The sequence below is a fragment of the Tuber melanosporum genome (assembly GCF_000151645.1).
Source record: "Tuber melanosporum whole genome shotgun sequence assembly, scaffold_8, strain Mel28".
NCBI classification, from domain to species: Eukaryota; Fungi; Ascomycota; class Pezizomycetes; order Pezizales; family Tuberaceae; genus Tuber; species Tuber melanosporum.
Genome location: NW_003299128.1, coordinates 864,709 through 936,797, shown reverse-complemented (window position 1 = coordinate 936,797; position 72,089 = coordinate 864,709). Strand labels below are relative to the sequence as shown.

General features: G+C 44.9%; 3 protein-coding genes; 1 reads left to right on the top strand and 2 right to left on the bottom strand.

The window, feature by feature from the left end:
* The first annotated feature begins 34,058 nt into the window (after nucleotides 1–34,058).
* On the top strand, nucleotides 34,059–37,283 carry GSTUM_00011144001 (uncharacterized protein). XM_002841738.2 has 5 exons: nucleotides 34,059–34,572; nucleotides 34,648–35,070; nucleotides 35,156–35,925; nucleotides 35,986–36,662; nucleotides 36,719–37,283. The coding sequence occupies exons 1-5, from the start codon at nucleotides 34,198–34,200 to the stop codon at nucleotides 36,850–36,852; spliced, it is 2,379 nt and encodes a 792-aa protein (XP_002841784.1). The 5' UTR covers nucleotides 34,059–34,197; the 3' UTR covers nucleotides 36,853–37,283.
* Nucleotides 37,284–47,360: 10,077 nt separating this feature from the next.
* GSTUM_00011143001 (uncharacterized protein) lies at nucleotides 47,361–49,260 on the bottom strand (the record flags this gene model as incomplete). Its single annotated transcript, XM_002841737.1, has 4 exons — nucleotides 47,361–47,528; nucleotides 47,583–48,234; nucleotides 48,294–49,130; nucleotides 49,202–49,260. The coding sequence occupies 4 exons, from the start codon at nucleotides 49,258–49,260 to the stop codon at nucleotides 47,361–47,363; spliced, it is 1,716 nt and encodes a 571-aa protein (XP_002841783.1).
* An 11,228-nt stretch (nucleotides 49,261–60,488) lies between these two features.
* On the bottom strand, nucleotides 60,489–63,426 carry GSTUM_00011142001 (uncharacterized protein). XM_002841736.2 has 5 exons: nucleotides 62,916–63,426; nucleotides 61,645–62,848; nucleotides 61,512–61,587; nucleotides 61,391–61,459; nucleotides 60,489–61,336 (listed from the first exon to the last, which is right to left on the bottom strand). Exons 2-5 carry the CDS (start codon nucleotides 61,730–61,732, stop codon nucleotides 60,751–60,753), a joined length of 819 nt encoding a protein of 272 aa, XP_002841782.1. The 5' UTR covers nucleotides 61,733–62,848; nucleotides 62,916–63,426; the 3' UTR covers nucleotides 60,489–60,750.
* Nucleotides 63,427–72,089: the final 8,663 nt, after the last annotated feature.

Below are 72,089 nucleotides of genomic sequence, written 5' to 3'. Positions count from 1 at the left end.
TCTTCGTTATTGATGAAATGATGAGTTTCATCTGAGGGTTATATTTGCGAAGATAGTTGTAATCACAAACCTTTTTTGGTCGCCTGACTTTAAACCTCCATAACTCCTTACCCAACTGATAAATATCTTGTGGAGGACTTCCTACTAATTCACAGAAAGCTATTCTACCGGATTGATAATTATTCCTTTGATGGGCAATTTTTGGTTGCTCTGGGTAACTCCATGAAGTCATATATGCATCCTTCTTAGATCGCTGACTTCAAAGCTCAATATCTCCTGATCCAACAGATAGATTCTTATCTAGTAATTTTCCTTGTATAGAGGAGAAGCACTTCTATAGGATAGAATCATAATCCCTTGGTCAGAGGTTTTCAGTTGTTGTGCAGGGAGCCTTGCAGTTGCAAGTGGCATTGGTAGAAAATAACCCAATACCAGAAATAACTTTGACGACAACAGGAGTTGAACACATGACCTTTAGTGAAGAGTCACGTAATATTCCAATTGAGCTATGTAACTGAGATTGATATATATGATGATGTGCGGGCCCCATAAGATGGCCAGAGGGGAGTGTTGAAGACCAGAGATTCCGATTCCGGGTGAGGTTGCCCTACTTAGAGCAACTCCTGGGTATCAGATCTCGGTATTCCTAATATGAGCTCCCTCCTCTTAAGGCTTTACCCTGAATACCTTTTTAGGTACATGATAAAATAATAAAAAATTAAAAATATTAAATTTCAAATATTAGCTGCTTTAGGACCAGATAAGAGCAGGGTGAAAAACTTTCGGTATTTGCTTAGCTATGGTAGGAAAACCTTCTCTTCATCGTCCTTCCTCTGCCTGTTGTGATATTTCCAGATTATTACAGTAGAACTCTTCCACCATTTTCTTTGCATTATCCATGCCTGTGGCAGGTTCCCAGGTATTCTCATCATTGGAACAACTTTGCCATTTAATAACATACTGTAGTTCGTGTATCTCCTGGTAGCGACCACGTATTTGTTTTCAGTAAGAGTGTATCTCGCTCCTTATAATTTTCTCTATTTCTCCTTATAAGTTGCCCTCAATATCCTCAGGTTCTCTGGCACGTTGTTGTTAGTCCACGCGTGCCAACTTCCTGTAAGGTTCTAACAGAGATATATGGAATATTGGGTGTATATTCTATTGATCCAAAATGTTGAGCTTGCAGGCACGATTTCCTCTTTTTTCCAAGATCATGAATAGTACATATAATTTTCAACTGAGTTTCTTTAACTTCTGACGTGTATAAATATTTTTTGCGTTTATCATTACTTTATCACTGATTTTGAAGTCTGGTTGTTGCTTGGCAATCCTTTCATAGCATTTGGCCATAGCTTCTCGTATCTGATGGAGTGACTGTCTTGCTTGTTCATGGATCATCTTTATCCAGTTTACATAAAGTGTAGCTCCTGGATTTTATGCCTTACGTTCCTTCATTCATTCTGTTTGTAGATGAAACCCATAGTTTGCATAGAAAGGGGTCATTCTGTCTGCCTTGGTTACCATGTTATTGTAGACATATTCGACCAGAGGTAGTAATTGGTACCAGTCATCTTGGTTGTAGTTGACGAAACTTTCCCAGTAACCTTCTAGCACTTAGTTGGTTCACTCAGTTTGTCCATCCGTCTGTGGATGGTATGCTATAGACATACCCCTTTTTATGCTTAACGTTTTGCACAAGGATTCTCAAAATTCTCCAGCAAACTTCGAGTTTATATCTGAAATGATTTCTGTTGGTAAGCCATGTTGCTTCCAGATTTCCTTTAAAAAGGCTGTAGCCATGTCCTTTGTGGTGGCTATTCCTTCTAATTCAACGAAGTGGGCCATTTTTGTAAACCGGTTCACTACTACTATAATTTGGGTACAACTTTGACTTTGGGGTAACTGTGTAATAAAGTCAACAGAAATTAATACCCAAGCTGCGTAGGATATTGATAGTGGTTGTAGTAGACCATATTTTGCATGTCGTGGAGATTTGTTGTGTTAATAATCATCACATGATTGTAACGTGGTCGCAAGGTGCTAATCACGTTTTTGGTAATAGATACGATAGTTGGCAGGTTGCCTGCTCTTCCAGAGAAGAGGCGAGAGCTGAGAACTAAAGGAGGCTTTGAGGGTGTACTGAGAAACAAAGAGTAACCTTTCAACCAAGTATATTGAAATACTGTTTGTCGAAGTCTGCTTTTTCTATTGTAGAAACAGGTGGTCTTTAAATACAATAATCGGTTCATGTCTAGCATGAACGAAACTAATCAAAGGTATCAATCGATACACTTTGGTGAAACTAATTAAGTATCAAAGCGATACTTAAAACAAAATATAAAACAAAACCAAGTATCAAACGATACTTAAAACAAACTAAGTATCAAAGCGATACTTAAAACAAAACATAAAACAAAACCAAGTATCAAACGATACTTAAAACAAACCAAGTATCAAAGCGATACTTAAAACAAAATATAAAACAAAACCAATAACCGAGTACCTGTACCTGTTACAATGATCGTACGTAATCATTTATCCAATCTGCTAACCTTTTCCAATAGAAGTTTCTCATAATTATTTCAAGAATTTGTTCTTGTCCGAAGTGTCCAGCTATCTTAGCGTCGTGATAACCTTTAGCTATTATTGTATAGAGGTCCTGATTTTTTGGTATAAATAGTCTTTGCTTATAGTAAAGCAACTTGTTGAATAAGGTTTAGTCTTTCAGGAAAGGTTTGCCATTGTCTCGTAGTTTCTCCAACTCATTTTTTCTTTTAAGCTACTCTCTATCTCCAGGGATGGCCTTTTGGATTTTCTCCATGAATTTCAGATTGAATGTTTTCAATTCCTTACTGACTAGTATAGCACTTGTCAAAAGGATCTGCTCAGGTATTTCGGCAGTATTATACTAGTGTGTATTCTAGTTTATTGATGCATGTAACTGGTTAACTATCAGTTCTAATTCCCAGATAGTAATAGTGTAACCGGTACGGGCTAGCTCAGTTATTGGTTTTGTTTTATGTTTTGTTTTAAGTATCGTTTTGATACTTGGTTTGTTTTAAGTATCATTTGATACTTGGTTTTGTTTCAAGCATCGTTTTGATACTTGGTTTGTTTTAAGTATCGTTTGATACTTGGTTTTGTTTTATATTTTGTTTTAAGTATCACTTTGATACTTAAGTAGTTTTACCAAAGTGTATCGATTGATATCTTTGATTAGTTTCGTTCATGCTAGACATGAACAGATTTGTGTATTTAAAGACCACCTGTTTCTACAATAGAAAAGGCATTCTTTGACAGACAGTATTTCAATATACTTGGTTGAACAGTTACTTCTTTGTTCCTCAGTACACCTTCGAAGCCTCCTTTAGTTCTCAGCTCTCGCCTTCTCTCTAGAAGAGCAGACCACCTGCCAACTATCATATCTTTTACCAATAACGTGATTAGCACCTTGCGAACACGTTACAAATAGCCCTTATTTTGATGTCTGTGCTACTGAATCCCGACACGCCTCTTTTGGTATCTTCAAGGTTGTCTATTTCTATCATATTGGTAGTGTTAATTTTTTCTACTACCAATTGGGCAATTCAATCGCCGGCTTTGATGAGACAATTCACGTCTCGATGGTTGAATAGTAATACTTTAAGTTCTCCAGTATAATCTGTGCTGATTACGCTGGCACTGGTAGAGATACCGCTTTTGACTGCTAATCCACCTCTTGGGGCAATTTGCCTATAAGTTCCGACTGGTAGCCCAATTGCGATACCAGTCCCAACAATTAACTATGTCTATACTGGGATTATATCTTCCTGAATAGCGTAAAGATTGTGGCCTGCTGCCATCCTTGAACCTTTGGTTGGTAATCTTGCTCTTGTGTCTAGCTGTTTGACTCGAATCATGGCGTTTGAGTTGCTCCAACTTGCCATTTCCTGTCTATCACTTGTACTTATCTCCTCTGTTGTGCTGCTTATTATTAGGCATACTTGAATTTCCCCTTCTACAGTTCTTGTTACTGAACTGACTTGAAAATATTCAGGTTTCAATATCTCTTGTTCGGGATGTGCAGCTCCCTCCTCGGAATGGTACTCCGGCTGTCGACTGAGTGCATCAGGTTTGCCACCTCCTGTGCCTGGGCAGTAAACAATTTTCAAGTTGTAATCCACCAATTTCTGCACCCAATGAATCTGGCACCCGCTCCAGACCTTCAAGGTGAGGAAATATTGGAGGTTTTGGTGATTGGTGTACAGAGCTATTGGTTTTTCAGTTCCAACTAGGTACTGGTACTATTCTTTAAATGCTTCCAATATTGCTAGCAGTTCTTTGCCGTGGATCTCATAATTTCATTCCGTGGAATTTAGTTTCCGGGAGTGAAAAGCTACAGGATGTAGTCTTTTTTCCAAGAATTGGGAAAGGATGTAGCCTAAAGCAAAGTTACTAGCATCTATTTCCACCACCGTTTCTCTTTCTGGAAAGAAATAGTGTAAAATTGGAGCTGAAGTAAACCTTCTCTTAAGCTCCTAAAAGGCCTTTTCCTGTTCTGGGCCCTACTGGAACTCTTTTGGATTGCTCTTCAATGTTTCTGCAATTGGAGCGCAGATTTTTGAGAAGTTTTCTATAAAACACCAGTAGAAGTTCGCAAAATCTTCGGAATATTTGAACTTCCATAACAGATGTAGGTGATTTCCAGTTTAATATGGATTTCTGTTAGGAATACCAGAACCTGATACCTAGGAACCACCTTAAGTAGGATAACCCCACTCAGAATCGGAATTTCTGGTCTCTAACGCCCCCCTCCGGCTCTCTTACAGAGCCTGCACGTCATCATATATATCAATCTCAGTTGTGTCCTGTGACTATATTACTACAGAATTGAAGGTGTTAGAATAACACCATATATGTCTTTGCCGTCATTCCGACCGGATCCTGTTCACAGGATATATGAGAGGGGACCTTCGGCTAGGTCTGGGAAGTGGAACGGAGTAATTCCGTCAACTACTCAGAGAGTTACTTGGCTTCAAAGACATGACACCTTTGGTATAGGCCATAGGTAACCGGACGGTTTCGCACAAAGAGATGGTATTAAATGGTAAAGGATCTCTTCTAGAGACCAATACATTTACTTACATCAGAAGAGTCTAGAACTCCAAAAGACACTACCAAAAAAGCCAACGAACTTCACGGAGTGTGGCAACTGGGTTTCGGAACACGTTGTAGCTATGGGGTGATTCTCAATACTACAATGGTTACTGAAACCTACTACCTAGAGAGTAACCAAGGGTTGCTGACTGAGGGATTAATTATCAGTCTACTGGAGTGGCTTCCTGTGAGTTAATAGGAAGTCATCTAAAAAAAATCTATTGGTTGGGTATGGAGTTACAAAGGATCGGAATCAGACGACCTACGATGGTTGTAATGACGACCACCTTTGCAGATATAGCCGTGGATAAAACTGATCATTTTATCAATGGCAAAGATAATTGGAGCCAACTTAGTTTGACTTAAGAACTAGGCCATAAGTCTAAAGACTCTGCTAATCGGGATATTACTATTGGAGACAGTACGTTTCCTAAGAAGAAATATCGCAATTACCGAAGAGGGTGTGATAGTTTTCAGGGTCCACAGGTGTTCGCACTGTAGAAGAAAACTCGATGTTGTGAATTACGATTAAAGAAGTACATAGTTGTATGATAAATAGATGTAGTCCGCGAATACTCCGATGCGGAATATAAATATCGAAGTGCCTCCCAAGCTTTAGGCATCATTAAGCAATGGAGAAGAGACCTTAACAATATAATATTGTTTTCACAATTCTACTCTACTTTACCTATTTTACTTCGCTCCTAGTAGTCATAAATGAAACAAGTAAAGTCCGAGCCTTCCTAGAAAATCTCTATCTATAGAAATGAATCTCGATTGGCCTAGACAACCTTGAAGTCTATCAAGTTGTCTCCACCTAACAATTCACCTTTCGGGTACTCATAGATACCCCATCGATGGCTATCATATAGCCTAAGAATTCTACTTCTTTGACATAGAAGAATGATTTCTTTATTGAAATCACAAGCTGAAAATCTGCCAATCTCTGTAACACTTTTGTTACTAGCTTAATATGTTCTTTCTTATTTTTAGAATACATGAGGATATCGTCCAAATAACATACAACTCTTAGTACAAAAATTCCCGAAGGACCTCATTCATCTTGTCCTGCAATGTAGCTGGAGCTTTAGCTAATCTGCAAGACATTACTTTGTATTAGTAATGTCCGTATCATGAACAGAAAGCTGTTTTTCATTTATCTTCTTCCTTGATTCTGATCAGGTTGTAACTATCTTTCAAATCAATTTTGGAAAAGATGCTGGCTCCTGTTACGCAATTACATAATTCTGACATTAGTAGCAGTGGATACTTATTTAGTATAGTTATCTTATTTAGATTTCGATAGTCCACTACCAGTCATAGTCTTCCGTCTGCCTTTGGTGTAAAGAGGATTGGAGTACCAAAAAGTGATTGACTTCTTGTAATCTTTCCTTGTCATAACATATCTTCAAGGTATTCCCATAACAACCTAAGTTGCTTTTTGGATAGAGGATAAATAGGTCCCCAAGAGAGTTTTACTCCTTTGACTAATTTAATATCATGATCGATGGTTCTTCTAAGTGCCAGTTTTGCCGCCGTTTGTGGGAGAAATAGTTTCTTGAACTTCCCATTGTGCCTTGGGAGGGAATCAAAGTTGATCTCGTTAGGATTTTCTGTAGTTCCAATTCTTCCTACTTGGATCGCATTTTCATTCCAAGCAACGGTTTCATCGTATTCAAATATATCTGCGATTCCTTCGTCTTCTTCTTTCATGCAAGATTCGTATTTGGGATCTCTAAATTCTCATCTTGTATATTCTCCAATGTTGGATAAGGAGTATTCCAAATACTGCCACCCAAAGAGGATTATTGTCCTATAATGTCTTACTGCTGTGATTTCGCACGCAACTTCGGACATGTGTTTGTTACGTCCTATTTCAAGCCAAATAAGATGCCTGTAAAACTTTCTTCCCGATAGAGCTGGTACTCCATCAAAGCCTTGAATATTGACTGGATTTGGTCTCTCGGTGAACGGAATTTTTAGTTTTTTTACGAGTTCTTTGTTGATTAGAAACATATTGGATCCTGAATCTAATAGTACTCGTATTTTGTAGTGTTGACGGTTTGGGTTTATAACATGGATGTAAGCATATCCCTCAGGACAGTTATATCTTGTAGGTTTTGGTATGCTAAAAGTATGTTTCTTTGAATAAGGTGTTAAATCATCATTTTGCTGTTTCGATATGTCTGAGGTTTTGATAACAACTGAAATGTTTGTTACTGTGCCTGTGCAGTTTCAACCACTTAGGTCTCCTCAGACAAACTTGTTTCCTTTTGATATATTGGGCAGCCAACTACTCGCAGTATTTGCCCCCTACTGAGGGGTTCCTATACCTTCCACTTTTTCTACTCGTAGAACCAATCTAGGGGGTCTCTGCTATCGTCCAGATATTATGGAAACAAAAGCCAAGTGCGTAGCACTGGTTGGCTGTCTCTTTGATAACCTTCCCAGGCTTATTCTCTACTCTCACTTAATTGTAGACAGTGTCCTCACTTTATCAAGTTCTGTTCTGTAACGATCCCTCCTTGGATAGTTAGTTCTTGGCGATGGGGAACGATACTTCTCATTTCTGTCTTCCTTTTTCTTTATCTTACGATAGCTCTACGCCTCTGCTTATGTTACCGATAGTAAAAGACCTTTGTCTTCTATCGGGAACGCTTATCATAAGCTTTCTCTAACTCTTCTTCATAAAGCGCTTTCCTTGGCGTAACGATAACGTTGTAATAAAGATAAAGATCGTAAAGGTATTTTATATTCGTTAAAGTAATAAGTAGGAAAAGTACTTAGAAAAAAAAAAAAAGTCAATCTAATTTTATTTAAACTCGTACCGCCAATACTGGCATACAACGAGCCCCAGGGCCGGGCCCCCAGGTTGTTGCATCCTGGATACCACTAACTACAAACTAACTAAACCTCCAGCCCCACACCTCAAACATGCCCGCGCCATGCCCTAACACAAACACTAAGTACAAAAACCATCATCGGTAAAGAAAGTCCTCCACAGCCCAGCCTGCCCGCCAGCCAAGTAACCCATACAAAATACAAAAATTCCACAACTGCCACCTAAATGTGACCCCGCGATAACCCCCTCCACAGTAGAAACCCTCCCGAATGCCCCCACTCAATGATCTCGGAACATCTCCACCAACCGCCAGGCACCCTCCCCCAATCTCAAACAAAAGAAACACCCAAAAATCCCAAGTGTGTAAACCCAAAAGGAAAGCCGACTTACAGGGCGAGGGCTCCCTAGTCGAGGGGGTACAAACCGTCGTAGAGAATCTGAGGTGCACCACACTGGCAGCGCAGTCCAAAAACCTCCACGGAAGCACCCAGAACGAGAGAGTCCCCAAGCCACCGGCACTTGACCGAATACACCCAAGTATTCAACTCATCCTCTAACTCCCCAGCCTACTCCGCGGGCGGTGAACCCACCGCGGACTCTGTAGCAGCCGGTTTGCGATAGCGAACCGGTGAAGGCGATGACTCTTCCGAGTCGGGAACAAGTGGCACAGGTGAGGTCTGGTCTTGCTTGACCCGGCGCTTCTTGTTTCTCTTCCTCTTCCCACCCCCGGGCGCAGGTCTAGCAACAGGAGTAGACAGGCCACCCTCCTCACCACCCACTACCACAGGAAGGACGCCACTAGAGGCGCTTCCCCAACCAGCCACGGGCTCAGCCACAGAGGACTCAGGCACCTGCCCCCCCGAAGGGGGTGATACCACTGTAGCTGGTATCACCACACTAGGATCCACTCTACCCACACCAGGAGCAAGTGCCTCCTCCAATCCTGAGGAACCAGGAACAGGACCACCCACACCACCATCAACAACCATAGTAACAGGGGGGGCAGGGATAACCGCCGGCACAACATTCTCCCGAGGGAGCTCCTCTGCTTGACCCTGAGAACTCTCAGGGTCTAGCCCACCCCCACTAACCGAGACCACCGTAGTAACCGAAGCGACCGAGGGGATAGGTGAAGAGGGGATAACCGTAGGAGCTTCAGCCACCAAAGTCGTGACCAAACTGCGAATAGTATCGCGTTCAGAGGCCAGGGCAGCCGACAAGGTAGATATCTCCTTCTCAGCGTGATGAAATCACCGAGAAAGGACGGAGATGTGATGCCGAAGGTGAGAGACTTCAGCCTCCAGGGCGAAGTTCTTCTCAAAGGGACGAGACAGAACCAGCGACGAACGTAGAGCGGACGTGGCAGAAGGGACAGAGGCTCGCTTAGCCATTGCGACCGCAAGGAGGCGACTTAAACGAACAAACGTAAAGATAGGTAGAAGGAAGAAAGAACTTCCAGCAATCGTAGGGGAGGGATTAACAATGATGCCCCCAAAAGGTGATCGAAGTTAAAGACTTGAAGCCTATCATGAGATAGAAATCAAGGGCTCTGATTGGACTGACACTGAACCTTCACCTTCCGACACGGGGTGAAAGAAGTAGGAAAAGTACTTAGAACAAAGCGTGAAGAACCTATCTTCCTTGGCCGTATCGACCTCCTTATATAGTATTCTTCCCGCCTTTAGTCATGTGACCTAAAGTGGTCACATGTGCGAAACCAAATCATAACAAACTAGTCATGTGACCAAAGTGATCACATGTTCAAAACTCATGACCTCATAGCGAGGTCATGTGCAAAACTCATAAACCAATCATAATGCAATAAACAAGTCATATGACTCGACTGAGTCCTATGTGCGAAACCCATGACCTCATAATGAGGTCATGTGCGAAACATAAATCATATGTGCAAGGCTTACCCGCAAGGCACACTCGTAAGGCATACTTGTCAGGTGCACGTCCCATGACTCATACTTAAGCCATGTGCGAAAGTGTCACAAATCCCACACATAATAAATCATATAACCCAAATAAGTCATATGCGCAAAACAATAACATACCTGTGACTCATAACCATGTGTCACATGAAAACCTTTTTCATGCTAAGCCACGTTTATGACATTAGCTCCCCTCCTCCTAAGCCTGAGTCCCATCAGGCTTTTTCTCTCAGTTTCAATAGTTCACGACCTGCTGAGCGCATGGTCCTTCTCAGCTTGTGGAACTTTTCATCTGCCATCCTCCACCTGATCCTTGCTGATTCTAGGGTGAGATTTGTCATCTCGATCGCGTGCCACTGAGTATCATTCAACTGTCATAGCTCCGCGATCGTTTTATCGTTTGCCGAAATTGTGGCTTCAGCTTGGCTAAGTTGTTCTCGGAGTCCCCGGATCAGCCTGTATAGGCTCCTGACATCCAGTTCCGTGTCTGCTGAGGAGTTTTGGGCCCCTGCCTCCCTGGACCACGTCCTCACTGCCCATACCTTTCTGGCATCCTCTCCTTCCAACTCTTTCCTGCTTCCATCCTTCTGCAGGTAGAATCCCGCAGATATTTCCAGTGCCCTGTGCATTCTGCACCCATTTCTGACGCATTGTTACCAATACTTCAGAACGTGGTCCGGGCATGGGCCACGCTTTTGAAATTCTCTCGGGAACCATCCCGAGCCTTCTTTGTCGCTAAAGTGTGTTTGGCAACCATCATCGTAGCATACGGTCCATGACATGGCGTTATGCTGTGCTTGTTGTTCTCTTTCCTTAAGTTCTTCGTCGGTTGGCCCAATGAATGAGTATTCGGGGCTAGTGGGTGTGGTTTGACGGGGGCTATCGCGCCAGCCTTTGTGTTGTTGCAACAGCGTGGGAGCCTTTCCCTTGCCTTTGTCTTGGTGGAATGTGATCGTCACCTGGGCCGGGCTTGCCTGGGTATTGTTGGTGGAAGGTTGAGATGGTATGTTGTATGTTTTTGAAGTTGTGTGCGAAGTACCAAGTTTTATCGTGTTCTGGAGAATATCCTGTCTACTTGGCTCAGTATTGGAGGTGACTGTGGAAGAAGCGGGAATCGACTATTTTGTCGAGCTCGTATTCCGGTTCACCATCGAGTTCGATGGGAGGGGGAGGAATAAGTGTTTGTGAAGGAAACTTATTGTAATTGTGTAATTCGAAAAGTGAGATGTGGAATTTATTGTGTATTTGCATTGAGGGGGGGAGGTCGAGTTTATACGCTCGACTGCCCACTTTTTCCAGTATCCGGAATGGTCCTATTTTCTTGTACTCCAATTTCTTTGATAGTCGCGTTGTATGGATATTGCATGGTATTAGCCATACCATATCTCCTGGTTGTATGTTCGGATCTGGTCTTCGCTACTTATCGAATTGTTCCTTCTGTTGTTGTTGTGATTGACTCATTTCGTATTATAATGTTTCGTGTAGTTTCTCCACATTGGTTCTGTCTGGTATCACATCATTAATCGTATGATATGTAGTCTGACTTTGTGGATGTTGTCCGTAATTTGCGAAGAAGGGTGTCGTAACGATTCTTTCTTGCTTTTTATTGTTGTATGTGAATATGGCCATAGATAACAGCTTGTACCAATCATCTTGTTGATAATTGACGTAGGCCCTTAAATATTGTTCGAGTATCGCATTTACCCATTCCATTTGTCCATCCGTTTGTGGGTGGAATGCTGTGCTCATCCTCTTTTGTATTCCCATTTCTCCAGTTACTTTCTTCCATAGCCCCGATGTGAATAGTGTTCCTCGATCGGTAATGATATTCTTTGGAAGGCCGTGAAGTCGAAAGACCTCTCTGAAGAATGTTTGTATAAAATCCCTCATGTTGATATCTTTTCTAACCGGAATGAAATGACTCATTTTGGTCAGACGATCCACCATGACCAGGATGCTATCGCAATTTTCCGATGTCGGTAGGTCCGTGATGAAATCCATAGTAATTGTTTCCCATGGATGTTCAGAAACTTCGTTTGATTTTAGTAATCCATATCATGCGTGTTTAGCCGTTTTCGTCCTTTGGCATATGTTGCAGTTTTTGACATATTGTTTGACATCTTCGCGTAGTCCTGGCCAATAGAATAACCTCATGATGAATTCCGTGGTTTTAGCCGTTCCCCCATGTCCTGCCGTTCAGATATCATGGTGTTGTCGTATGATGTCTGTCCTTATCCCCTCTTCTTCTAGGATCCATTGTTTTCCGTCGTACCACATATTTCTGTTCTTCCATTGGCACAAACCCAGAGTAATTTCTTTCATCTCCTTTGTTCCTTCCTTCAATGCTTCTCTTATTGCCTGAATTGTTTTGTCTTTTTCATTTGCATTCTCAATTTCCCTTTCCTCTATTGATGTGAACTGGATAACCTCCATTGCCTCAAAGTAGGTTTTTGGTAATAGGGTTCGTGTTTTTTGTTTGATTCTTTCGTCTTCTTTCGTTTGTGGTTTGTCGCTTGCAATCCTTCTAAGAGTATCTGGCTTTCCGCCCTCTTTGCCTGGTCGGTATTTGATTTTGAAGATGTATTTGCTGAGGTGTTCCATCTATCTTATCTGGCGGTTATTCAGTTCATTCGTAGTCATGAACGGGACCAGGTTCTTGTAGTCGGTTAGAACTCGAACTAGATGGTTGTTGTTCAAAATGTATCTCCTCCATTCTTTTAATGCTTGAACTATCGCTAATAGTTCTTTGTTTGCAACATCATAGTTGCACTCTGTAGGGGTCATTGTCTTGGATCAGTAAAACACTAGCCTCCATTTTCCATCATCACATTGTTGCGATAGTATGCCTGAGCATACATATTTTGTGGCATCCATTGGGATCATTGTTCTTCGGTTTGGGTTGAAATGAACCAGTATGGGTGCTGATGTTAGATGCGTTTGTATTGCATCATATGCTTTTTGTTTGGCTTCTCCCCATTCCCATTTCTTGTCTTTCTTTGTTAGGTTATAGAGTGGTTTTGCAAGCCTGCTAAATCCCTCTATGAACCTTCGATAAAAGTTGCAGAATCCCATAAAGCATTGAACATCTGTCTTGTTGTTTAGTTTGGCTCAATCCCATATGGCTGCTGTTTCGACAGGGTTGACCTTGACCCCACTTCGATTGATGATAAATCCTAAGTATTCTGTTTCTTTGTCACCAATGTGACTTAGAGAGGAAAGGGTTTTCACGTGATGTATAGTTATGAGTCACAGGTACGTTATAGTTTCACACATATGACTCATTCGGGTCATATGATTTGTTATGTGTGTGATTTGTGATGCTTTCACACATGGCTCAAATATGAGTCATGAGACGTACACAGGGCAAGTGTGCCTTATGAGTGTACCTTGCGAGTATGCCTTGCGGGTAAGCCTTATGCATATGATTTAGGCTTCACACATATGACTCTGTCGCGTCATATGATTGGCTTATTGCGTTATGATTGGTTTATGAGTTTTTCGCAGATGACCTTGCTATGAGATGATGGGGTTTGAACATGTGACCATGTTGGTCACATGATTTGTTTGTTATGATTTTGTTTCGCACATGTGACCACTTTAGGTCACATGACTATGGGTGGAAGAACACTATATAAGGAGGCCGATGAGGCCGAAGAGGATAGGTTCTTCATGCTTTATTCTAAGTACTTTTGCTACATATTACTTTAACAAATATAAAATACCTTTACGATCTTTATCTTTACTACAACGATATTGTTACGCCGAGGAAGGTTCTTCACGAAGACGAGTTAGAGAAAGCTTACGATAGGCATTCCCGATAGAAGACAAAGGTCTTATACTATTGGTAACGTAGGCAGAGGCCTAGAGCTATCGCAAGACAAAGGAACAAAGAGACAGAAACGAGAAGTATCGTTCCCCGTCGCCAAGAACTAACTATCCAGAGAGGGATCGTTACATTACAAAGCGTCGCCAAGTGAAACGCCAAACTATACAAAATGGCATCCTGCAACCGAGACAAGGAAGGAGATATTAACATCGATGATCAAAATCTTAATCTAGGAGGATTCAGCGACGCCCAAGATCACGTCTCAGCAGAACCCTCAAGAGCAGCAAGCCCAGTAACCCCAGAGAAAGGATCACCAGTCGATAGCTCTCCTGCTGGAACTGCACGACCCGAGAGAATGTCGGGATCCGCAGTACCTGGGCCACTGGCCCTAGCCACTCAGGCACCAGGAACCAGCATACTTGGAATGACTAAAAATCAGTTTCAGGCATTTCTTGCAGCCACACGAAATACAGGGCAAGGAAATGTCCAACGACCAAAATCAAAGGAGCCTGATACATACGAAAGAGCCGAAGATAAGCTACGAATATTCTTAGTGCAATGCGAGGGATATTTTGCAGTTAAGGGATACGGAGATCACCATGATGAAATTAAGATTCCATATGTGGAATCTCTACTCAGAGGACTCGCGGGACAATGGATCATGCCCTTCCAAGATGGAAGGAAACAGAGAAAATGGGTCACATACGAGGAGTTCAAGGCAATACTATTCGAGAAATTCGGGCATCCAAATGCCAAAGAAACCGCAAGACGAAAGCTAGAAAAACTCCAACAAGGAAAACAAACATTCTCGGCATACTGGAACGAATGCCAGCTATTGGAATACACGGCTGAATTTGATAATGCTACTCTCTATATTATCCTCCTGAGAAACTGCAGCGGGAGACTCCGAGATGCATGGGGAATCTCAGACTTGTGCTATACCACAGCAGCATGATTTGCAAGATGGGCGATTGATAAGGAAAGCAAATTAAACATGGTTCGAAGCAACTCGGAAAACACTATCGCACATAGGGTGGTCCAATCATCCAGGAATGTGAATGGGACCTTCAAACCACAAGCAGCTCATGGAAAAAGTCGAGCATTACCACCAGGCGAGCCAATGGAATTAGACAATTCCAGAGCAGGACCTGCTCTGAACCTGTCTAAGGAAGAATACGCCAGAAGAATGAAGGGGAAACTCTGCCTGAGATGCGGAAAAGCAGGACATCGGATACGAAAATGCAGAAGCCGACCCGACAGCGGATACCAAGTGACCAGAGCTGCTGGAAATAATCGTTTCCAAAGTCAAAAAAGGAGCCACATTCGCGAAATGATCACAGAAGATTCACCAGCGGAAAACGATGAGGGTCCCCAGTAAACGGTGGTCTGGGAGACCCAAGATGTGGACCTGAAAAACCCATCAAGATAGCGAACTACTACATGGCACTACACACGCAAAGAGGAGAGGGAGATGGAGATCATGTGATGATTAAAACAAAGATATACAACAAAGAAAACGAAGAAACAACAATATATGCAATGCTTGACTCTGGAGCTACCGAAGACTTCATCGACAAAGAAATCTGCGACAAATACGGTCTCCACACCAAACAAGCAAAGAAAGCAAGACAAGTCTACCTAGCAGATGGAAAGCCAAGTGCTATGGGTCCCATAACCCATACGACAACAGTACCTATGAACATTGACAGCCATAGGGAAACGGCAACCTTCCAGGTGGCAAATCTTAAAAACTATGGGATAGTCATAGGGATGCCATGGTTAAGAAAGCATAATCCAACGATCGATTGGATCGAGAATAAAATGACCTTTACCAGCGAACTATGTGCGACATGATGTCTCAATAGTTCACCTGTGGTTTGCTCAACACCGATACGAGAAGCAGAAGAAGAAACTTTGCATGCAAAGTTTAACGAGATACGGCAAGATAAGAGAGTCCGGATATGAAGACTGGACCAAGAGGCAAGAGTGCCTACCAAGGGTTCCAAAGGGGCAGCAGGACACGACCTGTATGCCAACAAAGAGAGAAAGATACCTGCCAACGGACAAGTAATGATAAAGACAGGAATAGCCATCGCACTACCAGAAGGCACCCATGGACGGATAGTACCCCGCAGCGGTTTAGCCATCAAACATCGACTCATGACCATGGTAGGGGTGATCGACGTCGACTATACAGGAGAAATCAAAGTGGTCCTACCCAACCTGGCTCAAGAAGACTACCAAGTCCAAAAAGGCGATCGTATCGTACAGTTGATAATCGAAAACATCAACAATGAGGATCTACACAAAGTAGATCAACTGGAAGGAACCACAAAAGGAGAAAAGGGATTTAGAAGCACGGACTAAAACCAGCCTGATACAACAATAAGAATCAAGATCAAAGAGATCACAGCACAAGCCTTTGGGAGGTATTATCGAAGAGGAGATACAACAGGAATTCTCAAATGGACATACAAAGACGAAAAAGCAGTCCTAGCAAAAATCAACATCAGCACTGAGCTAGCAATCCAGGATAAGAAATACCAAAGCAAAAAGGGATGGAAAGAATTGGTTCCAAAAGAATACCATCAATTCACGAACCTATTCCAAGAAGAGGAAGCTACAGGACTACCACCTCGAAGACCAGGAATCGATCACAAAATTCAGCTAGACAAAGAAGAAAAAACAGGAAAAACAAAGGAAATTCCCTACAAAAAACTATACCCACTAGGAGAAGCAGAGCTCGAAGAACTTAGGAAGTACATCGAGCAAAACTTAAAGCGAGGATGGATCAGGGACTCTTTCATATCAGAGGGATCCCCAATACTATTTGTTAAGAAGAAAGATGGAAAGATGAGACTCTGCGTGGACTACAAAGCCCTCAATTCGGTTACCAAGAAGGATCGATATCCACTACCCTTGATTGGAGAAGCACTGGATAGACTACGGTCAGCAAAATACTTCACCAAACTTGACATCAAGGACGCATACCACAACATATGCATCAAAGCAGGAGATGAATGGAAGACTACATTTGCCTCAAGATACGGAATGTTCGAATACTTGGTTATGCCCTTCGGGCTAACCAATACACCGGCTTCATTCCAGAGATGGATCAACAGGGTACTCAATAAGTACCTCAACATATGCTACATTGTATACTTGGATGATGTACTCATAGACTCGGAAAACATACGACAACACCAAAGGGACATTAGCAATATCATGGCCACAATACAAGGATCAGGAATGAAGATCAAACCAACAAAATGCGAATTCCATAAAGAAGAAACGGAATATCTTGGATTCATTATCAATCGCAGTGGGGTCAAGGTTGACCCTGTCAAGACAGCAGCCATATGGAATTGGGCAAAACCAAACAACAAAACAGATGTTCAATGCTTTATGGGATTCTGCAACTTTTATCGAAGGTTCATAGAGGGGTTTAGCAGGCTTGCAAAACTACTCTATAACCTAACGAAAAAAGACAAGAAATGGGAATAAGGAGAAACGGAACCAAAAGCAAATGATGCAATACGAACGCATCTAACATCAGCACCCATATTGGTCTATTTCAACCCAAACCGAAGGACAATGATCGAGACGGACGCCTCAAAATATGTATGCTCAGGCATACTATCGCAACAATGCGACGATGGAAAATAAAGGCCAGTGTCCTATCGATCCAAGACAATGACCCCCGCAGAGTGCAACTATGATGTTGCAAACAAAGAACTATTAGCAATAGTTCAAGCATTAAAAGAATGGAGAAGATACGTTTCGAACAACGACCATCCAGTTCGAGTTCTAACCGACCACAAGAACCTGGTGCCATTCATGACTACGAAAGAACTGAATGCCCGCCAGATAAGATGGATGGAACACCTCAGCAAATACAACTTCAAAATCGAATACCGACCAGGCAAAGAAAGTGGAAAGCCAGATGCTCTCATAAGGATTGCAAGCGACAAACCACAAATGAAAGAAGACGAAAGAATCAGACAAAAAACATGAAAACTATTACCAAAAACCTACTTTGAGGCAATGGAGGTTATCCAATTCACATCAACAGAGGAAAGAGGAAGCGAGAACGCAAACGAGAAAGACAAAAGAATTCAGACAATAAGAGAAGTCTTGGAGGAAGGGAAAAAGGAGATAAAAGGAATTGCTCTGAGTTTATGCCAATGGAAGAACAGAAATATGTGGTACGACGGAAAACAATAGATCCCAGAAGAAGAGGAGATAAGGACAAACATCATACGACAACACCATGATATCCGAAGGGCAGGACACGGGGGAACGGCTAAAACCATGGAATTCATCATGAGGTCATTCTATTGGCCAGGACTACGCGAAGATGTCAAACGATATGTCAAAAACTGCGACATATACCAAAGGATGAAAATGGCTAAACACGCACCATATGGATTACTAAAATCAAACGAAGTTCCCGAGCAACCATGGGAAACAATTACTATGGATTTCATCATGGACCTACCAGCATCAGAAAATTGCGATAGCATCCTGGTCATGGTGGATCGTCTGACCAAAATGAGCCATTACATTCCGGGTAGAAAAGATATCAACACGAGGGATTTTATACAAACCATCTTCCGAGATGTCTTCCGAGTTCATGACCTACCCAAGAATATCATCACCGATCGAGGAACACTATTCACATCGAGACTATGGAAAAAAGTAACCGGATAAATGGGAATACAAAACAGAATGAGCACAGTATTCCACCCACAAATAGATGGACAAACGGAACGGGTAAATGCGATACTCGAACAATGTTTAAGGGCTTATGTCAATTATCAACAAGATGATTGGTACAAGCTGTTATCAATGGCTAAATTCGCATACAACAATGGAAAGCAAGAAACAATCGGTACTACACCATTCTTCGCGAATTACGGACAATATCCACAAAGTCAGACCACATATCATACGATTAATAATGTGATACCAGAGAAAACGGATATGGGAAAACTACACGAAACCTTACAATACGAGATGAGTTAAGCACAACAACGACAAAAAGAACAATATGATAAGCAGCGAAGACCGGATCCGCACATGCAACCGGGAGATATGGTATGGCTAATACCACGCAATATCTATACGATACAACCATCAAAGAAATTGGACTACAAGAAAATCGGACCGTTCAGGATATTGGAAAAAGTGGGCAGTCGAGCTTATAAACTCGACCTTCCCCCCTCAATGCGAATATACAATACATTCCACATCTCACTCCTCGAATTACACAATGACAATAAGTTTCCTTCACAAACACTTATTCCTCCCCCTCCATTCGAACTCAACGGAGAACCAGAATACGAGCTCAACGAAATAGTCAATTCCCGCTTCTTCCACGGTCACCTCCAATACCATGCCAAGTGGACAGGATATTCTCCTGAATACGATAAAACTTGGTACTTCGTACACAACTTCGAAAACGCACTAGATGTCATCTCAACCTTCCACCAGCAATACCCAGGCAAGCCCAGCCCAGGTGACGATCACGTTCAACTAAGACAAAAGCGAGGGAAAGACTCCCGCGCTATTGTAGCAACACAAGGGCTGGGGCGATAGCCCACGCTAAACCACACCCACCAGTCACGAATACTCATTCATGGGGCCAACCAACGAAGAACTCAAGGAAAGGGAAAGACAAGTACAGCATAATGCCATGTCATGGACGGTATGCTATGATGACGGTTGCCAAACACATTTTGGCGACAAAGAAGTCTCGTGATGGTTCTCGAGAGAATGTCGAAAGCGTGGCCCACGCCCAGACCACATCCTGAAGTATTGGCAACAATGCTTCAGAAATGGGTGCAGGATGCACAGGGCACGGAAAATATCTGCGGGATTCTACCTGCAGAAGGATGGAAGCAGAAAAGAGTTGGAAGGAGAGGATGCCAGAAAGGCATGGGCCGCGAGGACGCGGTCCAAGGAAGGAGGGGCCCAAAACTCCTCCGCAGACACGGAACCGGATGTCAGGAGCCTACACTTGCAGATCCGGGGACTTCGAGAACAACTGGGCCACGCCGAGGCCACAATTTCGGCAAACGATAAAACGATCGCAGAGCTTAGACAGCTGAACGATAATCAGCAGCACAGGATCAAGATGGCGAATCTGACTCTGGAATCGGTAAGGTTCAGATGGAGGACGGCAGACGAAAGGTTCCACAAGCTGAGAAGGACTATGCACTCGGCAGGACGGGAACTATTAAAACTGGGAGAAAAAGCCTGATGGGACTCAGGCTTAGGAGGAGGGGAGCTAATATCATGAACATGGCTTAGCGAGGAAAGGGTTTTGACGTGACGCATAGTTATGAGTCACAGGTATGTTATTGTTTCACACATATGACTCATTCGGGTCATATGATTTGTTATGTGTGGGATTTGTGATGCTTTCCCACGTGGCTCAAATATGAGTCATGGGATGTATACAGGGCAAGTGTACCTTGCGAGTATACCTTGCGAGTATGCCTTGCAGGTAAGCCTTACGCATATGATTTAGGTTTCGCACATATGACTCAGTCGAGTCATATGATTGGTTTATTGCGTTATGATTGGTTTATGAGTTTTTCGCAGATGACCTCGCTATGAGGTCATGGAGTTTGAACATGTGACCATGTTGGTCACCTGATTAGTTTCTTATGATTTTGTTTCGCACAAGTGACCACTTTAGGTCACATGACTATGGGCGGAAGAACACTATATAAGGAGGCTGATGAGGCCAAGGAGGATAGGTTCTTCACGCTTTGTTCTACGTACTTTTCCTACATATTACTTTAACAAATATAAAACACCTTTACGATCTTTATCTTTACTACAACGTTATTGTTATGCCGAGGAAGGTTCTTCACGAAGACCAGTTAGAGAAAGCTTACGATAGGCATTTCCAATAGAAGACAAAGGTTTTATACTATTGGTAACGTAGGCAGAGGCCTAGAGCTATCGTAAGACAAAGGAAGAAAGAGATAGAAACGAGAAGGATTGTTCCCCGTTGCCAAGAACTAACTATCCAGAGTGGGTTCGTTACATTCTTCCTTATGGAATTCGTATTTTGTTGGTTTGATCTTCATTCCTCATCCTTGTATTGCGGCCATAATATTGCTGATATCTTTTTGCTGCTGTTGTATGTTTTCCGAGTATATGAGTACATCGTCTTAGTATACGATGCAGCATATGTCGAGGTACTTATTAAGTACTTTATTGATCCATCTCTGGAATGAAGCCGGTGCACTGGTTAGCCCAAAGGGCATAACCAAGTATTCGAACATTCTGTATCTTGGGGTGAATGTAGTCTTCCATTCGTCTCCTGCCTTGATGCGTCTATTGTGGTATGCGTCTTTGATGTCGAGTTTGGTGAAGTATTTCGCTGACCGCAGTCTGTCCAGTGCTTCTCCAATCAAGGGTAGTGGATATCGGTCTTTTTTGGTAACCGAATTGAGGGCTCTGTAGTCCGCTTAGAGTCTCATTTTTCCGTCTTTCTTTTTGACGAATAGTATCAGAGATCCTCCTGACACGAAAGAGTCTCTGATCCATCCTCTCTTTAGGTTTTGCTCGATGTACTTCCTAACTTCTTCGAGCTCTGCTTCTCCTAGTGTGTACAACCTCTTGTGGGGAATCTCTTTTGTCTTTCCCGTTTTTTCATCTTTGTCCCGCTGTATTTCGTGATCGATTCCTGGTCTTTGAGGTAGTAGCTCCGTAGCTTACTCTTCTTGGAATAGATTTGTGAATTGGTGATATTGTTTTCGCACCAATTTTTTCCATCCCTTTTTACTTTGGTATTTCTTTTCCTGGATTGCTAGCTCAGTGGTGATGTTGATTTTTGCTAGAACTGCTTTTTCCTCTTCGTATGTCCATTTGAGAATTCCTGTTGTATCTCCTCTTCGATAGTACCGTCCAAAGGCTTGTGCTGTGATCTCTTTGATCTCAATTCTTTTTGTTGTATTGAGCCGGTTTTGGTCTGTACTTCCAAATCCCTTGATTCCTCTTGTGGTTTCTTCCAGTTGATCTACTTCATGCAGATCCTTTTTGTTGATTTTTTCGATTATCAACTGTGTGATTCGATCGCCTTTCTGGACTTGGTAGTCCTCTTGAGCTAGGTTGGCCAGGACCACTTTGATTTCACCTGTATAGTCGACGTCGATCACCCCTGCCATGGTCATGAGCCGATGTTTGACCGCTAGACCACTGTGGGGTGCTATTCGTCCATAGGTGCCTTCTGGGAGTCCAATGGCTATTCCCGTCGCTATTGTTGCCTGCCCATTGGCAGGTATCTCGATTCCTTCATTGGCATATAGGTCGTGTCCTGCTGTCCCTTTGGAACCCTTGGTAGGCACTCTTGCCTGTTGGTCTAGCCTTTGTATCAGGACTCTCTTATCTTGCCGTATCTCAGCAAACTTTGTATACAAAGTTTCTTCTTCTGCTTCTCATATCGGTGTTGAGTAGACCACAGGCGAACTGTTGAGACATCGTGTCGCACATAGTTCGTTTGTAAAGGTCATCTTGTTCTCATTCCAATCGATCGTCGGATTATGCTTTCGTAACCATGGCATTCCTAGGACTATCTCATAGTTTTTTAGATCTGCTACTTGAAAGGTTGCCGTTTCCCTATCGCTGTCAATGTCCATAGGTACTGTCGCCGTATAGGTTATATGACCCATGGTGCTTGGTTTTCCATCCGCTGAGTAGACTTGTCTCACTTTCTTCGCTTGTTTGGTGGGGAGGGCGTCTTTGTCGCATATTTCTTTGTCGATGAAGTCTTCGGTGGCCCCAGAGTCGAGCATTGCATATATTATTGTTTCTTTGTTTTCTTCGTTGTATATCTTCGTTTTAATCATCACATGATCTCCATCTTCTTCTCCTCTTTGCGTATGTAGTGCCATGTAGTAGTTCACTAACTTGATGGGTTTTCCAGATCCACATCTTGGGTCTCCCAGACTACTGTTTACTGGAGACTCTCATCGTTTTCCGCCGGTGAATCTTCTGCTATCATTTCGCGGATGTTGCTCCTTTTCTGATTTTGGAAACGATTATTTCCAGCAGCTCTATTTCCTTGGTATCCGTCATTGGATCGGCTTCTGCATTCTCATATCCAATGTCCTGCTTTTCCGCACCTTAGGCAGAGTTTTTCGTTTATCCTTCTGGCGTATTCTTCCTTAGACAGGTTCAGAGCAGGTCCTGCTCTTGATTTGTCTAATTCCATTGGCTCGCCTGGTGGTAATGCTCGACTTTCTCCTCGAGGTGCTTGTGGTTTGAAGGTCCCGTCCACATTCCTGGATGATTGGACCACCCTGTGCGCTATAGTGTTCTCCGAGTTGCTTTGAATCATGTTTTATTTGCTTTATTTATCGATTGCCCATCTTGCAAATCGTTCTGCTGTCGTATAGTGCTGGTCGGAGATTCCCCATGCCTCTCGTAGTCTCTCGCTGCAGTTTCTCAGGAGGATGATGTAGAGTGTAGCATCATCAAACTCAGCCTCATATTCCAATAGTCGGCATTCGTTCCAGTATGCCGAGAATGTTTGTTTTCCTTGTTGGAGTTTTTCTAGCTTTTGTCTTGCTGTTTCTTTGGCGTTGGGATCTCCAAATTGTTCGAAGAGGGTCGCCTTGAACTCTTCATATGTGACCCATTCCCTCAGCTTCCTTTCATCTTGGAAAGGTATGATCCATTGTCCCGCGAGTCCTCTGAGCAGAGATTCCACATATGGAATCTTGATCTCATCATGTTGATCTCCATATCCCTTAACAGTAAAATATCCTTCGCTGTACGCTAAGAATATTCGTAGCTTGTCTTCAGCTTATTCGTATGTGTCGGGCTCCTTTGCTTTCGGTCTTTGGACATTTCCTTGCCCTATATTTCGTGTGGCTGCGAGAAATGCCTGAAACTGATTTTCAGTCATTCCAAGTATGCTGGTTCCTGGTGCCGGAGCGGCTGGGGCCGGTGGCCCAGGTACTGCGGATCCCGACATTCTCTCAGGTCGTGGAGTTCCTGCAGGAGAGCTATCGACTGGTGATCCTTTCTCTGGGGTTACTGGGCTTGCTGCTCTCGAGAGTTCTGCTGAGACGTGATCTATGGCATCGCTGAATCCTCCTAGGTTAAGGTTTTGATCGTCTATATCGATATCTCCTTCCCTGTCTGGATTGAAGGATGCTGTCTTGTATCGTTTGGCGTCGCACTTAGGTGATGCTTTGTAATGTAACGATCCCTGCTTGGATAGTTAGTTCTTGGTGACGGGGAATGATACTTCTCGTTTCTGTCTTCCTTTTTCTTTGTCTTGCAATAGCTCTAGGCCTCTGCTTATGTTACCGATAGTACAAGACCTTTGTCTTCTATCGGGAACGCCTATCGTAAGCTTTCTCTAACTCTTCTTCGTAAAGCACTTTCCTTGGCGCAATGATAACGTTGTAATAAAGATAAAGATCGTAAAGGTGTTTTATATTCATTAAAGTAATAAGTAGGAAAAGTACTTAGAACAAAGCATGAAGAACCTATCTTCCTCGGCCGCATCGACCTCCTTATATAGTATTCTTCCCGCCCTTAGTCATGTGACCTAAAGTGGTCACATGTGTGAAACCAAATCATAACAAACTAGTCAAGTGACCAAAGTGATCGCATGTTCAAAACCCATGACCTCATAGCGAGGTCATGTGCAAAACTCATAAACTAATCATAACGCAATAAACAAGTCATATGACTCGACTGAGTCCTATGCGCGAAACCCATGACCTCATAATGAGGTCATGTGCGAAACATAAATCATATGCGCAAGGCTTACCTGCAAGGCACACTCACAAGGCATACTTGTCAGGTGCTTGTCCCATGACTCATACTTGAGCCATGTGCGAAAGCATCACAAATCCCACACATAACAAATCATATAACCCAAATAGGTCATATGCATAAAACAATAACATACCTGTAACTCATAACCATGTGTCACATGAAAACCTTTTTCATGCTAAGCCACGTTTGTGACACGTTCGGTACCAGCCTGGCACCTAAAAAGCAGTAACTAAAGGTAAGGTCTAATGCTCTTGTACCTATTGCTCATATAGATCCAAGATGTGCTTTGCTTTTTTCTCTAGATCCTTTATCTTAGCCCTACTGTCACTCCCTCCAGTACCCTTAGTACTGTCTGTTTCCAGTCTGGGTTTTGGTCTTTGTTGAAGACCTTTCAGTTTCCAGGTTACAAGCCTGACTACCCTACAGGACATATGCTAGGTCATTAGGGACAAGCTTACAATACTCCCTTGGGAAGCATAGAGGTACTGCCAATGCGTATATTGCTCTTTCTTGATCCCCTTAACCTTACGACAAGCAGGACACATGTACTCCTATTCAGGTAATAATTGCAAGGTTGATTCCTTCCCATTGCTGTCCCCTGTTTACCATTAATTTCGACTCCAAGAAAGTGTGTCTCTTCTAGACTACCCGAACACCGTCGTTGTCCTTACCAATGAAATGATCTAGGTCATTTCTTCATCTTCGCCTAGTTCCCAGAGCTTGCTACATCTTGGAACTTGGACAGTGAAGACTTTTTTGGGATGGCATGCTGTAGTCACCATTCTATGCCTTTGTGTCTTGAATGGGTGGTTGTCTACTCTTACTCTAGACACTTCAATTTGTCTCCAGCAGGTTTTATACTGGTGGTTTTTCTTTCTTTAACAAGTGCAACTGACTTCCCACTTTCTTTCGTCAATTGCTAACTGGGGAATTCCTTCATAGGCTGTTTTGAAGTTGGTATGTATCAACTTTGTAGTCCCACTAGATCTCTTTACTGATTTCATAGATTTCAGTTCCCGTTTTCTTTTTTTGGGTGGACCACCACCCTTTATAATGGGTTTTTCCCTTTTTACCTTTAGTTGATTCTTATTTGCAGGCTTTTTGTCTGAGAATATTTTTGTGGATTTTGACTTATCCCAGTCTAGGTGGTCTCATTCTTGCTGTTTCTCCTCATCTCTTCCTGCTTCGCAGACTGCTTTTTTTCATTCTCTATCAGTATCGTATTTGTTCAGAGAAAGTCACCATCTCATCTTGGAGGACAACTTTCTATCACATGCCATATGCCAGGCTGGTCCTGTTAGTTGGGTGTGGAGATTCAGATTATGAATTTTTTTCCATAAATGTCTAAATGTTGTTTTTATACTTGACTAATTCTATGTCCCATATGGCTTTAAGTTCTTCTTCGAGCGGGATGTACCGACTGGTGAATTCATGTTCAAAGTGAGTCAATGAATTCTGTTCCAGATCTTGTTCCTCTCCTCAGAGGCCATCTAATGTACACCGATACCATACTGCTATCGGGCTGACCTGATCCCCTTTTGTTCTCCCCAGTGCGTAGATGATATATTCATGATCATCATCCCAGATCCTGGGATTTCGTTCGCAGTAATCCACATATTAGATTAACCAATTGCAGATGCATTGACTGGTCTTTTTTTTCAAAAAATGAGGCTGGGTCTGCTGGTCATTTAATAGTTTGGGCCAGTACTTCTGCAAGCATATCAGCTGTTCTACGTTGTTCCGGGGTTAATCCCCTTTTGAATCTAGATAGTCCTTCTCCACGCTGTCCTCCATTTCCGTCATCATTCCCATCATCACTTCCATCATCTGAGTCACCACCTGGTATTATAGGAGTTGGGGGTTCTCCTTCTCTCTGCTTCTCTTTATTTCGCACAGGGATTCCCTCGGGTTTTTCTCTTTCTGCAGTATCTTTCCATTCTTTTGGGACTGATTCCAACATAGCATACTGACTGCTTAGTTGTCTACTATCTAGTGCCTTAAGCTTTTTAAGTATTAGAGATAAGGTATCGGATATCTGTGCTTGATTTCTTTGAATGGTGCAGGTAAAGTCACCATAGTGGTCTCCCTCTCTTTCTTGTCTGGAGGCCAGGTTAGATATCAAGATTTGAATGGCTTAATTCTGTTGGGTCTGTTGTGCTCTGAACTCCTGGAAAGCTCATTCCAGAGTAAGATCTCGTTCAAGAGCTTCTCGCTGTAGTTGGGTTGTTACCCCCTTGTGCTGCTCTTGTCGTACATCTTGTGCTGCCAATCTAGCAGCTATTTCCTTGTTAATCCTTTCTTAGACTTCTTGGACGTTTGCTTCCTCCACATTACACTGATGTAACATAACGGCTATATCATTGTCATGTATATCTTGTCCTTCCAGCAATCATTGCTGTACCTCTATCAGCCCTCACACATTAGCTTAAGAGTTGACTGACAGAGTTTAAAACGCAATATTGGCAGTATCGATACTTGTTGAAATATCCTGCCATATTTGACCTATAACAATTCCAACTCTAGCAGCAAGTCTTGCTAGGTCTGCTGCATGTATATTTGGACATGGTGTAGAGGGTTCTGAAATGGGAAAAAGGGTCCTAGAGGATGGTGGGGTAATAAAGACTTTATCTGCCTGTCCTTTAAATAGTTTTCAGAGAGCTGAGAGGAGAGAGAATGAACAACTCAGAGTCGTGGAGGGGTGATCTCCAGAGGTATCCATTAGGTCCCCTGGAGTGATCTGCTTAGGAGGTTGTGACATCTCCTTTGCTCATTTACCAGCTTCTTTTTCACATATGCGAGCTACAAGGCCCACGTTTTTGGAAATTTCCATTGGAGTAGGATATGCAGCGGGACATTTGGTATCTTGGCCACATCAAGCAGTAGGTAGAGAACCTTTGAAAGAGTTCGGATGATTTCTGAGTCTCCAAGCTAGGGGAATAGTAGCAGAGAATCTAATATCAATAGATCCTTCATCACTGATATCCCAGTCAAAGAAAGGCTTCTAAATGAATTCTGGTGCATATCAGATTTTGTAAAGTTTCTGAAATTGTTCCTCTGTGGGAACTAGGTCTGGGTTGGTATACTACAAAGAAGCTTCTTGTACCAGAAATGGTATCCCTGAAAGCTTGAACTGACTAGATATCACTTGACTAATTGACAGTAAGTATACCTTAGTCGGTGGTTTAAAGATTGAATGGGTTCGGGATAGTTCTTCAAAGGTATCTAGGCTGACCGTAATATCAATAACTTCACTGAAGGTGTAAATCGAACCCATGCACTTACAAAAAGATGCAAAGTGGTAACCGATTAGACTAGAGAGCCTTAGTAACAAGAAGATCTAACAATATACTGTTAGGCGAAGACAATCTGATGGACTTCAGAATTGTCTAGGCCAATTGAAATTCATTTCTGTAGATGGAGATTGTCTAGGAAGGCTGGGGTTCACTCTTTTTATTTATGACTACTAAGAGCGAAGTAAATTTGGTAAAGTAAAATAGAATTGTAAAAACAATATTATATTGTTAAGGTCTCTTCTCTGTTACTTGATGATGCCTACAGCTTAGGAGGAACTTCCATATTTATATTCCAAGTCTGAGTATTCGCGAACTACATCTATTTATCATACCACTATGTATCTTTCTGATTATAACTCGCAACATCGGGTATTCTTGAAAGATGCAAACACCTAGAGACTATGAAAATTACCACACCCTCTTTGTTAATTATGATATAACTAACTTGAAACCATACTATTCCCAATAGTAGTTATCTGAACTTTAGAGCCTTTAGGCTTGTAGCCTAGTTCTCAAGTTGAACTGAATTGGCTCCAATTGTCTTCGTTATTGATGAAATGATCAGAATATCTGCGGGTTGTATTTGCGAAGGTAGTTGTAATCACAATCCTTTTTTCGTCACCTGATTTTAAACTTCCATAACTCCTTACCCAACTGATAAATGTCTTCTGGAGGACTTCCTACTAATTCACAGACAGCTATTCTACCGGATTGACAATTATTCCCTCGGTCAGCAAACCTTGGTTGCTTTGGGTAACAGGATTTCAATCACTGTTATAGTATGGGAAGTTGTCTTCGTAACTACAATGTATTCCGAAACCTGGTTGCAATACTCTGTGAAGTCTAATAACTTCTATAATAGTGTTTCTCAAAGTTCTAGACTCTTCTAAGTATTGTAAGGTAGGTGTGAATGTATTGGTCTCTTGCTAAGATCCTTTACTATTCAATACCATCTCTTTGGGTAGTAACATCCCATTACTTACAGCCTACTCCAAAGGTATCACATCTTTGAAGCCTAGTAATGTTCTGAGTAATTGACAGATTTACTCTGTTTTCCTTCTCAGACCTAGCTGAAGATCTCCTCTCATATATCCTGTGAACAGAATCCAGTCAGACAGAGGGTGGCGATATATACGGTGTTATTCTGACACCTTCAATTCTGTGGTATAATAGTCATAGGATGCAATTGAGATTGATATGTATGATAACATGCAGGCCCCATAAGTAGGCTAGAGGGGGGTCTTGGAGACCAGATTTTCTGATTCTGTGTGAGATTATCCTACTTAGGATGACTCCTGGGTATCAGATCTCGGTATTCCTAACATTTTCCCTTTTTATTTTTGGTTGATTCTTGTCTGCAGACTTTTTGTCTAAAAAAATGTTTTTGCGGGTTTTGACTTATCCTGATCTAGATGGTCCTGTTTCTCCTAATTCCTTTCTGCTTCTTGGACTGCCTTTTCCCATTCTCCATCGGTATCATATTTGTTCAGGAAAAGTTGCCATCTAATCTTTGAGGTCAACTTTCTATTACACACCATACACCAGGCTGCTCCCGTTAGTCAAGTGTGGAGATTCAGATTATGCATTTTTCTCTTAAATATCTGAATATCGTTTTTATACTCGACTAATTCTATGTCCCAGATAGCTTTACCTCATTCTTTGAGGGAGGTGTACTGACTGGTGAATTCATGTTCAAAGTGAGTCCATAAATACAGTTCCAAGTCTTGATCCTCTTCATGGAGGGTATCCATTACACGCCGATACTATACTGCTATCAGACTGACCTGCTCCCATTTTGTTCTGCTCAATATATAGATGATATATTCTCGATCATCATCCCTAATCCTAAGATTGCATTCAAGATAATCAACCAATTAGGTTAACTAATCGTTGATGCATTGACTAGTCTTTGCTTTGAAAAATGGAGGTGGGTCTGCCAGTCACTTAACAGTTTGAGCCAATATTTTTACAAGTATATAGGCTGTTCCATCCTATTTATGGGTTCATCCCTGTGAAAATCTGGATGGTCCTCCTCTATGCTTTCCTTAATTTCTATTGTCATCCCCATCATTATTCCGATTATCAGGGTTGCCGCTTAGTATTATAGGAGTTGAGGGTTCTGCTTCTCTCTGCTTCCCCTTATTTCAGGTAGGGATTTTCTCAAGTTCCTCCTCTTCTGTACCATCTTCCTATTTTTCTGAGACTGACTCTAACCTCGCATGCTCACCGCTTGGTTGTCCACTATCTTGTGCTTTAAGTTTGTCAAGTACTAGGTATAAGGTATTGGATATATGGGTTTGATTTCTTTGAATAGTACAGGTAAAGTCACCATAGTGATCTGCCTTCCATTCTTAATGAACGGCTAGATTGTATATCAAGTTTTGTATTACTTGATTCTGTTGGATCTGTTGTACTCTAAACTCCTAGAAAGCTCGTTACAGGGTGAGATCTCACTCAAGAGCTACTCATTTCAGTTGGGTGATTACCCCTTCTTGATGCTCTTGTCGTCCATCTTATGCTGCTAATTTAGCAGCCATTTCCCTGTTGATCTATTCTTGGATTTCTCGGATGTTTGCTTCCACCACAGTATACTGATATAATATAATAGCTATGTCATAGTCATGTATATCTTGTCCTTCCAGTAACTTAGGCTGAACTTCTATCAGCCTCCGTGCATTGGCCTGTGAGTCAGCTGACAGAGTTTCGAAAGTAAGGTTAGCAGTATCAATACTGGTTGAAATATCCTGCCATATTTGACCTATGACAATTTTAATCCTAGTAGCCAGTCTTGTGAGGTCTGCTGCATATGTGTTGAGACATGGTATGGAGAGTCTTAAAATGAGAGAGGGGGCCTTTGAGGATAGTAGGGTAATGAAAGTTTTACCTGCTGGTTCTCCCAAGGGATTTCGGAGAGCAGGAGGGAGAGAGGACGAACAACTTAGAGTTGTGGAGGGGTGTTCTCCAGAGGTATCTATTGGGTCTTCTGAAGTAATCTGCTTTGAAGGTTGTGACATCTTCTTTGCTCATTTGCGACCTTCTTTTTCTAGTAGGTGGGCAAGAAAGCCCGCATTTTCGGAAGTTTCCATTTGAGTAGGATATGCTACAAGACACTTGATGTCTTGGCCATGTCATGTAGTAGGAAAAGGTAGGTAGATAGGTAGAGAGCCTTTATAACAAGGAGATCTAATAATATTGTCACGAATGTAGCTTGGCGAGGAAAAGGTTTTCACGTAACACATGGTTATGAGTTACAGGTATGTTATTATTTCACACATATGACTCATTTGAGTCATACAATTTGTTATGTGTGGAATTTGTAATACTTTCGCACATGGCTCAAATATGAGTCATGAGACGTGCGCCTGATAAGTATGCCTTGCGAGTATGCCTCGCGGGTATGCCTTGCACATATGATTTATGTTTCGCACATGACATCATTATGAGGTCGTAGGTTTTACGCATGTGACTTAGTCGAGTCATATGACTTGTTTATTACGTTATAATCGGTTTATGAGTTTTGCACATGACCTTGCTATGAGGTCATGGGTTTCAAGCACGTGACCACTTTGGTCGCATGATTAGTTTGTTATGATTTGGTTTTGCACATGTGACCACTTTGGGTCACATGACTACGGGTGTGAAGAACACTATATAAGGAGGTCGATATGGCCGAGGAAGATAGGTTCTTCACGCTTTGTTCTAAGTACTTTTCCTACTTATTACCTTAATGAATATAAAATACCTTTACGATCTTTATCTTTATTTCAATGTTATCGTTACACCAAGGAGAGCTCTTCATGAAGAAGTGTTAGAGAAAGCTTATAATAGGCATTCCCGATAGAAGACAGAGGTCTTGTACTATCGGTAACGTAGGCAGCAGCCTAGTGCTATCATAAGACTAAGAAAAGAAATAAAAGAAGAGAAGTATCGTTCCCTATCACCAAGAACTAACTATCCAAGGAGGGATCATTACAAATATACTGTTAAGCAGAGATAACCTGATAAACTTCAGTATTGTTTAGGCCAACCAAAATTCGTTTCTGTAGCTTGAGATTGTCAAGGAAGACTTGGACTTCACTTATTTCATATATGACTACTAAGCATGAAGTAAAATAGGTGAAGTAGAATTGAATTGTAAAGACAATATTATATTGTTAAGGTCTCTTCCCCATTGCTTGATGATGTCTAAAGCTTAGACAGCATATTAATATTTATATTCTGTGTCTGAGTATTTACAGACTACATCTATTTATTATACAACTATGTACCCCCCTAATTACAACTCATAACATCAGATATTCTTAAAAGGTACAAATACTAGGAAATCCTGAAAATCACCACACTCTTCAGCAATTACAATATAAATAACTGGAAACCATACAGTTCCAAATAATAATTATCTGATTATTAGAGTCTTTAGACTTATGGTCTAGTTCTCAAGTTGAACTGAGTTGGTCCTAATTGTCTTTAGCATTGATAAAATTATCTGTTTCATCTACAGATTGTATTTGCGAAGGTAGTCATAATTGCAACCTTTCTATATCACCTGACTTCAAACCTTCATAACTCCTTATCCACCTGATAGATTTCTTTTGGAGGACTTCCGACTAATTCGCAGGAAGCTATTCCACTAGATTGATAAATAATTACTCTGTCAACAACCCTTAGTTGCTCTGGGTAGCAGGGTTTCAATTATTATTGTAGTATTGAGAGTCATCCTACAAGCCACAACATATTCCAAAACCTAGTTGTAACACTTCGTGAAGTCCATTGGCTTCTATGGTTGTGTTCCTCAGAGTTCTAGTCACTTCTGATTATTATTGGGTAGATACAAATGTATTAGTCTCTTGTTAAGATCCTTTATCATTCAATACCATCTCTGCACATGAAAATGTCCTATTACTTACAGCCCATGCCAAAGATGTTCCATCTTTAAAGCCTATTAACTCTCTGAGTAGTTAATGGATTTACTTCAGTCTTCTTCCTAAACCTAGCCAAAGGTCCCCCTCATATATCCTACAAACAGGATCCTGTTGGATGGACAATGGCGATGTATAGAGTATTATTCTGCCAACTTCAATTTTGTGGCATTATAGTCACAGGATGTAACTGAGATTGATATATGTAATAACATGTGGGCCCCATAAGGAGGTCGAAAAATGGTGTTGGAGACCAGGTATTCTGATTCCGAGTAAGGTTATCCTATTTAAAGTCATTCTTAGGTATCGGATCCTGGTATTCCTAACAAGTACTGTCTACCCTGTCTACATAATTCTCATAGCTCATATACATATGAGTTACATATATGACTCATTACTCGTCACACTACATGATATATTCAAAATATATGAAATATTATCAATGTAGATGTTCCTCCTATCACAGTCCAATCTGTGATACCAAAGCCAATTCAGTCCACAGTAAGTATTCCTTCTCCACCCAGAATCTTATTCACAGCAAGGTCTACAATAGGCTCTGCTTTACATATACTAATAAACTTACCTATATTTATTTGTACTAGCATGTAATGTATTTTAATACTAGTAAACCACATCAGTCAAAAGATATTATTGTTAGGCTCTAGGACTAGATTGAAACTGGAGTAACGAAGGTATTATAATTGAAATTTTTTTTAATTGAAGCACTCTTTTTACTTACACATTTTACTAATATTATTATGGACAATTTAGAGGATGAAGGTGATGGAGAAGAGACAGTACTTAAAATGAACCAAGCAGAAGAACTAACTGCTAATTATATGAGATCTCCTATAATAGAGTACAATCATTTTCAAAATTATGACAATGGCCAATCACTTAATCTTCTAACTAGAGGATCAAAGAGGTCAAGGTATATAACAATATTGATGAGAACTCCTAGCTAGCAACCAGCTCATACTTGTAACCTTGTACTTTACAATTAAAAGTAGAAATTCCCAATTTCTACATAACTGTACTACTGTACCTTGCATGAAATATTTCATACCTATTTTGAACATCGAATAAAATACATCTTTAGTAATAAAATATGGTTTTTATACCGTATTATACGGTATTATACAAAATGGTATAAATACGATCCCAAACGCTAAAATCGATGGGGGGCCTGCAGGCCACCAGGTCGGGCCTGTGTTACTAAAGCTTCTTAGATGGAGCAACCTATTACCGGTAACCTATTCCCATACCATGGGAAACGGCCAACGATCATCAGTTTCAAACAGCAGGCATCACTCTCCTCCCCCCTCAATAAAAAAGACGACTCCCCAATATACAAAGATCAAGAGGAAAAAAACCATAAGAAATAAATACTCCCCACCGCTCTAGCTCCCGCTCCCTTGCCGGGAGCCCCCTAAGAATGCCCCGCTCTGCTGTTCCTGCTTCCTCCGTCGATTCCGAGGTCTCGCTGTCACTGCTTGTCTCTCTGATTATCGCGGGTGTTTTCGTCGTCTACAACTTTCTTTATGAACTAGTTGGGCTTCCACCGCTCTGGGAGCTGATCTTCGTAATGATTCCGGGGCTATTACTAGGTCCTAGGGCTCGTGAGACGCTGGAAAGCGCCTTTGGGATCTCAACGGATTGTGGTTTGGGAATTGTGGCTCGAGTTCGGAATCGTGCTGCTAGTCTCGTGGGCGGACAGTTGGTCCCTGCGGGATACTCACCGGATGGGGAAGGTTTGATCGGGGGATTGTGGAATTCCGGGAATACCTGTTACCAGAACTCGGTTTTGCAGGTAAGGGGTTCTGGTGATTTCTCGAGTGCGCGTGGTTTGGCGTCTTTTGTGTTGACTTAACGAACAATCTACCAGGCTATGGCTTCGCTCTCGCATCTCAAACCGCATCTCGCGTTGCTCTCGCTCTCGGAACTGGAGGATGGGCTGACGCCATCCGGGGCTCTTATCTCGCTAATCACCGACCTCAATACGCTTACCTCTGGTCCCCGCGCGTCTACACCTTCGCCGATTATCGTACGGGGGACGGATAATTCCGGATGGGTTTACAACGAACAACAAGATGCGCAGGAGTTTTTTCAGAAGCTTACGGGATCTTTAGAGAAGGAGGTTTCGAGGTTTCTGAGCCGGCGCAAGGAAAGTGCAGCGAGGGGGTTGGAAAGTGTACGGGAGTTGGAGGGAGTCGGCGGCGAGGAGAAGGCGCCGGTTTCGGGCGCTGACTCTGATGTAACCGTTGCGAAGGACTTGCGAAGCCCTTTTGAGGGATTGTTTGCTCAGAGAGTAGGCTGTCTGCATTGTGGATATGTGGAAGCTATAAGTTTGCAGCCATTTACTAGTTTGTCGCTATCTCTCCCATCTCAGGTAGATGTTCCCGCCGTTTTCGTACTTGAGCCTCACTAAGTTGCCGCACAAGTGGTCCTGTTCTCTGGAAGAGTGTCTATCAGAATTCACAGCAATAGAGAAAATCCCCGAAGTAGATTGCGACAAATGCACACTTTTGTCCCTCTGCAACAGACTCAAAAACTTCCTCGAGCCACCTGCCGGATCCGAAACCTCATCTCCGACCCTCCAAGAACCAACCAGGCTCGAAATGCAACAGCGTCTCACTGCTCTCGCGCGAGCGATAGAGGAAGACAACTTTTCCCCAAATGTGCCCGGAGTAAAGATCTCTCCAAAGCAGAAGATCTCGTCGACAAAGACGAAACAAACCATGATTGCTCGTCCCCCGCCAATACTAGTCCTGCATTTGAATAGGAGCCAGTATGACATAATGACCGGCCTGACCGGCAAGAACCACGCTGTGGTATCATTCCCCGCACGCCTTGACCTTGGCAAATCCGGAGCGGTCACACGACATGATACTGCAGGCGGAAGCTGGGGCCTAACCGTGGATCCAGCACTACCCATGTCCGGGCGTGTACCCAGATGGGTGGAGAAACCCATAGTAAGCCAGCAGGACTCTGGGAACGCCAATAAGATGCAACAAAAAGACTTCATCCGAGAGAACGGCCCTGAGGGAGTCCTCTACGAACTAAAGAGCGTAGTGGTACATCACGGCGGTCACCACAACGGGCACTACACTTGCTACCGGAAACTCCACAACACCTGGTTCAAAACTAGTGATCACGAGGTCTAGTTCGTAACCCTAACCCTGCCTAATATTTCCTTGTTATTGGGATGCTCACATCCGTACAGTGTCGTCGAAGAAAGTGCCGTCCTCAACATTGGGAAAGTATTCATGTTATTTTACGAGCGCGTGAATAATTTCCATGGGAACGGGAGTGCAAAGTTCGGACCTAACTCTTCGGTGAGCGGTGGACCTGGTACAACGCTTGTTGCCAACAGCTGTGGTGGTGAGCCAGACTACGGCATCGACGAGGACGAGCAGCACCCAAAGCCCAACGGCGCTACTATAACCCCCGGGAAGGACTTCCCCCCCGGGAGTACTTCTTCCTCATCTACGCGCAGTCCCGAAATCACACCCCCCGCAAGTCCAAAAAACCCCCCGGAGCTACCCATAGAGTCTAGCGAAGATGCGCACACACTTGTGGAAGCGTATCTTGCTGCACTGAAAACATATACTTCACTTCGTGGCACCATAACATCGACCCTTTCCGCCGGTCAGGTAGCACTATCACAGGTGGAAACGGATGAGTCAATCTTCGAAACCCCTACGACGCCAGAAAATGGTGTGGAGATTGACCTGGGTACGGGCTTCCGGATCCACACTTTCTCACCACCGGCAATAACGGAGCCAGCGACAAATGGCGTCCGCAAACGAAAAGGCGAAGACAAGGAAGCCTCCGCCAATGAGTCTTCCACCTCTACTCTGTCCGCGCCATTAAAAAAGGCGCAGGGGGGGCTCATTTCTGGTAACACCCCGCCCTTTTCTGTCCTCTGAATTCGCTCTTCCAGCTAACAGAAACAGTAACAGCAACAGAAACCATATCCTCCGCTTTGCAAACCCTACAGACCCTCGAGACACGTATAGCTTCAGATTCAGAAGCCTCATCGCTGCTGAAAGGAAGGTATAAACAACGGACTCAGGGAATTGTAGCCTAATATTTCCCCCTAATATTTTTCTTTATAATGGTTTGATTTTCAACAATTAATTTTTTAGTCTTTTTTTCTACCATTCAATCAACCACTTTTTGTTTGCCACTTACTTGGATTTGTGCGGGCGCATTGGGATGGCGTTTTAGAACCTTATTTTCTTTCTATTTCTCTTAATATTCCTCCCACTGTAAAGTGGAGTAGAGATTTCATGCTTGCACTTTATTCTTATAGGGTAGTAAATGGTAGGGCGCGGGTGTGCATATATGTTAAGCGGGTAGTTGTTGATTATGACAAGGGATGAGGGAAGGGCTGAGGGGAGATAGAGATGTGGTAATGGGTTAACCTGTAAAAGGGGTGAGGTGGAATTAATTTATGTTGTAAATTTAGTGATATGATGGATTGTTTAGCATAGCATGGGGGGGGGAGAAGATTTAAATAGGACTCTGACTATTACAATTTAGTTACCGATCGATGGTAGGGAGTACTCGGGTGATTAGGGTATTATAGTCTAGATGCTCCCCAAAGAAGGTTCTAAAGCCCTCCTTCATCTCTTAGGATCCAATACTAAGTCTTTGAAAATATTCAACATATATCAGCATACCCTCAATAATTAAGGCACGTATTTGCTATCAGACACGTCTCTGCAATGGCTTCTCATACAACAAACTATACAACATATCCGGACCCGAACACCACCTTCACCTACGTCACTTAGACAAGATACCCGATTCAAGCTCGCCCTGGAGGTGAAAAGCTTTTCACCCCAAGTACGATAGCAGAATTTATCACATCTAGAACACACCAGCCCCACAATGTGAGGGGTCGGCTCTCAGGAGATGCGCACCGTACCGCGACCCAAATACCTCCCCTTACAGACCAGCGGCGATTATACCTTCACCCGGGCTAGTGATATAGCAAGTACGTAGTGAGCCCAGATAGGGGGCGGGGGGGGGGATAATCCAACGGCTTGTTGGAGTCCATGATCCTCCTTCGAAGCTCGGTCCAGGTCCAGCAAAGCAAAGTGATGGAGTTGGAGGTGTGATATGGCACTCATCCGTAAGGGTATCATACCGCTTCGCAAAGGGATCTGATAGAAGATAAATGCGCTATCAGCCGCTGCGCATATTCCGTTCGCTCTTGTCTCGATAGACAGGGGGTTTGATACTCCCAACCTCTAATGATAAGCGTATTTTCTCTTCCGTCAGAGTCCCCTGCGGTAGGTAGGTAGGGATCTCGCTCACGAGCCATTTGCGGCTGCGTTACAATGGTGATGATGCTTCATGGCCTTCACAAAAACCCTCATAGTATGGTATATTGTGTGTGTGTGTATGTATAGCTTCTGTACCCGCCATCTGCTAATCAATCTTTGTCAACCATCTAATTATCGTGCGCCTAATCTGCCTTAACCTCCCCCCCCCCACACGCGCGAGATCGTATGGGTTCTTTTTTTTTTTTACAATATCGAACCTTTTGTGTTCATGTAATCTCACTCGGCGGCTAGGCGAATTGGAACATCCGTTGACCGCGGGTGCGATAGAATTTGGGCCCATATGGAACCAGAGGCGAATGAATGCGCAGTTATGATTATGGATGTAAACAACTTAGTGTTCCCTTGTGTGAGGACTGCCGGGCAGCGAGATCCTTTAGTGATCCATGTCCTCACTCTTTTTTTTTTTTTTGGTAAAAGATTTACGCACCTAGATAGAATTCCTATCCCGGAATGTTCCCCTCATTTCTTTACTTTAGTTGGGCTAGACTGAATGTTGATCTCAATACTTGAAGTGGATGACCTAGACACAGCCCCCCCCCCAAATCACTTCATATTATTTCTCTTGTTTATCAGCAAGGAAAATTAGAAGAAAGAACCATATTTTATATTAAGTCTTTTGCCAGACTCACGTGGTGATTGTGACGATGAACCAGCAAAAGGTGCAAAGAAACTCGGGGTGCCGGTATCATAACTCGCTCCCACCGGCATCCACTCGTAGAAGGGGATGTACAAGATAAAACAGAAGGGGATGGTGGGGGGAAAGGGAATCATACGGGTAGAGAGAAGTGACCCACGGGAAACCCCCCCCTCTGGGGTGTATCCCAGTTCTGAATACAACAGCTCAGAGCTCAGGAATTCGTCAGATGCCTTGCGAGGAAATAAATTGGTGCATTAAAGACCGGAAACCGATTTTCATGGAGCGCATATGCGTGCTACTCGCGCGGCCGAGTTGAAGCTTGACAGCACCCTTATGGTAGTGATTGCTGGGGCCGATGAATTCGTTCCCCCAAAGCGTCAAACCAAGTGATGTAATTCCATATATCGTAGAAAATAGGCTGTGGCATGTGGACGAAAAACATGCACTCGTGAGGAGGTGCAAAGCTCTTCGGGATGGGGTTCATCAAAAGTGTCGAGCATTTCACAAGAAGCTTCGAAGGGTGTTACTTGGTAATGGAAACAATAATTTCAATTGCTAGATTTGTTATATAGATATGCGATAGTTTGTCAGGTTATGTGCCGAAAGAAATTGGATAAAACTAGATTATTATTTTTTGTATCATATGTGATTATTGTGATTATTAACTGTGTTGCTTGCCCTACGGGCTCGTTGCTGGTCAGGCGATCACTGCTGTAAGAAGGCATCAGGCTTCAACTCGGCCGCGCGAGTATTTCCCACTAGGCGGTGGAGATGTAGAGGGAAGGAGGTGAGTATGTCGATGTGACGTTTAGAGCGACACAAAGCCGGCCGGGTCGCTCTATAACGTTTTAGTGGCCTTGAAGGCTTCTCAAGATGGCAGCACCGGGGCAGTGACGGTTGCGTGGGTGGGTATGAGAACGAATGCTGAGGGTGCTTTAGACTGATTTGATATAGGATCATCTGAGTGAGAAAGGGGAGCGACTCCAGCGATCTTGTGTCTTGTGTCGGAAAGAATCCCTTCTCGTTGCGATACCGGACCAAATCTTACTTTCTCTTGAGCACTCACAGCAAAGACGGAGATTTGTTTCATCACGCCGCTGTTACGTGATGTTTTGTGACTGGAAGGCCCTGGTTCTGATAACAACCTCACCACACCAATATGCCCGGATCCGGCAGCGCGTGAGAGTGGTGTCCGGCCATCCTTACACGACAAATCGAGGTTGACATCACGCCATCCCTAGAGCATCTTCTCTGCCCCCCCAAGGTCCCGCTGGCCGACCTATGGGAGCGGTGTCCGGCCATCCATCTGACGAATCCAGAATGATATATTCCCGTTTCAGGAGCAGCCTAACCAGGTCCTCATGTCCAGCCTTCGCGGCATGTATGAGTGTGCAATCCCCGCATTTGGTAACCCATATTAATGACATTGCATCGTTGGGATCAGGCCTCAGGTCCCATATTTCATGTCCACCACGGCAGCCGTTATTTCGGCAACCTATGTATGCGATGCAGGGTAGCCCAGTAAGTCTCCGAAGATCAGGATGTCTACTATGGTAGTGGTCCCCGCGGGACAAGAAGTCAACACCCCACTCACGTAGGCGGATGTCAGCCGACATGTGGTTCGCATCCCGTTGAAGTCGAATGCGGGGCGTTTCGCACCTTCCGTCACCTCCCTAGCATGGAATCGCCGGCGACATGAGGCATATTGGAGGAACAGCGCTGTCAGTGGGATAGTACCGAGAGTAGTTGGAAACCCCACAGATGGACTGAAAGTTGACATAGGTGAGGCATATTTCCGCCATCGTTGAGCAAGGTATGACGAATAAGCGGGGGATACCGCAAGATATCATACTCTTAAAGTGAAGCGCGTGAGATAGACTGCAGATACTTGCTCACTAGTCGCAACAAGTCCTAAAGCGTAGCTCAATAAGGTCCTTATCAACGGGACACTACAGCATTAGGGTTTATAGTTCCCACTCCCAAAGCTAATCAACTCTCCTGCTCTTACCAGCCTCCCGGAATGTGAAATCCACATCAATGCTTCCATCCCAAGCTTCACTTCGCTTCCTTCCTGCTCTCTGGTACGACCCAATGTTGTGCTGTATGCGCCATCGTTGGTCATCTTCTGAAGCGTTTGCCTTCTCTGAGGTTGTCGCATCCTCTAGAATTGTATCCATGATGGGGGGAATGGGGAGAAATCTAGAGACCATTGTTAGCTGATAACCTTGAATCCACTATCTTCATACACCCCGGAGATTCCGGCCGAGTACGAAATAAAATTGAAGATGCTGTTATTAATGGACTTCTTAGACCCGACCAATGTTCACTGTAAGAACATCGGTCTCCAATTCCGTATCCATTGCATCTAGCTCCGAATCCTTTTTCAACTTCATAGCAAGATATTCCCTAATATCCTTCTTGGTGGGCTTTATGGGGTTAGATCGGGATACGCCGGGAAATATTTCTCCATTTCTTCTCCGAATGTATGGCCCACAGTAATGGACAGCCAAGTGCTTGGGCATTCCTGGACAATATATCATACCGTAAAGAGTCCCAAAGTTCGCGGGGAGTTTTGCGGGAACTCATCCAAAGCGTCAATGCCGATAAATCCCCCTGGCAAAGATGAGAGACTTGCGCGGATAGCTCTTTATGGGCATGGGAGTCGCGGTACATATAAGCGACGGCCATGTTTGTCCTCATCAACCGCATCGCGCAGTGTACCTGTGATAAAAGAGCTGATGTTTACGCGCTCAGCTTTACCCGCTACCAGTATCCCAATCGAGCTACTTTTTCACACACCTCAGTGTCTTTCCCGCTTCTGGACCCCCGCAACAGGAAAACACAGGATTGACAACCCAGTCCTCGCTTGTACCAGTATGCCATTTCTCAAATCCGCTCGCTCGAAGCCAGTCTCGTACTCCATCTACGGCGCCCGGCCCTCACTCACAGCCTGATGCCTTTCCCGAGGTGCCAAGGGAGACGACCACCACTCCATAGTCCGGCTCTTCTCGCTCCCCACCGATATCCCGCAGTTCCACACATTCTTGTAGCTGTTCCGTCACATTACCAACGTTCCCGTTTATAGTAATGGCCGGGTTCCCATATGTCACAGAACCCTTGTTGTCTTGTCCACGGCACCGTTCTTGTTGTTGTTGTTGTTCTTGTTGCTGTTGTTGTTGGTGATTTGGGGTGGTGCTGTTGGTGAATGAAAAGGGGGTGACGGGGGAGCGAAAGGAATTTTTCTGGACGGGATTGGGCGAAGGCGGGAGATGCAGAAAAGTTGAGCCTTAACTCGTACTCGTACAAGCGCTGCCAGTGCCGTATGGTGCTCGGGGGTGGACATTAGTGATGGGATGGACAGGGGTTTTGAGTCCGGGCACTCATTACCGTCGGAGGTAAAAAAAGTATTTATTTTGGCATAAATAGTACCAGGAAGGGTAAGAAGCTTTGGCCTCTTGGTTATTTGACATCTTGAATCCCTATCTATCTCATCACTTGCCTCTCCATATCTGAGCACAGTACGATACCGGTGCTCGAGTACGGTACTCAAGTCGCAAGATTGAAGTTGCTTTTTCTTGAGCGGTTGCCACCAAAAGAAACGCAGCTCGAGTCCGGGTACAGAGCAGTGTGATCCCAGTATACCACTATCCAATCATTTCTTCGTCAAGGGAAAAAACGTACGCACGGTCATATAGGAGGGCTGTGCTCGCCATCCCTGACAAGTGGTGATTCGCATTTCCCGTTCTATCAAGCAGCAAGATCTGCACTACTCGAGCATCCTGACTGTCTCGAAACCACCTCCAGAGCCAGTACTACTCGGGTATGGACGTGGGTGACCGGACACCCAGGGATTACTGAGGTCCGGGCGAATGCTTGTGCATAGGCAAGACATTTTTAAAGCAGCACAGTATTTCATCCATTCTCGGTCTATGTCTATATTCAGTTAGAGGAACAAATGTGACTAGAGCTGAACAACAGGAGAAACAAGTACTTGAGTAGGATCGTGAGGTATCGTAGAATCTCAGAACTGGAGGTATCTCCGATTACAGGTTTCCAATGGGGGAGAACTTCCTTCATCAGCTAAGTTGACTCAATGTCTTTCATCGGTAAAAGCTATTCTTGTATTAGTGTAGAACATAGAACAGACAACTCGAGAAACTTGCATACAAGAAATACGAGAAGTTGTAGAGGAAAATAACATGTAAAATGGGTATGTGCCTATGGAATAGAGATAGAGAACTAGAATATAAAAGCCGGGAAGAAAGAAAGGTAAGTTCTATCAAGCATCTGATATACGCAAATCCACTCCCTAATCCCAAAGTCTCCTTTCTTTCCAATTAGTTTGCAGTCATTCCTTTAATCTTTTCCTATCATCTCTAATGTCTTCCCTTTCAAATTGGACTCAGCCAGACAATGAGTATGACCTGCTGGATTTAGGTTATGATGAATCTAATTTCAGCTCAGATAATGATTCTGAACTTGAATTTGAAGCAGATTCGAGTTCTGAAGCCTCCAATTCTATTTCACTAGCTGATGCTAGTCCTATGCCTCCTCTTCGCCTTTCTCTCTCACCTTTCGATCCTGAATTACCTATGAATCCACCAGTCGAGCAGCACCACTACATAGCTCCAATTTCCGAGGATATTGTTCAAGCTCGAGCTGTAATCAGAAACAAAAACCGAATGCGGCTCCAGACAATACTTAACGATATTCGGGGAAACCGCAAAGAACTAGACGAAAAACACCGTTATTTTATTTTCACTCTTCGCTATCAGGCTGGTTGGTCTGTTCGTCGTGTTGCACGTACTCTAAAACTGGCCAAATCTACAGTCTCTGATATTGGTCCCGATGAAAATTCGATTACCATTCAGCCCCGTTCAGGTCCTTCCTCCAAGCTTACGGGGGAGCAACTTCAGCAGCTTATCATACAAGCTACAGCAAATTCTCATACCCGCCGTCTTCCGTTAATCGAGGTAGCTCAGCGTGCTGGTATCGACGCTTCCCCACGCCTACTCCGTAAAGCCTTTGCAGAAAAAGGCTACCATTGTCGTGTCGCCCGCCAAAAACCATTCCTCAGCGTTGCTAATAAGGAAAGGCGACTTCAATTTGCAACAACCTACTTGCATTAGACCCCTGATGACTGGGCCCGTGTTCTTTGGACCGATGAAAGTTCTTTCAACATTGGTGGCGCACATGGAACTATTTGGGTTACATGGAAACCTGGAGAAGAATACCTGGAGGATTGCTTAGTACCGAAGTTTAAAAAACTTGGATCGCTTATGGTATGGGGGGCTATGACAGCTCCCGGGTTGAAGAGAATGGTTATTTGGGATAAAGGATGGGGACGAATCACTAGTGCTAGCTATGTTCGTCACATCCTGATTTCCTATATCTCTCCTATTTTTGAAGGCGAAAAATGGTATCACGGTCCCGGAAATCCAGTCTACTGTGTCGAAGATAATGCTTCTCCCCATTCTGCTCGTGCTACTGCTGCTGCCCGGAAGGAACACCTCATTACACCACTTTCTGAAGGCTGGCCCCCCGCTTCCCCAGACCTCAACCCCATTGAAGAAATTTGGCGCCGGATGAAAGACTTCCTCTACCGTTTACCTGAACGACCTACCACAGTTAGGAGTATGGAAGAGGCTGTATGGGCAGCTTGGGAATCTATTTCAGATGATGATTGCGAGCAGATTGTGAATACTATGCCAGACAGAATCCAGGCTGTCTTTGATGCACAAGGAGGTCATACCATGTACTAAATATCTCTCATTTATTCCTTTCCTTTCCACTCCTATATTTATCTATCCTTCTTGTTTTCCTCCTTTTTTTGTTTAATTTTTAATTTTTAATTTTTAATATTTCATATTATTATTATTGTTATTGTTATCATTAATTGTACCGGAAATGGATTTGGTTTTTCTTCTTTATAATTGTATTGGGAAATTTTTTCAATTAATTTTATTCAACTTTTGCTCCTACGAGTACTCTATCTCTCTAACTTCATGAGCGCCATACTCATATGATGAACAAAAAACCTTGCTGCTATAAAGGTGTCTTGCCTGTACACGAGCATTCGCCCGGACCTCACTAATCCCTGAGTGTCCGGTCACCCACGTCCATACCCGAGTAACACCGCAGTTCATTTCTCCAGTTCTCGATTTATGAATTGCACGAGTCCCCTGCCGAACCGTGCTGGACTGGTGTGGTGAGACTCCATGTCACAGAGATATCCCTGGGGAGCACGGGACCTGAAAGCCCGAGGGCTGTTACTCTTGACACACTGCCAATGAATGTTCCGGTTGGTTTGCTTTATGCCAACACTTGATGATAAGCAACCTCAATTCTGTATCCGTACTTGAGGATAAGGCTGCCTATCGAGGAGGGCTATGGTTTCGTGAACCAAGAAACGGGGTTCAAGATGGATGAGGGGCGAGAGGTTGAAGTGCTGGGGAGAAACCTATCTATTGATAGGGTAGCTAGAGATGTTTTAGTAGAAAGTAGGGATAATTAACCAGCAAAATAATCCCCGTCCTATACAAAAACATCTCCCCTGGTGATTATTAGCACATCAGTACTCAAGCACCCACCCGTACCTGCAGCGGGGAATCCAGAACTATCTCCAGTCACGCTCCCTGAAGAGGAGGGTCAGCCTCGCTTCACACAAGGTCACTTACCCCCCAACCTTGCAATAGCGCCCCCTCACCGACCAACCATCGTAGATTCATAGCGCAAAATCTACGCGCTTCTTCGTATGCATGATAGCATCAATAATCGGTGCCGCTGGGGCGTCTGCAGTCTGCCAGACCTTTATTCCTTTTCTTCCGGAGCCCCCCTGTCAGGTACTGTGCTGTAGTCTGTCTGCAGGGCATTAAGTTAGTAGTTGGAAAGCGATGTTCCAGAAGGTCAGAGAGAAAACAACGTTTGGTGTGGGTACTAGTACCTATCGGGAGGTTTAAGGGCGGTGAAAGTACCGTACATAAGGCAGCCTACCATATCTATCCTATCGGTTCCGGGAGGAAAATTGTATAGTAAATAGGGATTTACGAGTGACCTTCTTGCAAGCCCATTCTGTAAAAAAGGGGGTAGGAAGATGTTGGGCAACTTGATTGACTTTTTTTTTAGGTTGCCAGAAAGGCTTCGCTAACTTGTGGGCGCTGAAGAGCAGGTGGATGTCAATCGCAAAGGCGCAAGTACCTTACTGGCTATGAAATATTTTTTTCACCTGACCATACGGACGTAGACATTCTGCAACATGCTAGACTCCACTCCAACTACCGCACCAATATGGGCTTCGACAGGGATCCCGCGGGGGCCGGAGATATGCCCTTCTCAAGGACATCGAGTGAGCCTCGAGGACACCCAATAAGAATAAGAATACAGTGAGTAAGGGGGGGGGGTATTTTTAGAGAATTACCATTGCCTTTGTTCTGCAAGTAGTACTGCACGAATAACACTGCTCCGCATCCCCGCGTGTACACGGCTTCAGTGTGCTTGGGGCAGTGGTAAATTATTAGGACAACCTGTGATCTGAGCGTAATTTCTCTATTGGGCTTTTAATTCAGATCCTACACGCTTTAGCAATATCCGGTAAGAATTGATACCCGTTCCGGGAGGTTTGCTCGATTCCACCACTGATCCACTGTGCTTGCCCCAATACTTCACCCTTGCCCCGGGTACGGAGCTACAAGTACAAGTGCTCGAGCACCGTATGCTGCCGTGGGCTCTCCGCTTACTTGATACCGGCACCGTCACGAAGCACGGACGCCGTGGCCTGCCTCGCATGGGCTATAATCGCTGCGGGCCAGGAGTGGAAAGGGCCAACTGGTCATAGCAGTTGGCCTGCATTTACAACAAGGGTGTTCATGGCCTGAATCATGGGGTATTAAAGGTAGAAGAAAAAATGCACTCCGAGCTATCTTTATTCTCTCTGGGATTCAATCAGGATGGGCATTGGAATGGTTGGGTAAGATAATATGATACCACTCATACCGGCTTGGACTATGATACATAATATTGCGAAGACAAGAATTCTGGATTGCACTAGGGGATCCATTTTGGAACTACTTTCCAATTATCCTATAAGTATGAAAATTAGGAAGGTTAAATTGAAACGGGTGGAGAGGTGGAAAAGACAGATATTAAATTTTGATCAACCCGAGAATGACGTGGAGTGAGGAATGGGAAGGAAAGGAAGACCACATGAGAGCTGGTGCTGTACTGTACTCGCAACCAAATTCATGGGAGCTCATGACGAACAGCAATAGTGGCTCAAATAATATCATTGAAACAGCAGCAGGCCAGCCTCTGTAGACTCTGAGCGTACTAATTCATTGGGTCACATGAACCACTTCCTCAGCAACAGCATCTGTAATCTTTGTAATTAGTGATAAATTTAACCCAGTTTAAAAATATAGAACAAGAAAAAAAAATACCCTCTCCACCAAACAAGAAGGAACAAGAAGGAAAGGAACAAGAAGGAAAGGAACAAGAAGGAAAGAAAGGAAACAGAAATGAGATGCCCCAAAACTCTTCCAGCGTGGGAGTGGGGCAAAGGATAAGAAAATACAGTATGTGTTGAACACGATTCCAGGTAGCCAATTTCCACTATTTCTCTTTTTTAGTTTCTTCGTCATTGCTGATGCCGTGAGCCTTCTTAAATTCCTCAACCATACCGCGGTAATCTTCCGGGATGTATGGCTCGAAAAAGTCCGAAATTGCGTCAGGTTTTCTTTGTGATTTGACACCGATGTCTTGGAGGAGTTTGTCGACGATCTATGATTGATTAGCATGTGCTCGAATGGAATTTATGACCTGGTGGGTAGTTACGGGAAGGAATTCATAAAACTGATAAGTGAACTTATGGCCTAAGTTCAGGTAGCGTCTTCGAGCAAAAGCATTGGAAACAGCAACTTCATGCTCCATTTCCCCAAAACTCTTTCCTGGGTGAATCCGTCCGGACATCCAAGCAACAGTCCATAATGCCATAGCCTCAGACATTATAGAAGTCGAGTACGTCTTAACCGTGCCGACAAAAACGAGTGACCGATCCGGCTTCTCTCCAGACAGGAGCGGCAAGGGAACCATATCGCGCCAAAGCCTATATGGGGTATACCCTACCGGGATCTTCTTGTGTGGCGGGGGCTTCCCAAGACGCGGGAATCGCTCCACTACCTCCTTATCTGCGACTTCTTCCAGATAGCCCCACTTCATGCTGACCTCGGGAGGACATTGCTTGACGGGTGTTGGAAGTCCGAGGTTTGCGCCGTCCTCAAGGGAGAAGGCGGGTTGGATTACATCGTAGCCGGTAGCGTAGATGACGGCGTCAGCGCGGTGAGAGGAGCCATCATCCAAGTGTACTTGGTCGCCTTCAAGCTTCTCGATGGTATTGCGGTGGACGGTGATTTGGCAGCCGCAGTGAATCCAGTCGACGATCTCTGGCTGCGTTAGGACCGCGGGCCCGACGTTGATCCAGTAGGCGCTGTCGAGGATATCAGTACTTGAATGCGTCGAGTTGGATCCCATTTGGATTGTGCTTACCCATGATCGACAATATTCGGTGTTAGCTTAGCCATATTCTCACTCTTGGTGTATTCTACGTTACTCTGCATCGAATTTGTGGCGCGTCCCCAGTACTTCCAGTGAAGCCATTGTCCCAAGAAGTTCTTTCCACTGTGTAATGCCCAGTGCCACCAACCGTTTGTGTGAAGACTGGGGTGCAATTTGGAGGAGAATCTGGAGGTGGCAAAGTCATCGAGAACTTTCCCATTAGCAACTCCGGTGAGTAGCGGAGGAACACCTCCACCTCCCTTCCTAACGACCCAATTGACGTGTTTTCCGTTCGTAACACAACTATATATGGCATCAATTGCGGACTTGCCACCGCCATATACAGTGACGTTCTTGACAGCGGGAGATGTGATATAGTCGTAATATGTGCCCAGTTCTCTTGAGTGAAAGATCTTGGAAGTGGGTTTCTCGCTCGGGATATTGGGCATGATGGGCTTGGATGTCAACCCGGTCGCAACAATAAGTCTGTCACAAGTCATGAGTTCCGAATCGTCGTTGATCCAGACGTCCCATCTCTTGCCGTCCTCGTTGCGCACAATCCTGGTAACGACAGTTTTAAACCTGATGCGCTGCTTGATGCCGAATTCCTCGACGTAATCGTTCATGTATGCGTGGATCTTGAAGGCCGGGACAAATGAGTTCCTGTCTCCGCCCCCGATATCGATGTTACGGTCTGAATATTCGTATCTGCCGTATCGCTGTTGAGCGAGAAGGCTTGGGTAAATACGCGATCGACTCCATGTGCCTCCAATGGTCTCATCGGACTCCAAGATTGTCAGGTCGACATGCGGCTCGACCTGAAGATATCTAATGAAAGGTCAACCCCGTCACGTCGTCGAGGAAAATATAAGATACATGTTGAACGGAAGGAGGCGTACGTTTTTGCGGCAACCAGTCCAAACCACCCAGCACCGATGACAATCACTTTTGTAGACATTGCATAAGAAAGACAAGTGGTGCACCAAGATGAGATTGAGACTTCAGGACGATCAAGTTTCCGTGACTGAACGGAGGTCCATCCAGCGTCTGTGCCTGGTATAAATACACTACTAAGGTACCCCCGGGACCCCGAAGGCCCGCCCCTCCCCCTGCGGACGTCCTCTCGTGCAGGACTTTCGCAGGGATTCCTCCTCCCCCATTCTTTCCCTGCGTTCTACCAACATCACCGAGGTAGCAGGGGATATAGGGCGGGTAGAACGGACCACGAGGACAGTTTGTTGAAAGTGTAAGGCAACGGCAGACATAACAAACAAAAAAGAATGAAACCCACGAAGGCTGGGTAACAGGTAACATAGGGTCACAGAATGATAACGATCACCACTTACTCGTCCCCGGTCATAAAGTGCCGGAGGGCAGGGGGGATACCGGTATTTTGCGCTCGGGAAGGGGTCCTTAAAAATCGGAAGTCAGTGGATGGTGATCTAGTGGTTACAAGGGTTAAACAATAAAAAGTGGTAGGTAGTACGGAGCAAGGGTATTGATATCGCTTTTGGTCAAGTTTGGTGGCACAGCACAACTAATGCACCTAGAAACGCAACAAGAGCCTGGAAAGTAGCACTCTTTCGATACGGTAGGTGGATTGAATTGAACTTTTGATACCTCATACATCAGTTATATATACTCCTCAGAAAGCTGACCAAGGCAAGAGGAAATAGAAATCCTTCCAGGGTCATGCTTCTTGGGTATACCCGAGTGCCACTGCTAGTGAAATTTTAGTTATGCACCGTATCATACCGTCGTACTTTTACTAAATTCAAAAACTCAGACCAGTTGCTCCAAAGTTACACCTAATCGAACATGTGAGAATCAAAGTAAGTTATAGAGGAAATTTTCATTCTCTCGATGAACTTGAATAAAATTGAGCCATTTCCAATTATGATTCACATCTATTTGTTATTATGACGTCGTACCTGGGATATCTTACCGGGTAGCTACTCCTAGTTGTTACTTTGTACCGCCTCCAAATGACCTTTTGTTTCCAAGTTGGTCACTGTTTTAGACCCTCACCACCAGAACAAGGATCTCGCCAGTCCCCGATTCCTAACGACCCCCCGAGTATGGATTCTCAGACACGCTCAGATATTCCGCCTTGTATTTCGCAAATCCCTGTTTTCGGGTACCCGCGGCCAGGGACGAGAAATTCCCCTCGGGGGGGAAAGAAGGAAATTGCCACGAGGAAACATTCCTCAAATGAACCCAACTACTCGTAACCACAACTTGGGTTTGGTTCTGGGAAGGGAGGTTTTTTTCCTGTGAACCCCCCCGGAGGAAAGACGTAAGTGGGAGTTTAGAGAATTTTGATTAGTAGGTGTAATACTCGAGGGCTGTACTAACTTATTGCAACCCTTCGACATCTCTACGATATTAACTGCCCCCTCGAGGAAAAAAATGCGGTGCTAAACAAAGGCTGGCTCAATAATAGAAGCAATGGGTGAGCACTTGGATGAGATCGAGGATGAGGAGGAAGGTGTCTTTGGGAAAGGGGGGAAACTTACAGGCAGTATGATGAGTCGTCATTCGCTCAGTAACTTGAGGGGTGAGTGATGCATGGGAGTGCAGTACTGTGGTTTTTAACCAATCAGATCATGGATGTTGCTTGCCACTCATGCAGACCAGTTGGCCTCCTACTTCCTATCGACGGGAGCTAGGATCACGGGTTATCCATTAAAGAATTGGAAAGCCACTTTTCGATCCAAGGTTTAAAGGATTTAGAGATATGGTGACTAAGTGGAGAAGTTTTTGATAACCCAGACAATGACAATCTAGACAAGAGAGAGGAGGGAATAAATTTCTATTATGATCAGTCCCCGAGTACAGTACCGGTACTGTACCGGCGAAACCCATACCAGTACAGTATTGGATGATGCCTAATACGAGCAAGGTGCAGTAGAGGTACCGGGAGCTCTCTTGGCAAAACATCTTCCAATTTGACCGTCCGGCACACCGCCCAATTACTCACGTTTTCACGGTTGCCCTCGGGGGTTCAACATCGGTCGCTGGCGGAACCCTAGCTATAGTATCATATCCACGATGAATTCAACCCTACCTTGTTGATCATTCCTGCAATCAATGAGGTACCGAGACTTTAGAAACTCCTGGGGAACAAGAGAAAGCCAAAGAATTCCATTGTGATGTCTTGGGTAAAACGTCGTCATTTGGGGAATTGATAAAAAAGAAAAAAGTCTACTATCATACTCGAGAGGCAAGGGTTTGGTGCCTAAGGGCTGTTCCAGTCATCAAAAAAACCAACAGCTAACCCTGAACACCAACAATAATTCTAGTGATCACTTAGCGGTACATAACCCAGAACGTGATGCCATCATAATTGCCTGAGTTGTGTCTAAGACACAAGGGACAGTTTCCTTCAGCTCTCTCTCATTTCTCAAGAGCTTCTGAAGTCGTCGCAATATATATTGCACGGGGTCGGGGGAAAAGCGTGTTACTCCGGTCGCCACAGAGTGGCTTGCGTGCAAATGCCTTGAAGGAAGCGAAAGGGATACCGGCAGCACCGGTATGATAAAGTACTCGTACTCGTACTAGCACACTACTAGTACAATGCCCCTCCATCCAAAAAAGGAAGCCAATATTACGTGATATTGTAAGAAATGCCGAAGAGGGGTTTTGCTCAAGTGATTCGCCCGCCCGAGTAGAACTTTCACCGTCCCTTTGTAGCGATTTCCGGGCATTTTGCTACCAATTTTGCCACAAGGTCGCTGGTGAGGAACTCGCTTAGTGGCCCGTTGAAGCATGGGCACGAAACGACCATCCATGTTCAAGGAGCCCATGAGTCTACTGGTAGACTACCATAGCCCCTCCCTCCCGATTGATGCCGTACTAGTGCGGTCGTGTTGAAGTTGGACTCTAACTTACCGGTTTGTATGATAACTTATGGGAATTGCCACCGTTGGTGTATCGGTACTCGTACAACTTCAGCTAGGGAGCGAGCAAAGTGCCGCTTAGTAATAGAGTCAGAAAAAAGGTAGGGCCTTGGCATAATTTTCTCCCGCACAGTTCTTGCGCAATGGTGATCGTCACTTTTGCAATGGGAGATGTCGTTACAGTTGCTTCTCTATATTATAATATGATACTACACCCCCCCCAAAAATTGGAAATAATTATTATCTATACATTGCAAGATTGTGGAAATGGAAGAGATATGATAGGTTTAAAGTTTTCTGAGATTTCATGCCAAGTCCAAATACCTTGTATAATAATATTATCATACTGAGTTCAGCCTATCTACAATCTCAAGAATCTGGATCAGTTTTTGACCTTCAAAGATCACACCATGTCCAAAAGTTTACTACATGTGATATTTGGCATTTAGCTATCACATCCTGTTGGTACTGGGAAATACTGAGATGAAAATTGCACCAAGATTTTGTATCTTGTGTTTTGGTAGGTACAATTAAGAGCAGTCTAGTAGAATTTATAGGTATATTAAAGCTGAGGTATTTAAATTAATACCTGTTTTGATAAGAATGGGGTATGGATATTAGTGCCTTAAGCAGAAGCATTGTACAATTTCACAATGGATAAAGGTGGGCTAAAGTGATAATAGTATTGTTTGAAGAAATCTACATGTCTAGTAATTCAGTAAATCTGTACATTATCCAAGAAAAAATAGTTTCCAGAGTATATAAATGATAGGAGAAAGCTTAGAGATATTAAGCAGATAGTATGAATCTGTTTTTCTGGTATGATATCATAGGTTAAAGAGTATATATTAACTTATGTAATTATTTGAAAGTAAAAGAGAGAGGAAGTTCAAAAATAAAAGAATATATCGGGGTATTGGAGTTTTCTTTACTTGATTCTTTGAAGTAATTAGTGAAAATTTGTATTAGATTGCTTTTATATAGTATATATTGCAAAGTTCACCAAAGAATAGTTGAAGGAGAGTAGTAATATAAAGGTTTTGGAGTACTAGTCCATATATTCACCAGATCTCAATCCGATTATGCATATTTGGGAATATTTCAGGAAGATCTATCATAAACACTGCTAACATTTAGCTGCTAATACTTGATCAGCAGACAATATAAAGTTCTTTACAGAGGAATCTCTTATTCAATGCTAGAAATTAATAATACCTGACACCTTATTCGAAAGTCTTGTTGAAAGTAGTCCTGGGAGGAGGATTGCTGCAGTTAAGGCAAAAGGGTAGTATACCAATAATTATAATGACTCAATTTTTATTCAACTTGTTTTGTTGAAAAAGATTATTGGTATCATAGTCTGGGAGTGGTTGTTGCCGTGGGGTTGCGAGCGGGCGAGTGGCGTTGTCACGCCCGTGACGGTGAACTCTAGCATTGAACTGTAGACTATGCGAGTTCACTTTCCCCATAATGCCCCCCCTTACGGTTCTCAACCAATACTCACTCCACCAAAGAAATGAGTCGGCAGAATTAAAGAGAAACCGGTTCTAGTCGGTTCCATTCAGCGTTGGGGCCCGTTGGCTGTTGGATTTGGTGGGGTGAGCGTCGATTTCAGACGCCCACCATAACAGTTGGGAAAACCTGGGAACGTTCTAGGGCAGAATGGTTGGTAACCTTCGGCAGAGCTGCACTATGGGTAGTAGTGGTGCACCTACAGCCCTATTTTGTATTCAGCCATCGATACCGCTCAGGTTCTCCCTATACCCACTAAATTATTCTCTTCCTTGACAACGATCTGACTAACTTTTAGTCGGCCTCAATTTGGTCCTCATCCTCAGTCAGCGCACTAGCGGCTAGTACTGTAACTTGAAAGCTTACACTACCGTTTTATCACGTACACGTCCCGGGAACCGCCCCGTGAGGACCATGCCACCTAGGCGGCATGCTCTTCGTGAGGTGGCAGTAACACAAGCCGCGCATGCTGCAGCGTTAACCGATGTGACGGGGGGGGATGAGGAGCAGTATGTGGATCTGATGAGAATGAGAAAGAGGTTCAAGGTGACAGGCAAGAAGAAAGCGGTTCAGGCTCGCGGGGTGGGGCCTAGTGTTCTCAAGCGGGCGGCCCTGGCCTCATCTGACCACCTGACCAAACTGACGGTATTTGCTAGGCTCCGAGTGATCGAGCATGATCGTTCCGATGCTGCGTAGTTCTCATGAAGTGTGTATATGTTGACGTGGATCTAATAGAACGCTATCATATGCGCCAACAGCTCCTGCACCTAACACGACTATACTGGGGTGACATTATCCTTACCACTATTGTTTATTTCCTGGGGGGTTAACAGACCCCTTGTTGCGGATCTCAGTGCAGATCCGGAGTGTACTGGCGCTTATATCCTCGCTTGAGCAGCTGTATCAGACCCTATAGGCAAATTCAGAGAAGAAACAGTCTGCGACGCGGAATCATTAGGGCAGTGAGCGCCTGGAGAACCATGTGGAGTGGAAGAGTCCATGGGGGGAAGTGTTTGTGACTTGAGGTTTGCGATGATGCTGAAATGATGGGAGGAGTGGCTTGGTAATCAAATGCTAATTGTGAATGTGTGGGTAATTTATCCACACCCTAGAAATATATCGAGTGATAGGGAATCAACCAGGCCCCACAATATCCTCAATTCTTTAAGACTATCAGAGTATTTTTTTTTACTTCTCTTCGCGTGTGCCAGGCCCGAACCGGTAGAATTTATCTCCACACGCTGCAAGTTATTGGCAAATATTCGTAAACATCAGCTGATATCAGTGGGTGTTTGCAGATATTTGCATATTTATTGAGGAAATATTTACTAACCACATGGCATGTGTGGGAAGACTATCAATGCCGCCAGGCATACGAGAAGCCTGCAGGCCTGGGGAGAGCTGGACCTACAAGTCCTGGGTCATTCTCACTTTGACCTGACCTGGCAGCCTATGAACACTTGTTAAGTTGGGAATTTCAATAGTAACCGCAATGGGGAAGAGAAGGTGGCCGGGAAAGGTATAGAGAAGGGAGGGCAAGTAGTGCACTCGTCGACAGAGGAGGTTGCGGATGCGGATAGTGGGGATGGTGCAGTTGGGGGGGGGAGGATTCTGCCTGCTGCCGCAGCGTTCTTACCCGTTTGCAGTTTAGCACCACTTTGGGCAAGGCCATCACTTAGTGTTCCCTGGATCTTGGAGGGATGTTTCTGGTCGATGGTAGTCAGGATAAGGCAGAAATAGGTGGTAGGAGTATAGGGCGGAGCGGACGCTACCAAGCGGGGAGAATGTTTAGGAGACAAAAAGAACAGTGAAGAGGAAGGAATGTAGAGGTTTTTTCTGGGGCCGCACACGGCTATTGGGCCCAATACACTCGGTAGATGATTCCAACTAGCCGTGAGCGAGCGAATGGCCTGGGGTAGAATCATAGAATATCACTCTCTACCTTTAGAAAACCATTTTTCGGATTTTCCTGACCATACATTCGTGAGCAGTGCGGTTTTGAAGTGCACTCTGAGTTTCCCCAGTATATTGTTTTCTCTCTTCTCTCTTATTATGTATCGCCCTTCGAAAAATCTGCGTACTATCTGGATCACCTGATAAGGTCGCCAATCTATGCATACAGCCCAACATAAACCTCTCTTGCACGCTGGGAGTGGATTCTACTGTCACCAAAAATGCGCTAGCCTTAGTTAGAACGCCAGCAGAGAACTAGGGAGGGTTTCCATGCAAAACGCTTCAACGAGATAAACACTACAGTGAGTCAGGACCTAAGGGGAGCAAACCCCGACCCTCAGTCTCTAGTGGAGTCCCACTAGTCTAATTGTGTCCCTTCTTATCATACTTGCTTCAGTTCCGCCAGCCTCTCCAGGGTTACCGCATTTTGGGGGCGTGGAGGGGGCCAGCTCCCAGAAAGTGTTGAAGTGCAATAGTATCCACGCACCGAGGGTGTCGTGAATCCCTTGATGGTGTTTTCTCCCTTCCATCCCTTCCGTTCGGGTTGGGGTATTAGTGGGGTAAGTGCTACCATATTATATTCTCAAACATGCTTTTCATCATTTCCGCACGTGGTGAATTATTATAGACAAGTATGGTTTCTTGCCTCCCCTCTTCCGAGGTCACTCCCTGGCAACTCTGTCGGTTCTACCATCATCATGCATTAACCCCCTGTATTCTGCAATCCCTGCTTTTTTATCTTGTTTTCCCTTATTTTATATTCAGCCTGTAACTCCTATCTGTTTTTCCCATATTCCTTCTCTTTCTTTCCTTCGCAGTGTTTGCACGTCCACATTTTGCTTTCCTATCCTCCTCTTGTTTTTCTCTCTTTCCTCACCTCCATTAAATTTTTGTCCACATTTCGCATTTTTCATTCTCTATTGTTATCTTCTCAGGTTCCTAAGGTTATAATCTATCCAGCAAGGCCTCCTTCCTTCTGCCCAAGCCCCAACCACCTGAGAATATTGATGCATCCCCTAGCACACCAGCCAGTGCTGAGGGAAGCAAAAAAAAAAAGAAAAATAAATGAATTTAATAGATACCTCAGACTTTGCTCAAAGCACAAAGGAAGGCCTCTAGTAGTCCATCCATGGGAGTAATATCTCAGAACAACCGCTTTTGGCTCGGGCGGCGGGCCCACACGCGATCGCAAGGGACCGGAGAGGAGATGCGGGGCAGTCGGGCGTGTTGAAAATGGCAGTTAAGTACCCGTAGCTCAGACTGGAGGCTACAGTGGTGTGCGTACCTCTCAGATGAGGACGCGTAAGCAGTGAAAAGTTTTCACCTTATTTCTTTCCTATTTCTTTTCTTTTCTTTTCTTCTCAACCTTCTCAACCCTCAAGTCGACAACGAACTCCACTCCACACCTCTTGTATGAAACTCTCCTCACTCCTTATTCTCTACTCTTCACACACATACAATACAAGGTTCCCTCATTACCATTAGAGCCAACTCAGTCCACTGCGTAAAACCCACCTTTCAGTCATTACTGTTGCAACGACAACCTGTTTTATCCTGTCTGTCGTCCTCAATTTCCAACAGGGCGTGGTTGTGGCTTCCTGAGTGATGTTTCATGATTGCTGCCAGCAGATATCCACTCCAAAAAAACTGAAGACAAGTGGAATGAATGAGCCTGGTGGGAATCTCGATGTTTTGAATTCGAGAATATGTCCTCTTCTTAGGAGCCTATTTTGGGCTCTATTTGCTACCCCGACAACTTTGGAGGCACTCCGCATCTAAGGGAAGCATTACTGAGGTAGCAGGCATATCCCGAACTCTATGCGACTGCAGAGTATCTATTGAGAGGGTTGAGAGAGACACCGCGAGACCATGTGAAGCAGGTTTACAATCAGAATGCGTATTCTGAGCGATAAATAAATAGACCGCCTGATACGGTGCCGAGAATAATAGGGTAGCGAGAATCACCGCTTCTCTCTAATGAGTCAGCATTTTCATTCAATTTAAGCACCATATCTCCTCCAAGAGAAGTGTTGGTTCTCGCTACCCTATCGTCCCCGGCACCCTATCAAACAATCTACGATATAAGGGACCATGGAGGATGGGCGTTAATCTCTAGGGTTTACGGCGGAGTATCGCACCCCCTGGCCCATTTTCTCTCCGGCCCTTGGCCTGTGAGGTGTAGACCGTCTGGGCACCGAAAAAAAAAAAGAGACGGACGGATACTATTGGAAACACTGGGCTCCTGCTGGGTGCCAAATCACCAGGAGCTAGGTGTTATTTGGTTAAACATCTTGGACCTGTCACAAAACTGGCAGATCATCCGCCACTCCCTCGGGATCCCGGGGATCCTACGATAGTCTTATGGCGTGTATGATACTGGAACAGGAAAAAACGGGAGCACATGATCTAAGAGTATAATTTGTGGCATCCAGAACTTATACCAGTCTAAAACTTCTCAATCGATTATATCATATATATCAAGGGCTCAATCACTTCAAAAAAAAAAAAAAAAAAAAAAAACCCCTCTACACTATGCTCCTTAGTATTCCCAATAGTACAGAGTTTTTTTCTTGAATCAATATTTTAACATGGTGGAGGCGTATAATCACTTTAAAAATGGTAAATCCTCGTGTAGGTTTTGGATGGCACGAATCGTACTAATCAGATATGTTGCAGTCCTTTCTCCCTTCCGGATTCCCTCCCCCATCTGCCGCCAGCAACGAGCAACAGAGTCAACAAATATCTCCGACTTTGTGGAAAAGTAGAAGAGAAAGCTTCCCCAGATCTCCATTTTATCTAGCGACGAGTGTTATGCTTCGGGGGCGGGTGGTCAAGCTATAACCGGAGTGAATTTTTTCCAACCCCCTTGAGATCTCGTAGAGACTCTACAAATCTTTCTAATGATGTACTGTGCTCAAAGGAGCCATGTGCCTTCTGGGTCAGCCAGTGAGGCTGCTGCCTTATGCACAGAGTGATGGTGGGTCCGATGGTGTGTTCTATTGTCTGAGTGATGATACTCAGGCAGTGTTTGGCTTGCGTGGTTTTAAGGTGATACCTTTTACAAACTGCGGTTTGAAAAACCTCAAAAAATATGGCTTAATAATAAACGTTTCAAAATACTCATGACTGGTTAATCTCAGTGTTCCTTCTCCCATAACATAACATTAACACTATCACATTTTCAGCACCGTTATTCAGGGTCCGAGCCCAACTAACTACAAATTGTTTCCTCACCTTGCAAAAGTTCCTAAAGGTGTTTATCGACAACACATGATACCCTATCATACAAACCGCATTTCGGAGAACCTTACAAATCACGACGAGCCGAATACCCCCTTATAATAATATCATACAGGTATGATGCTAGTGCCAATATCCGCCAAGCTTTCCAACCCCTCCATCATGCTAACCCCGCACCGAGCCCAACATTAGAGGGTTTCCGCAGAGACAGCCAGGCAGTGTCACCACAGGTTAACGAACAAGGCATAGCATGGCGGTTCCCCTTACTTACCCCCCACCTTGCAGAGGTGAAAAGTGCATGAGATTGGGACCCGGAATTGAGGAACCGATAACCTTTTTGCCCTTATGAGGGTGTGATCATGTAGGCTCGCACCTCAAACATAGCACTAACAAGAGCTCTCTCCCAAGATTTCATGATATTATGATATGTATGATGTCATACTCCTCCAAGATTGTCCGCCCTATGATTGACCTCTCAGGGGTACGGTACAGTGCACATTTTGCAGGAAGAAGACATTCGTCGCAGATTTTCCAAAGGCTTTGATGTACAAAAGAAAAAACTCCTATCATCATACCTATGTCAGGCTGTGCAAACCCTCTATTATTTACACCTAACGCACTGTCCCCCCTACCCGGAGCGGGCCCCTGCTCTATCGCCCCCGCCAGACCAGAGGAGCAGCAACCCTGGAGAGGGGCAGGCGGGATGCAAGCGAGCAAGGTTGAAAGGAAATTTTACACGCAAAACACCCGAACGGATACAAGCGCTATATACTGTGGGTCAGGGCGTATGGGAGTAAGCTCCGATGCTCGGGGTCTCGAGTGAGGCCTTGGGCACGATAGAGTAGTGTACGGGACCGGGTCCTAGGTTCGAGGGCTCAACTTTATCTATTATAATATTATTATGATAATAATATGATACAACATTTCCTTCCTTCCTTCCTTCCTTCCGCCCCTACAATCTCACTCTCGATTCACCCAGTTATTCAAGCAGCTTTTCCGTCTATCCATCCTACCTCGCAATTTCCTTCTCCTGTGCAAGTGCCGTGGGCAAAGCAGGCGGTTGAAAACATTACGCTATCCGGATGAAGCTTTTGTTCTCCGACAAGGACTATTACCAACAACCGCCCAACCAGGATTTACCAATGTTCGGAGAATTGAGTCATGTCGGACGTCGCAAGTATAGTGCCGTACCGTATTGGATCTACCACGCTTCCAAACTTCAATATATTCTACGCCCTGTTTGGCTCGACCAACAGAAAAAAGGTTGGAAGTGGAGGGAGGTCAACCATTAAGTATGTAGTGGTGACTCAAACCATCACCTGTCTTGGCGACGGATAGGTGATTTCAGCTTGTGGCGAAAAATCGCGGCTTGATGTGCATGGAGGCCCCGGACGGGTGATAGATGGTGATTGGGTTGGAGAGATCCATGAGTGACTTATGAGAGAGAGAGGTGGCATGTCAAAAAAAAACCGCCATCTCTTGCACCGGGTCAGCTTTATCCCGACAATAACCTGCCGAGTGCCAGGATAATAAAATTGATTGAACGCCTAAGAGCACATTCCATGTCGTGAAAAAGGTACGCTAAGCACATAAGCACGGGGGACAGCAGCCTAGGCACCAGTGACAACTTTCCGTTAATACCAGCATTCGCACATTGGCTATGATACCCCCAATAACGTCTAATTTCAAAATAAACATTGAGAAAAAAAAAAAAAACTAAATTAATTTGACCACATCATGGAATAGGAAAAGAGGAAAGACATCCCTGATCGCGCCATCCCCGAAACCACCGCTGAGAAATATCATGACAAAAAGAAATAAAAGCTATCTACTCATGCACGTTCCTAATGATTACTGGCTGGCAGTTCCCATGCGGGCCTATACCCAACAATAGGGGTCTCATTCGCCGGAGCTTCTGCCAGCTGTTGCTCGGGATATGGCTTTGGCGTGGATGGGTCGTCGTGTCCGTGGGCGAATCCAGGACTCTGGATCGGCTGTGGGACATATTGCTGCAGGTGTTGTTGCTGCGTGTACTCCGCCATGCCCCCACTCTGAGCCGGGGCCGTCGGCTTCTTTTTGAAGAATAGAAAGAAGACACCGAGCGCGAGTGCACCTAATCCTGCTGCCCCACCGATAGCGATACCCGCGATCGCACCTCCAGACATAGGTTCTGAGTCTGTGCCTCTTGAAGTGGTAGCCGACGGAGGAGCGGTAGAGTGTGTTACGGTGACGATAGAGGGGCTGCTTCCAGGCTTAGTTGTCCCCGTCAGTCCCAGATCGCTACGCCTGGAGGTGAGGACGCCGATTCCTGGGGTGTTCCCGTTCAAGTAGTAACTGTTTGTGTAGGTTGGATTCGAGGTCTGTTCGCAGTGAGGGTATACGGCGTCGTTGGGGACTACTTCAGTGTTGCAGTATGGAAAGGCTTCTGTGCTGGAACGGAGTTAATCATCAAAATCCGGGGCGAAACATCCTCAAGAAATATACCAGCAAGCAGTACCACACCCGGCGGTAAAATCCCTGCAATCCCCCCCGCGGGCACACCTTGCGATATTACTACCCTCGTTCATTAGTACTAGTACTCGATATTCTCTGGGAAGAGACGAACGTTTCATAACAGCATTGTCCAGTAGAAGACACAACCACACAGTTCCCCTTAAACCCGCGTACCGAAGGGCATTGCACTAAATACGGGAACCGTTAGAAATATCGTCAACCACAAAATATCACAGAAAACTCACCATCCGCCATGACCCCCGTGCAATAAAAATTAGCAGTCGCTCTCTTCACCAGATCCGGATGCGGTGGAGGCGTGACAATCGCTCCCATGGCCCCTATAACCCCCGTGGGCGGCCCTGGGATACATTGTGCTGGCGGGGCGAGGAAAAGTTGAGGAACAAGACGCGCTTCAACAACAGCCAATATCGAAAAACTGAAATATCGAATCCTCATCGTGAAGGATGGAAAGTGCAGAAACGAGGAAGAAGAAAAGGAGTAATGGAGACAGCCATGGTGTTGCCGAGCAAGAGGGACGGGGTTGGTGAGTTTTCAGCTCCAGGAAAAAAGCAAACATCTGCCTTCCAGTTTTGCCCAGGGGGCTTTATTCTGACCAATGAAATGGAAGGGGGAAAAAGCCGATAACTAATCCCCTTGCGTTACAAGCAATAGTTCTATCATACTCGCTTTCCCATTGCCGCAACGTGGGGGGGTTTTTTTCGCCTAACCGACTATGGTATCCTACCGATTATCATGGTCTCGATGACTGAAGGTAGACTATCACACCATTGATGTGAGACTCCCCAATCCAACTTTCCCCCTTACTTGTACAGTACGAGTACCTGTACGAGTACTCGAGTACCGGTATATTGGACTATCCCTTTCGAATAATCCATATCACAATGAATGAAAGAAAAATATTTTCCCACGGAATAAACTTTCCGCTTACATCAAATTGTAAGCAAAAATACTCGTATACCGGTTTCAGCTCTCGAGTACAGCATAAATGCCGGTACTTGTGCAATCACAGTCTACTTTAGGACACATGTGTAACCCAGTTATGATACAAGTAGGGTACCATTGAAAAAGAGACCACAAGCTTTTCACCGATGAGAAGCGCTGTATATAAGCTTCGGCCAACCTAATCGGGCTCTTAAGCACCAATTTGGGGGAATTATCTTCCAACCACACCCACTACAATACAGTACCGGTAACTCGGTGCGGGGTCTATAATACAGCATTGGAGTTCATGGCATGTCACTCGGCAATAGATGAGAACTGCGCGGGTGGTGGCATACTGTGGCTCTGTCATAAGGCACAATGCTTGTAGAGATGGGAATTGCACGGGAGGGAACACTCGTTCTCAGTCGGGGCATTTGTGCCGTAGGTTGGGCTAGCCTGGGGGTGATTGAATCGTGGAGCCAGGGTTCGGTCCGCGCCTACCGGGAGCTGGTCAATGTTAGCGGCTGGTGGCATATACGGGTGCCTATAATCATGGGAATTGGGGGTTGTATACAGTAGTAGGATTTGGAGTTGGGTGGACTAGGAGCAGGGCTCGGCGTTCGTGAATCATATTTCTCCTTGGAATTATAGCCTCGATCGTAGCTAGGTATCATAATACGTCCAATCATTCCATCCACCAACACACCCGTATATCAGCCAACTACCGCGCATCAGGCGAAACAGGAAATACGAAGCAAAGGAGAAAAAAGAAAAAAAAGCGAGGGAACAAGCAAAAATCTCCTCATATTTATGATTAACGCTGGTGTAACTTTGTCACCCGGAACCAAACCCCGACAATCCTGTATAACCATTACCTAACTGCCCATCATTGTCCATCAATTGCACTCCATTTACATTCAAAGCAAACCATCTCCGTTAACCTCCCTAGGTTTCCTGAGGAAACATTATACCCACCTCAATCCTCTCCAAGTCCTCCCATCCCGCCCCCTCGGCCCTTAACCATCCATCACCACCACCACCTATGCTTCCTCCATCTTCATCCATCAAAACCCTGAGCATGGTCCTCGTCCCGCGCTCCCCACCCATCTCGACTCTAAGCTTCAAATTTACAATAATCGAAAACCCCCTGAGCATCTTATTGACTCCTGATTGCAACTCTTTGACCGAGCTACTACCCAATGGGGCTGCAGGATCCCACTTGAGGTCTATAAGATTTGGCGCGCAGAGATGGTTCTCTAGACAAATCTTTAGATTGCGTCGTGGGATGGCATCGCTACGGCGGGAATCTACCAAGGCGGTAATCAATGGGAGGACAGCGGAGCGGAGGGAGTCGAGGATTTCATGGGGAGGCTTTTGGTGGGGGATAGTCCAAGGGATGTGTTGGGGGAATGGAGAAGAGCTCCGGTGACGAACGTGTGGGCCTGGCTGAATGGATGGTGAGAGCTGGGAGATGCCTTGGCGAGGGGAGAGGGATTGGGGTGATCGGGGTGAAGCTCGAGGTGGAGAGGGTGCTAGGACAAGCTGTGTCTCTCGGGTAGCAGCCGGCATGGTCGTGCTTCTAGACTCTAACGGTGCCGAAAAGGCCCCACTCGGGGCGTGTTGGGGGGCTGTTACGGGCTGTGGTGGTGGTGGGCGATAACTTCCTGGGACAGGAGAGGTTATTGATTGTGACAGTTGGGAGATACCCCCACGGGAAGGGGAGAGGATATCCCGGGAGCCCGGAGAAGGAGAACCCGGTACAGGCGTATCCAGCAACGAAGGAGGTGGCGATCTGCGCGCGGGGGAACCAGCCGAGCGCTTGGGCGGTGGCCGGTAATATGACTCCGTCGAGGTTACATTTGAAGGGGATGATCGTGATATATCGTGCTGTGCACCACGAGGTGACCTGGGCTTTCTTGGCGGTGGTCTATACGTTGGCGATAGCGAGGAACTGTTTGAAGGAGATAATTGTGATATACCACTCCATGTATTAGCAGACCCCTCTGGCCCTCTTGAAGGTGGTCTGCAGGCTGGTGATGGCGAGTCACCATTCGATGGGGGTAGCTGCGATGTACCCCTTCCCGGATTAACGGGCATCTCTGGGCCTCTTGACCGCGACGCCCCGGATCCGACTCTCGGTAGTTGTATGCCATTGACACCGTCCATTACCGTTCCAGAAACCTTTCCCAACTGCCTCTTCCACCTCTCACCCCTTTCCCTCCAGTTCGACTGCGTGTTTTCCTGTGAGCTCGGTGGCGTGTTTTGGGGCTGCTTTCCACCCGAAGGTTCGGCGGTATGGCCCGACGATGTCTGAATCGATTTAGCATAGCTCCAACTGAAAGCTTGATCACTATGATTACCGTAGTGCTGGACCCGCCAGCCAGTCCTCTTAATAGGAGCGGAAGGTTTCTCCTAGCTGAATTGGTCTCAGGTATAGACGACATAATATACTCCCAAGCTCTCCGCCCCCTTGCGTCCTGGCCGTATCTTTCAGTCACACCAGCTTCACTATCCCTAAACCCAGCTAATAACATCCCAAAACCCATCTCGATATCCTATCAATCAGTGAGTTAAATTGCCACTCTTTAGGATATGGCGAGAATACCTCCGCTGTCATTCTCCCGAATACTTTACTTGCGTCAAACTCTCTGGGAAGTCCGGAACGCAGATCTAGATCTGCCTTTGCACCGCTACCCTTAAGAATCATGACGACGTTATCAGCTATCCCCTTGGCCCGTCTAGCCATCCACCTTCCGCCGACTTGTCTGATTTTTTCATTGGCCCAATTTTGCTTCAACAATGCAAAATATAGGGGCGGCAGTGGGCCTAAATTTGGGTCCGCGCCTGCTGCAATCATCATATTGATAAGATCTTGCTTGGGGTATACCACTGCAACCCCTAATGGGGAGACGCCCATTCTATCGCAGGCATTTATGTGTTCTTCCCCTGGCCATAGTTCTCGCAGATATTGGAAGATACCCCTCGTTTCTGTAGGGGCCTTTTCCGCATCCATACCCGCCGCAGCGATAGCATGGAAAACATTCCTTCCGAGACCCGGAGAGCAGATAAATGACGGAGGCGGTCTTTCCGGGTTTGACTTGCATGTCATCAAGTATTTTATACCCTTTAGTGGCAGAGGAATCTCTAAGAATCGGGCCAAGTTAGTATAGCCCTCGTGGACATAGTCCCGATCCGCGCCATGTTGGAGGAGAAGATCAGCAACCGGGTAGTTGCCTTCAAGGACGGCCACACTAAATGGTGTGCGTCCCTTTTCATCTGTCCGATCTACCAGCGCTCCATACTCCAATAATTGTTCTGGAAAGAACAAATCCCGATGACCTGCAATCGCACAAATGTGAAGGTAGCTTGCATGATGCCACATAGCCGGAAGTGAATAGTGTACGTCCGCTCCATGACGAAGAAGCACTTCGAAGACGTCCCTGTATCCCATGTTGATCACCTCCATCAGTGGAGTTTTGTTTTGATAAATAACCTCGAGATGTTTCTTCGAGGGTGTGTGGGCTAGAAGGTAGCTAACCACCCTTGGGTAACCTGCTAGAGCAGCATAGTGAAGTACTGTGTACTGCCCGCGCCCGTTCATATCTCTATAATTGACAGCTTTGTATTTATGCAGCACTTGAAGAGTGGCTACCTTGGCATTCTCATGGTCTCCCCCGTGTTCTTTAATATTTTCCAGGCGGTTTGCGGGACCAAGGACAGTTTCCGCCAACGGCTCAGATGCAGAGTCTTCCGATGAAATTCTACGACTTGATGCCGCTACCATCATATCTAGCGCTTCGGCACGACTAAACAAGCAAGCCAAACGAATGGCCGATATACCCTCGTCTTTGGCATAGGGATCAGCACCGAGTCGTAGAAGAGCCCTAATGCTAGCTATATGATTTCTCCGGACTGCGTAATGCAACGGGGAGTGGCCCCAAAATCCGTGCTCGCCGCTCCGTGGATTTTCTATTGCCCATTCATTTACATCTGCGCCGCTTCTGACCATCAGCTCGGAAACGGAGTCAATACGTTGTTCATCGAAAAATGGTAGAAAATGGATCGGGCCTTCTCCGAAAATGCTCGTTTTGTCTGCCTTGGCTCCCGCTTCAACGAGATACCTAGAGACTTCATAATGCCCCGCCCTGCCGGCTTGTAGCAAAGGTGTCTCCCCTAGGCGGTTGATAACATTGACGTCTATGCCCAAGCTTATGAGACCTTTGACCACTTCCAGATAACCTGACCGAGCAGCGCAATGCAACAATGTGTCCTCATCTTCTGTAACATGAATATCGCACAGTTCAACACCAGGCGAGTTCTCGATTGCGTCTGCTATTCCTTCCAGACTGCATACATCTACCCACGGGAACAACGCGGACCGCTCTAACATACCCATAGCCCCTCCACATTCACGGAATAGCGCAAGAGTCTCATCGTAAGCGTCGGGGTAGTACTTTTTTAGGTCTTCAAATGCTGTGTGCGATCCTTTTAATGCCCCCTGTCGTAGTAGTGCTTGGAATGGAACCTCTTCATCAAGTTGAACACCCAAGGCGTCTAAAATTCGACCGACTAAGTGCCCTATCCCATCGTATCCCCCACTATCCGCATAATGTGACAGCCATGCTAGCGCCATATCCGAGGCACTAGGAATTCCGGCGCCATAGCGATTGAGAAGTAGTTGAAATAGCTGGAAACTGGCTTGATGGGCGTGTACCGAGTTACTGGACGCAACTGCTTCTAGAGCATGAAGGATGGAAGCTCGCACGCAATAACTATCCTCCTTCATGCAGTTGGCGTCAAATACAATCTAGTGAAGTTAGCCCACTGCAGACTGATGGGATAGAGATAAAATTAACATCTTCGTAATCAAATTCTTCCAGCAGGGTGACTGGGGAGATATCCTCGGTATTCCCTGTAAGCTCGCAAAGCTTGATTACGGCACTCTCAAGATTCCGCTGTGTCGGTAGGTATTGTAAAGTGAGTTCCAGCACCCCACAAACAGCGTCGGCTTCTGAGGCATCGCAGCGCTCGCATAACATTACTGCCACTAGTGAGAGAAATTCAGGGTCTTTCTTGAGTTCTTGGGATCGTGACTCAATATCCACCCCGTCAGACTTGAACGGGGCGATCTTGAATGGATTGATGCCGCCAAGCATGACACGGAAAACTAGCATCCCGAAGCTATAGACGTCCGTGAATTTCAGGTGCTCTCTCTCGATAACCTCGTCATATTCAGGGGCGTTCCAGGGAATCGTGTGCGCCGGTAAACCCCTGTGCTCGTCGTCCCTGAAATCCAAGACTGAAGATCCAAAGTCACCAACCTTTCCAACCATCCTTCCTTTCTCCGCTGACCAGAAAATGAGTATATTCTCAGTCTTCACATCCCCATGCACTATACCACTTCCATGAATAGCCAACAATGCCCTTCCAGCGTCTTCACAGAGTTGCATTTTCTCCAAAAACTCCATCTCCGGCTTCCCCCTTTGGTAGTCTTTCAGTGTACCTTCTTCGGAGTACTCCAGCATAAACAGTGGCCAGGCGACATCATGATGATTAAGGTCCGGTTCCCACCCAACCCCCAAAAGCGTGATAATGTTAGGATGAGATCGCAACGGCTGATGCGTAAGGGCCCGGATCTCCCTAACCGAAGCATTGTATAAGCTCTTCTTCGCTTTCTTGTTATTACGGTCATCAACAAATCTCAATCCCTTCACCACTAACTTGTCGCCAATATCGTATCCCGCGCACCCATTAATAAAGTCCCGAAACGTCGCTTGAATAGGATGTAGCGAAACCTTGAACGACATCCCCTCACCCAGGGTATCTTGCCCGGCCATTGATATGTTGCCATAAGTATGAAATTCGTCGTTTTTTGGCCACACCCTACGCACAAGCGAGAATAAGTGAAGAAAGTCTAGTGGTCGTTCATAACTCTGCACAGGCGCTTGCGCTTGCGGGGCCGTAATTTCCGTGCTACCGCCGGCACGAACTGTTTCTCCTAAACTTGAGGGTTCCGGAGAGGGTCTATGGGAGGACGATGAGGAAGTTCGCTCCTTGTCCCTTCCTGCCCAATTAGGTGTGCTCCTCGCCGTGGTCTCGCTCTCTGTAGCCCTTGACATCGCAGTGCGTGTATGTGATGCGATTATGCGGGTGGGCGAGGTAAGAACAGAAAAATATTTGAAGAAAGGAAAGACAGAGTATCATAGGTGCACGAAACAATTAGAAACAATTTTTGGGTCCCGTTACCGTGTGAGCGGGAATTTGCGATTTGATGACCTAAGTTAAGGCACGATACTGTAGGAAGGCAAAGCTATCACAATACAGATAGATGATGGTTTTTTTTTTATCCCATTAACTTACTGAAGTTAATACGGGAGGGGCCGCACAGTGCTCTGTGTTACCAACAGAAGCAGTTGGAGAAAAGGCGCTCACAAGTGTCTAAGGCTGAGAACTTGGCTTTTCTCGATGATGATTTGATGAGTGCCGTCCCCTATGGTACTTGTACAGTACTCAGCCGGCGTGGTATGCCAGTGCCTATGTCACCAGTACTAGTACAGTACCATTTTCGAAAGCCTTTTTTTTTCCTGATATTCGAGGGCAAATGATCTCCTGGTATGATACTCGAGTATCATCGGCCTGGTTCGAGTTGGAATAAACTCAGCCCTAACCTACCAAGCAAGAATGTTAATTAGCCGAGCAGGGTTAGGGTTAGACATGATTCTCGCACGATCCCCTATGAACCAATTTCTCTTCGAGCAGGATGCGGGGCTCAAGATACCACATAACTTACCACAATTACAAATGTTCATAAAAACCGAACCGCACGAGCACTGAAGGCTGTGCCGAAGCACTGAGCGAGGCTTAGCAGTTGTGAGTTGTGGGAAGCAACATCTCAGCACCAGCATCGCACAATAACTAACTACTCCTGACTCAACCCTTGAACAATTCCCACTCAATATTCAACAGTCCTTCCGGGCACGAGGGAATACCGATACAGTACCGTAGTATCTTACCAGAAAACTCCGCAAGAATCCTAACCTCTCTGCACCCCTTATTCCCATCCTCTAGGATTGATGGACATAATAGGCGAGGACCATGTGTTATCCATCCAGGCCGAAAGTATTGCTAGGGCCCAAAATCTCCTGTGCAAAGCTCATGGCTTTGTGGCGTGTTACACATGCCTCAGCAGGACTGCACCAGACTTGTTTGTACAGGTACGGCACCTCCCTCAACCCTCTGCGGGCACTAGGAGAGGTACTCGAGTACAGTACCGGTACCAGTATTAATACAACGCTAACTACGTTCAACTATCATCTACTTTTGAGAAGAGTCAATTCTCCTAATACTATAGTATCTACTTCTACTGCTTTATGGTCCCGCCTTAAAAAAACCTTCAATCAGTACCATAACGCTTCCCTATGGATATAGCGGCCCTCTCGATCCAAGTCTTTCAACTGTACATCATGTGCGTTGATGGCTACACCGTCTTTTCTCGCGCGCAAGCACTCGGTCCCGATAGCAAACTCATCCAAACAAAGTTCCGCATTGAGGAGCATCGGCTCGAAGAATGGGGACAATACTGGGGTTTCAACAGAAGGGATACAACTCAACTTGAGCGCTCACTCTTGATGCGCGGCAAAAATACCCGTACAATTGTTATAGAAACCTTGACCGCAATTTCCGTCATCCTACGCGACTCCGACACCCTGATGACCAGATATGGTCTGAGGAGGAATGACCTTGATAGTGAGGAATTTCGGAGAGGCCTAGGCGGGGGTTTGGCGGAAAGGTTGACATTTGAGCGGGGTCAGCACGATGAATATGTTGTTAGAATTAACAGGAGGAATTCTCTACTGGCGAAATGTCTATGGGGAATTCGAGATAAATCCAGGATCGAGCGGCTGATCATAGAACTGAAAGGTTTCAACGACACTCTAGAGTTACTGCTCCCGAGGGGCGGGGAAAAGAGTATAGACTGGTCCACCGCAACACTCGTTTCCGGAAGCGACGATCCGGAGGAGCTGGGAATCGTAGCAAAAGCTCTAAAGGATCTCGGACAAGAGGAAGCTGGAAGAATAGTGCAATTTCGTCGAGAAAACATCCTCCTTGACCGTGCCGCCGCACAAGTACTCACCTTCCGGCCGTCACAACACTTGCTCATCAGCAGAAACGACTTGGATTTTATCCCTCGACGGGGCTCCCGCGAACGATCACTAGCCCTATATGGAGCGGATATGGTAATGGTAGAGTGGAAACCCTACCCGCTAGATGTGTCCGGCAGACAAATTGAGGTCATCTCACAACGGGCTGATAACCTAGCAAGACAACTGCACGAGTCCACCGGACGGCCAGCGAACTGGAATATCCTACCGTGTCTGGGATACTTCGACGATGCTGCCAAGTTCCGGTACGGCTACGTGAACGTTCTTCCCAAAGGGATCCAGAAATACCTCCCCCTATCACTCTACCAACTCCTGGAGACCAGCACCCCCAGCCTAGGAGAGAGATTTCGCCTAGCAGAGTACCTCGCCAAGAGCCTGCTACTATTCCATTCCTCCGGCTGGGTGCACAAGTCCATCCGCAGCTCCAATATCGTGTTTTTCCACTGCGCGGTGAACAATGTTCCGTTATACGGAAGCCCATACATCGTCGGGTTCGACTACGCCCGCCCTGACAACCCCAACGCGCAGAGTGTCGAACGGTCGACGGGGAATAACGCTGAGAACGCAATCTACCGTCACCCAGACCTACAAAGGGCAAACCCTCGCCGCTTCACGGCCTCCGACGACATCTTTGGCCTTGGCCTCGTCCTGCTAGAGATCGGGTTGTGGAAGCGTCTGCGGGCTTTTGGTCCCGGGCAGGGAAGGGAGTTTCTAGATAGATGTATTACCGAGACCGACAAGCTCAAGCCCAAAGTCGGGATCATGTATGCAAATGTTATGAAGCTTTGCTTGAGCGGTGACCTAGGGAGCAAGCATGAGGCAAGTCTCGGATGGGAGAAGGCGGCCGGAGATGCGCGATGGGAGGACGATTGGAGAAAGGAAAAATTGGCTGAAGGTACGAGGTTTTATTGGGAGGTTGTGCACCAGTTGGGGAAGTGCCAGGCCTAAGATGGCCTTCGGGCCCAGCGCGCGTGAGTCGATCTAGACTTCTTTCATCTATTCGAGCTTTTTTTTTTTGGCATTGTATGGGTGTGCCTTTGGGAGAGAGGTTCTAGCTCAATTTCCTAAGATATCATGCCGGTGTTTCCTTTATTCTTTGTTTGTTTGTTTTTGTTTTTTTTTGCCATACGTTAGTAACAAGATTCCAATAAAGCAATTATTATACTACACCTCAAGGGGGCTGCTTTATTTTATCGGTACCGATATTTTACCTCAGATCTAGAAACGGGAAGAAGTAAGCACTAAGTTCTTCTTGCAAAGTCCAGTAGGTGAGGATAATCCCGTAGGTAACTACGAATCGGACCCCGTTTGCTGGGAGATTTCGTGTTATTTTACAGAATCCCTATAATATACAGTTTTAAGGTATCTCTTCATACCCTGTACTTTTAAGCATCCGGCATTTATCTCGCTTTTCATCTCAGTCTCACCCTTTGGCATTGGGTATCGGGGACTTTGGTTCATTGTTGTTTCTCCGCCCTCGGCCATTTGAGACAGAACATAGGGTTTAGGGCAGACGCTGCAGGATTGCTCCAAGTTGTTTAGCATGGCCGATCACTCGTTTGCTTTCTTGGTGGTTCGGCTGAGCC

What these genes read in the sequence shown, in the direction of transcription:
- GSTUM_00011144001 (XM_002841738.2), top strand. Translation starts at nt 34,198, where the DNA reads ATGCCCCGCTCTGCTGTTCCTGCTTCCTCCGTCGATTCCGAGGTCTCG. An exon ending in ACTAGTGATCACGAGGTCTA is followed by an intron (nt 35,926 to 35,985) that starts GTTCGTAACCCT and finishes ACATCCGTACAG; the next exon opens with TGTCGTCGAAGAAAGTGCCG. An exon ending in GCAGGGGGGGCTCATTTCTG is followed by an intron (nt 36,663 to 36,718) that starts GTAACACCCCGC and finishes TAACAGAAACAG; the next exon opens with TAACAGCAACAGAAACCATA.
- GSTUM_00011142001 (XM_002841736.2), bottom strand. Translation starts at nt 61,732, where the DNA reads ATGGGAGCGATTGTCACGCCTCCACCGCATCCGGATCTGGTGAAGAGA. An exon ending in CACGGGGGTCATGGCGGATG is followed by an intron (nt 61,588 to 61,644) that starts GTGAGTTTTCTG and finishes TCCCGTATTTAG; the next exon opens with TGCAATGCCCTTCGGTACGC. An exon ending in GGACAATGCTGTTATGAAAC is followed by an intron (nt 61,460 to 61,511) that starts GTTCGTCTCTTC and finishes GAACGAGGGTAG; the next exon opens with TAATATCGCAAGGTGTGCCC.